General features: G+C 43.2%; 1 protein-coding gene across 1 annotated transcript; it reads right to left on the bottom strand.

Annotated features, from left to right (window-relative positions):
• Positions 1–21,128: 21,128 nt before the first annotated feature.
• RAMP3 (receptor activity modifying protein 3) lies at positions 21,129–62,247 on the bottom strand (the record flags this gene model as incomplete). The annotated part of the gene is made up of 4 exons (XM_079533603.1): positions 21,129–21,384; positions 40,488–40,620; positions 42,741–42,770; positions 62,196–62,247. The coding sequence occupies 4 exons, from the start codon at positions 62,245–62,247 to the stop codon at positions 21,129–21,131; spliced, it is 471 nt and encodes a 156-aa protein (XP_079389729.1).
• Positions 62,248–72,089: the final 9,842 nt, after the last annotated feature.

Below are 72,089 nucleotides of genomic sequence, written 5' to 3'. Positions count from 1 at the left end.
GGAACCCCTGGGGATCCCCTGGAGACCCCAGGACACCTCTGGGACATCTCCAGACCCTTCTGTATGAATCCAAGGACACCTGTGACCCACCTGGGGACCAACTGGATGCCCCAAGCCCCTCTGGGACATTTCCAGATTCTTCTGCACAACTCCAGGGGTGGACAGGGGGCTCGTGGGGAATCTATGGGGGGAAAGGTGTGAGTGGGGTTTCTGTGAGGTGGAAAGAGGGTCTGGAGGTGGAGCAAGGTTGGAAGGGGAAAACTGAGGGAGTGTGAGGGGCTTCTATGGAGTGGGAAGGGGGTCTGAGGATGGAGATAGGGGGTTGTGAGGGGGGAAAAGAGCAGAACGAGGCTTCTGTGAGTGAAAAGGGGGCCTGGGGAGGGAAGGGTACGTTGTGGAGGGGAACTGGAGGGGTTGAAAGGGGGAAAGGGGCTTTTGCAGGGCGAAAAGGGGGGTCTGGGAGTGGACAGGGGGGTTGTGAGGGGGGAAAAGAGCAGAACGAGGCTTCTGTGAGTGAAAAGGGGGCCTGGGGATAGAGGGGTATGTTGTGGAGGGGAACTGGAGGGGTTGAAAGGGGGAAAGGGGCTTTTGCAGGGCGAAAAGGGGGGTCTGGGAGTGGACAGGGGGGTTGTGAGGGGGGAAAAGAGCAGAACGAGGCTTCTGCGAGTGAAAAGGGGGCCTGGGGATAGAGGGGTATGTTGTGGAGGGGAACTGGAGGGGTTGAAAGGGGGAAAGGGGCTTTTGCAGGGCGAAAAGGGGGGTCTGGGAGTGGACAGGGGGGTTGTGCGGGGGAAAAATGGGGCGAGTTGGGTCTCTATTGGGAGGAAAGGGGAGCTAGGAGTGGAGGGGGGTGGCAGGGAGAATCTGGAGGGTTGTGGGGGGCTTCTATGGGGTGGAAGGGGAGTCTGGGGGAGACCTAAAGGAAGTACTGTGGGGGAGGAGAGTGCGATGTCTATGGGGTCAAAAAAGAGGCTGGGGGGAAACTTAGTGGGTTGTGGAGGGGAAAGAGGTGAACAGAGTCTCTACAAGGCAGGAAGAGCATCTGGGGGTGGAGGGAGGGGTGGGAGGGAAGAGCCAGGAGTCGTGGGAGGCTTCTATTGGGCAGAAAAGGAGTCTGGCTGGGGGGGTTTGGAGGTCAAAATGAGGGAACTGACTCCAGGGGTCAGTGAGCAGCACACAGGGGGTACAGGGGACTGTAGGGGTCAGAAAAAGGGGCAGGAGGTGGGAAGAGAAGGGAGGACGTGGGACCCTGGGAGTCAAACAGAGGGGAATGGGGGGTGGGAGGAGACTCTAGGGATCAGAATGGGGGAATTGGAGTGGGGGCACTCGGGGGGAGCAGAGGGGATTCTGGGGGTCAGGTAGAGGGGACTGGGAATGGGGGGGGACTGTAGGGGACAGAATAGAGAGACTGGTGTGGGGGGTGGGGGACACGAGGGATCAGAATGGGGGATTGGGGAGGGATGAGGGAGCGTTGTGGGGGGACTGGGGATCAGAATGGGGGAGGCACAGAGATGAGGGGTGGAAGACGACTGCAGTGATCAGAACGGGGGAACTGGACGGGAGGGGAACAGGGGGAGGGCGTAACCCCGGGGTCACACAGAGGGACCGGGGGGTGCGGGCGATCGTCAGCAGGTGGTAAGGGGGGGAGGGCAGCGAAACACATGGGGTGGGGGAGGCGGGGAGACGCGGGGCAGCCGCCCCCGCCGAGCGGAAGCCGCGAGCACCACAGAGACCCCGCAGGGCCGACGCTGAGCGGCAGCGGCCCCCCGGCACCCGAACCCCGGCGCCCCCCCGTAGAAGCCGTGGCGGCGCTCGGAGCCCCGGGCTGCCCCACGCCGCTCCTGCCCGGCCGCCTCCCGGGGTCGCAGGGCGATGACGTCACTCGGCGGGGACGGCGCGTCGCTGTAGCGCTGAGGCGCTGTCGCCATGGAGACGCCGCCACGCATGCGCTGTCTCCGCGGGGACGGCTGCACGCCTGCAAGGATGGAGAGGCGTGGGGTGCGGGACACGGAGCTGGGGACCCTCCCAGCCTTAGCGGTGGCCTCTGCCAGGCAGGGACAGACATGAGCGGTCCCTGCTGAGCGTGGGGACGAGGACGCGGACACAGAGCGTGGCTTTGCTGAGGGCTTTATTGATCTCTGGAGGATATCGGAGACCATCAGGGTCTTCGCTTCCTTCAAGGGACTCCACGGGTCAGCAGAGGATGTCAAAAGCTGTCACTGACCGAGGAGAAGCCTCGTCCCAGCAGGCTTTGTGCCCCAGGATTTTGGGCAGAAGAAGGGCTGGCAGCAGCTCAGGGCAGGGCGTTGTCCCTTGGGGACAGTAGCCACTGCCCCTGTCCCATCTGCACAGTGACCCTGGGCAATCCCTAGGGCATCTCGAGACCATCCTCCTCGGCACAGCCCCACAAAGCGTGAGGGAAGGTCTGAGGTGGCAATAAAAACTCCCAGGTAAATTTCGTGGCCACACGACTGCAGCAGAGACCGCGGAATAAACTTCGTTGCAGTTCCGCATATTGGCCACACGAGGGGGCAGCAGAGACCTGGGAATAAATTTCGTTGCAGTTCCGCATATTGGCCATGAGACGGCAGCAGAGACCGCGGAATAAATTCGCTTCCCTCAGAGAACAATTGAGAGGCATCACAAGGAGAGGCATAGCAGACACAGCTACTCTAAACCAGCTTAAGATCCCCTCAGAAAGGCAGAGATCAAAGCCCTGCAATAAAGAAAGAATCACTTACCTCTTTCTAAGAGCCAGGACTCACCCAACAATCCACAAGAGGCAATCTCCAGGAAGAAACAGTCCTTTGGGCTGCCAGCCCTTAAACGGAGCCAGGCTCAGCCCCATGTGGTCCCACAGGTGCATTGCTTCCACCTGTGCTCGCAGGGCTACACCCCTCACCAGGTGCTCCATCACAGGCTGTGCACAAATTTCAATACACAGCAAGATGCTGAGAAGCTGCATGTGCAGCAAAAGAGCTAAGATTACGGTGTGAATGGAGGGAGTGCTGTCTGCCAAACTGCCAGGGTCAGCTTACGGCTCCCCAGGGAGAAATGTGCATCATCTCCTCGCACAGCAATTAAAGACCACTGTGAAATTATTTGAAGGTTTGGTGTCCTCAGTGGGTGAACCCGGCACCTGCCTGTACAGCAGCGTGTGGCCTTTTGGCTCAAACACCAATCCCAAACACCAAAGAAACAGGGAGGCTGAAGTGCATCCTTTGTGCAACCCCTGCGCTCTTCGAGTCAGAGATCGCTGATGTACTGCAGTGCCCCAATTCTGCTGCAGTACGACACGGGATTGCAGATTTGGAGAAAAGACAGATCATCTCCAGAAAGCACTCCCTGTACAACTTGCCCACGTGTGTGGGGCATGAGCCCCATTCTGGGAACAAAGAACCGAAGACCTCAATTTGTGGGGCACTAGCCCCACCCCACTGTCACAGCCGTGCGCCGAGGACACCATCACCCCACTGTGCACGGCCATCAACTTGTCCCAGGACTCCACACATCCCACAGGCATCCCTGTCCCTGTCCTCAACCCCATGGTGACATCGGCAAGGAGCAAAGTGGGGCAGCGGACATGGGGCGACTTGAGGGGACATGAGATGGCATATGGGGACACAGGGATATGTGAGGACATGGGGGGACATGGGTTTGATGTGTGGAGTCAGAACTACAGAGGTTTGAGGAGGTGACACGTAGAGGTGACACAGGGAGGTGGCAGGCCGTGCCAGGAGGTGCCGGTGCCATTCGAGCAGCACTGCGGGGCAGATGAGCAGCACCAGCCCAACCTGGGGGTGATGGTGATGCTCCTGGATGAGGAGCTAATATTGGTCTTCCAGCAGGTAGGAGTTTGTTATCCATTCGTAATACTGTACTTCTTTGTTGTTGTTTTTTTTAAATCAGTGATAGTATGCGGTCTGATCCAATGTCTTTGAAAAGTGTGGTTTGAGGATTGTCAGCTGAGAAGAGCAGCAGAACATGGGGCCGTTGCAGGGAGAAGGCATGGGGAGGGAAGTGAGGAAAGAAAGGAGAAAGCGTGAAAAAGGAATGGGCGAAGAAAGGAGGCAATACATAGGGGAATGAAGGGGAAAGGACAGAATAGCTGTAGAGCAGCCTAAAAAGCAGCAACAAGCTCTGGGAGGACTGTAGAACGCCAGATTCTGTATTGGGTGTATTTGTGTGCATATGTTGTCATTACCTGCTTGGGTCAGGGTTGTTGTTGCTTCTGAGCTCCTGCAGTGGGAAGAGCTCAAGCAACTGGTGCAGTCCATGCAGACCTGTAGGACAGGGCTTGGTAAGGACAGCCCCGTGCAACCCTCAGCTGGACAAACTTGCTCTGTGTGCCCAGACTGGGAGCTGCACAGTGCCCGGCCGCACTGCTCCAGCTCAGAGCCCGCTGCCTGCAGCTGCATCTTTGCTTCCTTCCCTCATGCCCAGAGCATTGAGGGTGCTCCCACAGTCCCCTGCCCACCCCCAAAATGTCAGAGAAGACAGCTGGCAGCGAGCTGGAGGAATCCCAGCACCGTTTTCCTTCTGCCTGCAGCTCTCCCCTCCTTTGCCACACAGGGCTCTAGCCTGCAAAATGGGAATGGTCTGGGGGAAAGGGAGTGATGGCAGGAGCAACTGCTGCAGCTGGCTGTGGAGGGTCTGCGTACCCCGTGCTCTTGAGGGCAATCTGTCCAGCTGCAGGAGGACCAGAGAAGGGCAGATGAGAAGCTGCAGCTGAGCCTGATGGACCTGTACAACTCTCGGGCCATCTCGCCAATGGCAGCTGTGACACATCACTTCTTTCTCTGCAGGTGAATTAATTTTCTCCATCTGTAAACTTAGGTGGAGAACTGCAGAAACTTAGGTTTCATCAATCTTTGTGGAAAGGATGTAAAGGTCCCCATGAATCTCAAAACTGCAACTTTGTCTCTGCCTGCATAGACCTGCTAGGGCCTAAAACTACTCATTTTATGGTGTTGAAAAGAATAAAAAGCCAAAAATGAAATCTGGAGTTGAAGAAAGGCCCTTGGAAGCAAATACATTAAAATATGAACAAGACAAGACAGTGGCTGAGCAAACATTCATATGACCTTGTGTTTTCTGCCAAAGTGCTTTATTTCGTTATCATTAAATTTGCTGGGCAGTTACATTTTGGCATGTGAATATTTAAAAACAATGCAACGGATACTGGCAAAAACAAGTTCTGTTGTTTTTTTTTTTTAAAACAGATATTCCTAAGCACTTAGCGTGGCTTTCCAGGGTCTGGAGTAGTTTCCCTCTGTTTTCTTTGTCTTTTCCCCCGGCTTCTAACTTCGTGTTCTTCCCCCGGGGACTGCGCCGCGGGACCCGTCAATGCCGTCCGGGAAGTTCTTTCCGCGGTCTCTGCTGCCACTCGTGGCCCATGCGCGGAACTGCCGCTGCCTGCCGCCGAGTCCCGCCAACAGCATAACGCATGCACCTAGAAATGCGGAAGTGCCGTTCTAACCGCTCTGCGCAGCTAATCCGCCGCTCTCTATGGTGATCAGTCCTCCAGGTAATAGCGAACATGAGCCCGACAACTTAAAAATAGCAATTGTTTGGAACAACCACTACGGGTACGGGCAAGCAGCCGATTCTTGGACTGCCGGCTCAGCGATCTTCTCCCCCTTCTCATCCAGGATGCCCCTCACCTATTTCCGCTGTTTTATGCCCGAGCCCACCCGGAAACGGACCGGTTCGGCTCACAGCTGCTCCACAGCGCCTCGTGCCATCCAATATGCTCGCCGCCCCGATGAACCAGTAAACGTTCCCTCCTACCCTCAGCCCAGCACCGTCCCTCAGCTGTGTAAAAGCCCTCTCAGCGGCAGTGGAACGCGAGCAGCTCCGACATTCGCTGTCGCGGTACCGGAGTGCAGCAGCACCGACACGGCAGCAACCCGGAACCGGAAGTCTCGGGAAATGCGTGCCTGCGCGCATGCGCCCTGGTGCCTGTAGCGCCAAAACACTGCCGCAGTTCCACCGATTGGCCACGAGGGGGCACCGGAGACCGCGGAAACAACGAGGACTGGCTCGACGCGGAGCTGCGCCGCGGCTTCTCACGCTTCCTTCTCTCTTTGTCGTGAGGGCAAAGGAAAAACGCAGTTAGATGGGGGTTGAGGGAGGAGAAAATTGCGTCAATTGGAAAAAGACGACGAAAACCAAGGAAAACTTCCCTACACCCAGTAAACCTCTGCTAAGCGCGTAAGAATATCTCTAAATCAATACATAAATAATCATCAAGTTGATTTCGTCATGCTTTTTTTTTTTTTCCAAGCCTCGAGGTGATGAAAAAGCTGGTATCAATTGGACAGGTGTGCACAGTGAAGCCAAGAATGGCTAGGAATGATTAACAATCATTAACGTTGTAAAACAATTGCAGTGCAAAACAGGCATCCCACTTCAAGAATAAAAACATAGCAGTAACAACTTCCGTACCTGGCCTCGCCACTCTGAGATCCCATCCAGGTCTCCCAAGGCTTGTAAATATCCACTGCAATATCAATTTTGATATCGAGCGATCTGCCGTCCGTTCTTCCATTCACAACCGAGGCCAGGGTCTGCTGCAGGGCATTCTGACCATGGGCACCACAGCTGAACTGCTTTAATAACAGCTAGTATTCGATATTGAAAATCAACGACAGAAGCCATTCCCAGAACACCACTGTGGGAAACGCAGTGGCAGAGAAGAAAGAATCCATATTTCCCCGAACCACTGCTCCAGGTAACAAAGGAAAAAAAAAAAAAAAGAGAGAGAAATATAAATGTATTTTATATGCTACCTGTTTGAAGGCATGTACTACTCTTGCATTAAAAGCATTAAAGAAAAAAAAATGCACAGAGTAATCTCCTCCAAAAGTATTTGCATTTGGTCTGGGCAGCAAATGGCGCAGCTCTGCATCACAAAGAACTGAAGTCATGAACACTAAGCTCCTAAGCTTCAGCCAAACCAACCAAACGCGCCTATGAACAGGCAGCATCCTTAAGAAGAACAGCCAGTAAAAATGTCAAACAAAGCACCCGATTCTCAGCCTTCTTGTTCCTTTCTGAAAATACAGAGGTGTCTGTGTAAGCTCCACCTCTAGCCTGTAAAGCCCAAGCTCGCAGTCTGATGGAAGCCCAAGAAAAGGTTGGGTTAATACAGTGAGTTCCCAAAAGGACTGACTTTTCCTCGCCCCAAGTCTCAGTTCTTTTACACATGCATGGTATCTCTTACAGGTCACCTGGTGGTCTTCTGATGAAGGCCAGATGCCTTTCTCGCTGTGCACTCTTTGACCGGGATCAAGCTGAAGGATGCTTGACTCACTCCAGCCAGTCATCTTATCAGCTACAACTCCAGAATTCCATCCACCAATCTGCTGCTGCTTTGTTAATTTGTGGCTTTATTGTCCAGCATGCTACCCTGCATTCCAGAGACAGGATAGTAACAACGTTGTTTGGAGAAACAGCAGACCTTCTTCCATTGCCACCTGTTAAACACAACAAAATAATGAAGGCGCTGCCCCACATGTGCGGGGGCTGCACCCTGTGCACATTGCTCTCACGAGTGGCTCTGTAGCGAGACACCAGGGGCTGTGAGACACAGTGACACAAAGGCGCTTGGTGATCGGGGCACAGTCGGTACAGCTGGGGAAGTCTGCCTGCTCAGCAGCTCTGGGGAAACTCAGCAAGTGCATGATGCTGCTTACCAGCAGCACTGTAGCTGGTAACAGACAAGGAGAAGGCTGGGGTACTCGACATGTTGCCTCCATCTTCTCTAACTGCTCAGCACATGCCCCTCAAATATTAGATTTGGTAGGTGGGAATTGAGGAAGCAAGGCCAGCCCGGACACCGCCCTCACCATCCCACACTGTGAGCAAAGGCCAGGTTCCAGCCCACCTGCAGAACCGGAAATGCAGGAGTCCGTTGGACCCGATGAGACGCATCGCAGAGTCGTAAGGGAGTTTGGTGATGTAGTTGCCGAGCCACTCTCAGTGACATTTGAAAAGTCACGGCACTCAGGTGAAGCCCCTGATGAATGGAAAAAAGGCAGCATCACACCCATTGTTAAGAAGGGAAGAAAGAATGATCCTGGGAACTACCAACATAGCAGTCTCACCTCTGTGCTGGGAAAGAGCACCGAGCAGATCCTCGTGGAAGTCGCGCTAAAGGCACACCAATGACAGGGAGGTGATACAGGAGAGCAGCATGGCTTCACCAAGGGCAAATCCTGCTTGACCAACCTAGCGGCTGCCTACAATGGTGTCACAGCATCAGCAGACAAGCGAAGAGCCACTGATGTCATCTACCAGGACTTCAGTAAGGCCTTTGACACAACATCCAGCAACATCCTTCTCTCCAAATTGGAAAGATACGGATCCAATGGGTGGGCTGTTCTGTGGACAGAGAACCAGATGCAGGATCGAGTCCAGAGAGCGGCGGTCAGTGGCTCCATGTCCAAATGGCGATGGGTGACGAGCGGTGTCCCAAAGGGGTCCGTGCTGGGGCTGGGACTCTTCCATATCTTCATCAGTGACATCAGCGGCGGGGTCGAGCCACCCTCAGAAAATTTGCTGACGACACCAAGCTGTGGGGAGCAGCGACACTGCAGAGGGACGGGCCGCCAGCCAGAGGGACCCACATGGGTGCGAGCAGCGGGCACAGACAAACCTCACCAGGCTCAACAAATCCAGGTGCAGCGTCTTGCACCTGGGCAAGAGAACCCCTGCTACCAATACGTGCTGGGGGATGAAAGGACTGAGCATAGGCCTGTCCCAAAACACCTGGGAGGGCAAGCTGGACGTGAGCAGCAAAGCACCCTCCCAGCCCAGAAAACCAGCCGCATCCTGGGCTGCATCAAAAGATGCGTGGTCAGCAGGTGAAGAGAGGTGATCCTGCCCCTCTGCTCTACCCTGGTGAGACCTCACCTGCAGTGCTGTGTCTGGATGTGGATGTCCACAGTGCAGGACAGACATGGGTCCAGATGGGGCCTGTCAATGGAATCCTGTAAATTATAAAGTTTTGTTGCAGTTGAGATCAGCCATTCAGTCAGAAGGGATATCGGGATCAGGGGTGCAGCTGCTGTTAGATACCATCGTGACGTCAGGACTGCTAATGTTTGACTGGCAGCAGACGGCCAGGATAGTCTTAACGCTGGCACAATGTACAGTGTGGGAGCAACAGGTGAGGACTCAGGCGAATGATTATTATACAAGCACAGATGGCTATTGCTAAAGACAGAATGGCTGCTAAGCCTTTGCCTGTATGGCACCAAATAATGGAGGGACTTAAATTCGACAAAGAAGAATTTCTTCAGACTATTCCCCTTCGCCCTCCCCCCCACCCCCGCCGCTGCCCCCCGCTGCAGAAAGCAGCCCTGGTCCGGATTCAATCCGCAGCTCTGACCCCACCCCTGACCGCAAAGAGGAGAAATTGCAACCTTCACCATCGCTGCTGCCCTCGGCCCTGCCCTGACGCTCATCCTGCTCCTGCCTTCAGCTCCGTCCGCGTTGCCCGCCGTTCTCTCTCCCTCCACTCCATCCCCAATGCTCGCTGTGCCGTCCCCGCCCTCCGCCCTGTCCATGTCTCCTGCTGTTGCATCTCAGCAGCCCGCATATCACTTGGTTGAAAACAATAACGGACCTGCAGGTACTTCTAAGGCTACATTAACTTTCCTCCAAGAATGGGGGGTTAGACATCTTACAGGCATTCCTCATTCTCCCACTGGACAAGCTATCATTGAGCATACTCATCTAACATTGAAATCTATTCTTAATAAACAAAAAGGGGAATACGGGAGACACCCCACGAGAAAGATTATGGACTGGCCCTACGTGGATTCCAGCACGATACGTTCGGCCTCATCTCAAGACAGAAAATAGCATCCAGCCTTTATAATGACTGGGATTGTGTGCTTCTTATTTATTGGTATTGCTTTGTAACTTGTTATATTGCAAATAAGTAGCAGTAGTAGTGGTATGATATAGTGGGTGATTTTCCTGTGTTATCAATATAGTCTCAAGAATTAGAGTTATTAGGCGTTATCTAGTTTGTTGTGTTCTTCTTTTATTTTAGTAATAGATAGAATGTGAATTAAACAGGATTTAATGTTACCAGTGCTGTATTGTACAGGAATAGTTCTTTTGATGTATTAGTAACGCTCCAGTTATGATGCTGTCAACCTATCAATTAGTTTTTCTAGATTTGCAAAGACAAAACTGGAAAGAAGTCCTAGGCAAAGGCGCATGCTAAGAGAGCTAACCTTGATAGTTCATTATGTTTTGCAAGCAGGTGTTCCGCTTGGGCTCTGTATCACGCACTGGCCATGCAGATGCAGCGTACAAATGGAAAATACCTTTTGGACCCTGAGAAGAATAAAGCGGGAGAGAATCTGTGATGGGTGAGAGAGGAAAGTGCACCTTGAAGCAGGGGACGCCCTGCTGGCACTGCCTATCACATTCACCACCACCATGTGTTTGTTCTTTTTATTAGTTTAACAGTACTTCTTGTCATTATGCTATGTTTGTCTTTCTAACATTTCGAGTATTGTCAACCGAGGCCTTGATTGAGCTATAATGGTTATGTTATTAATATAATTAGTGTTACGATTCTGCACGACGACAGCCGTAGACAAGGACTAACCTTTTTCAATGGATCCAGCATATCTGCACTCAACGCACTATTCTTGTACTAATGACTACGAGAAATAACAGTAGAAAGTAGGGGACACGATAGCTTGGCATAGAGAGGGGGGAGATGTGGGCGGTACTCAGTGTGGGTGGTATGTGGGCTAAGGTAGGTGGCAGTTGCAGGGGGGGTTCTGGGTGGTGCTTAACGGGTCACGGGCTCACGGGGTGGTAGCGTGTCACAGTATACAGGCAGTTGTCGCACAGCACTAAATTCAGCACTTGAGCCACATCCTATGGCATGCGTCTCTCATGTCCCTGTGCTGGGTGGGGGTGCAGACAGACGGGCGCTGATAAGGTGTTGTGGACTGGGCTGTAATTGCATGGGGGTCTGCAACAACAGGGCAAGATTTCTCACCTGCTTGTCAAGCAACAACAAAGCACACAATCTCCTTTTGTGTCCCACAGCTCATTATTCCTTTATTTAAACCTCCTGCGTTGTCAGTCCTGGTTATGTTTTTGCATACCTACAGGGATGCTGAGAGAGAAACGACTGAGGTGCCACCAGAGGGGGGAGAACGCTTCTTGGCAGCTTTTTGCCTTGTGTTTGACTACAGATACTTTAAAAAAAAAATGAAATGTTTAAAAACATAGTAAAAATTCTATCTGACTCTTAGCAAGTGGGTATAATGTTGGTGCTCGTGCTTTTCTGCATAGTAGGAGGTGTAATCCACTTAATGTCACACAGCAGACAACCTTTATGTTCACATCTGTTTTACACACAGCAGCAGCAGAGGTTCTCAGAGATGTTTGAGCCTCGTGTTTCATTTCTGAAGGAAGTTTTTTAATAATGAAGGGGAGAAATTGATCGGTGGATCCACAGAAGGGGGAAAACTAGCAGGTACATTGCAGGAATTCAGACAGGCAGACAGATGTCTGCAGCTCATGCAGGTAAAGCCTGCGTGTGGTAGACTCAAGTGGTGTTGAGGCTCCCATCAGTTCAGTTGTATTTCTCCAAACCACATAAATCTTTCTGTCTGTTGGAAAAGAAGGAAACTTCATTGTTAATAGAAGCTCTACAAAGGTACTATTAAGAAAAAAAACAGAGGGAAAAGTTATATTGGTAATTCAAAGTCATTGCAGCCACAGTCGCTCTCGATAATCCAGAGACTACATCTGAACAGCCTCTCGTTTCTCCCTGTGGTTCAGACTAAACTGTTCATTACAATTTTTTGTGCATTACTAAAAAAAAAAAAAAAAAAAAAAAGAGAGAGAGAGAAATGGTAGCTCTTCACATTCTGTAGCAAAAGACCTGAGTGGGGGGTAAACACAGGTTAAAATGAGTTCTTTAAATTGAAGGGCAGCTGCCCAAAAGCACACTGGAGCTCTGCATGGGTTCGTTTGGCCATATTCCCCATCATGTAAAGACAATTTGAGCCTTGTTTTTTTTCAACTCAGAGGTTTGCCAGGCAAATTGAACCTTAAAAACATAATTAGCCAGGGGCTGAACATTTAATCTTAAATTCTGAGTCTTGATTTAAACCTTAGGAGGGAAGTGTGCTGCAACTCCTTGCTCACAGAGATGGATGTGCTTTGTGGCTTTCGCCACCAGGGAGGAAAACAGCTCAAAGCCTCAAACACACACTGATTTTTGCCAAATTGGAGCCGTCAAGAACAAAGTGCCTGGGTGGGTGCTGGGGATAAATGAGGAAACCTTAAAAAAAGGTGGCTCCTGCCACTCCTCTGTGCATGTGCTGAAGTTTCCGCATCCCGTGCTTTGCCTCCCACCCTGCTGCTCCTCTGGGGAATAGGGGCCATTCTGAAGTCTAAGCTTACAGTAGATGTGAAGTAGAATGTCATGCTTTGCTTTGAGATTTGCTAGGCTTGAAGTCTTTCAGCTTTCATTACAATGTTCTATGAATTACTGAAAACCACTCTAGTGTGGTTGCATGTGTTTCAAATTATGTAAAATTGTAAATGTAATTACAGAATTCCAATATACCCTGAAGATGATCTCCAGTTTGGTCCATCTCTCGTTAGGTCTGTAATTTCTTACACCTCCTCTTGATAAAAATATTCTTCTAAGTATTTTTCAGTTTCCCATACCAGCAAGGTAAATAAATTTAAGACAGACTGTTATCACTAATAGAGAAAGCCATTAGTTCTAATGCCTATTCCAGACAGCTGAGCACACTGAGACAGAGCATTGGTCAAAAAGAGGTGCTTAAGGCTCTGCATAAGCCAGGCTCCACCCCTTCTGGTCACAGCTGAAATGCCTTCATCTGTGCTTCCTCACCTTACTCAGCACTTGCCTCAGGTGATCAGTCAGAGGTTCGGGCGTATTCAATAGTTCCCATACATCTGGTTAAGTTACGGTTCTGGGAGAAGAACAAAATTAATAACATACCAATGTTATAGCAGTCCACTGCTATAAAATGTAACAAAGCAGGATCCACTCAAACCTGACAGCAGAAGGTGTAGAAATAAGGGAAAGAATCTTCTTTTCCCATTTTCTCCACAATAATCTTTCCAGCTGTAACACCAACTGTAACATATGGGTACTGGGTTCTAGGTTTTCAGGGGCAGGGAGCAGAAGATTATTTCATTGCCAAGTTGGGGTCCTACCCAATTATCAGTGTCCATAATTTGGATCCTAATCAAGGAGGGCCATGTCAGTAGCATCTTCAGGGTACTGGGTCTGCTGTCTCTGAGCTTTCATTCAGGTTTCACAGGGTTTCACAGTCTCTTTCTCCACCCCTGCATGGTCTGAGAGTCTGCCTTCAGAGCAGCCTTAGGACTATTATTAGAGCATTCACTAAGGCCTGCTCCTGTTGGACTATCTAGCAGGCGGAATCACCGCTCAAACTGTTTTCTTCTGCCCGGTGTTGTGTCATTGTACCAGTGAAATGAGACCATTGATCACTCTCGATGACTTGAGGTGCTCCATAGGTGGCCATCAACTTGGTGAGTCCCTTGTCAGTATTTGCCTGGTTTGCTCTTGGCACTAGATAGGTCTGCATTAGCCCAATTGGTGTGTCAACACAGGTACGGATATATCTCTCCTTCTAGACTAAGGGAAGGGCCCAATGTAATCAACCTGCCATCGCTGGAGAGGATTGTGTCCTCTAGCAAGACGGGCTGCTGTTTCAGACCGCAGTCTTGGTCTCATCCTGAAGCAAGCACTGCAGTCTTGTCATGCCTGGACGGTATCAGGCAGTTGTATGGGCAGCTCCCACGCTTTAGCAGCTGTCCATATTGTCTTTTGTCCTGCACACTACAGCTTCTGATGTAACCAGCGGGTGATGTTCTCAGTCCTGCTGCATAAACTGACAATATTGTGTGCTATATAACTGTATTGTTTAGTCTTATCATCTACTGAATACACCGTGTATATCCAGAGACATTTTCCTTCCTCGTGTAATTAAATAAAAATTATTCGTTATTTCAGGTCCTACACTCCATGCAGATGGAGAAGATACACTAATTAATCACCATAACAGAAGCATGAAAAATTACGCTAATAATTTTGACATTCTTATGTTCAGTTAGTGAAAATAAATATTTATAAAATAGATTTATGAGCATTTTGCTCAGAGTATTATAGTTTAGTTATTTCAATGTATTTTCAAAATTTTACTTCCAGTACTTCTACTCTGCTGAAGAAGAGTAATTATTCCTAAAGTAATCTATTTTTGCTAGCAATAAATAAATAAATGAATGAATTGTTTAAAGATAGAAAAAAAATGAGAAGAAACTCAGCAAATACACTGCCAACATGACTGTAAAGTTCTGGTATTTAGCCAAAGGCTTTATAAAGTAGCTTTAGTGCTCAGATCAGTTCCTAAAAATAATAAAAATTGCTGGCAAAGTTTTTCACTTTAAAATAATTTGGGAAACAGAGAGTCCAGAAAAGCTGAGATTCACTCACTGCTGACAGGAAAATTAATTGCAATCACCTCATAAATACTGTACTCAAGACAAATCTCTCTTCTTAAGCGGAAATTAATGGAAAGCCATTACTCTCAGTCCTGACAAAGTAACACAGGTTCTGTTTGATGCAGATTCTGTAAGATCTCAGTAAACTGTGACTCTTATTATTAATTGTTATCTTTAGAAATGACTGTCAAAATCAAACTGAAGTCTTCCCAAGTGAGTCCTTAAAATCTGCAGGCTGACTCCAGGTAGCCCTGAGCTACACTCCCATTTCAGAGCCCCATTAGGAATGATAACTCCCTTTGAAATCTGTCCCAGCAGTTTCTTCAGTTCTGCTGGCTCAGAGGCTGTGACCCCATCACACTCATCTCCAACATTTTGCTCTAGATATGTCCTAAACAACTAATAATCAACAGACAGTGATATCTCTGTTTAAGTAAAGAGAAAGCAGGGCATCTACATACATGTAAAGTTGGCTGGGTTAACAGCTTCATGCCCTACAGAAAGAACACGTGCTTGGTACTGCAGAAAGTGGTGTAGTTTCATTTCATACTAAGTCTACATTATGGAGCTAGCCAAAGCCTGCATAAACAAATACATAAATAGTTTTATTTTTCTCATTCTTCTTTTCTCTCTTTATTGAGGTTAAAATTTGCTCAGATAGTGAATGACTCATTTTAAAATTATTGTGTAACATGTATCATTTCATTCAAAAGTGGATATTTACTTGAACTAAATGGCTACAGCTGACCCAAATCTAAGCCAGTTTCTATTCATTTGGAATAAGAATAATTTCATCTGTCATTGTCATTGTCTGTCATTGTCATTGTCAAAACTAGTTAACATACAAATTCCCATGCAAAAAAAACCAAACAAGCAAACAGACAAACAAATAAAAAGACCTGGTTTGTTCAATTCTGATGTAGTGTGTATATTTGTTCTCACAGCAGTTAACCAAATATAAAATACCCCTGTGAAAGCCCTCTTCACCTCTCTCTGACTAGATCTGTATGCAGTGTTGTTACAGAAGCATGACCAGACAGACATGCTTAGTCACTTTCATTAGTTCATCTCCCAACAGTGTTTTGGTTCAGATGCTGTGTTCTTGAAGATAGCTGAAACATGCTGAAGATATGAGCCTCCAATGCATTTACAGTCTGTATAAACAGGTGTGTTTGTGCATCAAATATTGAGTAGATGTACCGTTCACACACAATCGTATACAAATGATTGCACAGTTGAGTCTTCATAGAATAAGCATCAACTGTTGGCCCAGCTGGGAAATATTAATATGCAGCTCTGTTATAGTCTTGTTAAATGGAAGGAAGAAACAAGAGTCTCTTAAGCTCATGATGGAGACTGTTAGCCTTTCTTTGCTTGTTTTTGAATGATTAAGCCAACTCATTTGTATGAGGTGAGCAATTAATGTACTGCAACTTCACAACATTTAGAAATTGTGACAGTGGATCTGTGTAATCCTACTCGCTACCTGTATTTACATGCAGTATTCAGTCTCTTTGGTGAGCTTTCCAATAAACAGTTCAGTTCACTTGTGAGCATTAATTTCCTCTACTTTGTATCTGAGGCTACAGTGTGACTACTACTAAGATCCAATTGAAGGAGTCTAGAGAGAATGTCTAACTATTAATTTAATCTAATGAGGTATCTCCTATTCTCATTAGAGAAAATGGCAATCCCAGGTATTCACACAGATTGAGGGAAGATGTCCTTGAGAGAAGCCCTGAGGAAAAAGACTTGGTGGATGAGAGCAGTGCCAGCAGTGTGCATTTGCAGCCTGGAAGCCAACTATGTTCTGGGCTGCATTAAAAGAGGAGTGGCCTGCAATAAGAGGGAGGTGATCGTCCCCCTCTGCTCGGCTCTCGTGAGGCCCCATCTGCAGTGCTGCATCCAGACCTGGGGCTCCAGTACAGGAAGGACGCGGAGCTCTTGGAGCCGGTCCAGAGGAGGCACTGAGATGAGCAGAGGGCTGGAGCAGCTCTCCTGTGAGGAGAGGTTAAGGGAACTGGGCTTGTTTAGCCTGGAGAACAGAAGGCTGCGGGGAGACCTCAAGTACTGGTCCCCAGTACTTGAAGGGAGAGTATAAACAGGAGGGGGAATGGCTGTTTGTGAGGGTAGATGGTGACAGGACAAGGGGAATGGTTTTAAACTGAGACAGGGGAGGTTTAGGTTGGATATTAGGAGGAAGTTTTCACCCCAAGGGTGGTGAGGCACTGGAATAGGTTGCCCAAGGAGGCTGTGGATGCCCCATCCCTGCAGGCATTCAAGGCCAGGCTGGATGTGGCTCTGGGCAGCCTGGGCTGTGGTGGCCCCTGCACATAGCAGAGGGTTGGAACTACATGAGCATTGTGCTCCTTTTCAACCCAGGCCGATCTGTGAAAATCATGTAAGAGAACCTGTTGTTGTGTAGATACCTACAATTCAGATATCTAAATTTAGAAAGAAAATAATATTCCACTCAGAAGGATTTGTTAAGAATTCAGATATCTCTGAATGGCAGATCTCATGGAATAATTCCAGTCATAACCCTGCCAGACTTGGAGCTTCCCAAACAAACTAGTCATGTGCCCAATAGTCTTGCCTGTATATTTATATTCTTGGGAAATCCTACAAAGACACATCTTCAGCCTCACGTGTCAGTCACCAGCTCAGCATGAGTTATTGCATTAGGAAGACTTTGCAAAAGGTACTAAGTCCAACCTCTCAAAGCCAAGTGGAGCACAGTATCACACTAATGTGACTCCCAACAATTTTGAGCAGAGTTAGCTCTTACCTAGCTAGCTCTAAGAGGTTTGTGCCTATGCTATGACTACCTAGGATCTGGAAAAAGGGTCTTTTCCCATCTCTATTTCCCAAGTGTATTTGGCACAGTTGGTGTTGACCAACATGCTCATCATGCATCATTACTATCTGTGCTCTTTCCAAATTCTCTGCTGAGATTTTACCTAAAGTAGTAGCTACCATGCTCCAGAGCCTCTGATACACTTAGTACACCATTCCTCCTGTACAGAAAATTTGCTTTTTTTATCATATCAGAGAGCTGTTTTGGGATCTCAACTCATTCTTGCAAAATTCTGTCAGATAACTGGAAATGCAGATTCTTTAATTCACATTAAATAGCTTATGCCATATCCTACAGTGCATCTCAGAATTAAACATCACACACTCTTACATATTTCAGTCAGAACACCTAAAGAGCTTAGTTCTTCTTGAATTCAGAAGTAATGGAAGGCTATAATGTCCCTCATCCTCTCAACTCATCTGAGAAGCAAAGAAGAGTTTTTGCTTTCCCATTGGAACTAAGACACTGCAAACTCAGATCAGGATCTCTCAGTCTCTGAATGAGGAACCCTCATATCTTAAGTGATGACAGCTTACAAAAAATAATGTCCATCATTTACTGCATCATTGAGTCCTGCTGCTTAGCAAAATTTGTACTTCACGTCAGCTTCAAAATCCAAGCAATTTATTAGACTGGGTACATATCTGCCACCAGGATCCACAGGTGACATTTAGATGTGCAGAGACACTATCACCTACACCAGAGAAAGAGAGGGATTATTCTAAGTTTCATTTCCTGAGGCAGAAGATTTCTGTGATCAACATATTGAAATTCCAGGCCAGCCTGAAACATGGAGAGTCTTCTCAATTCAAATGGGAATGCTACATAAAGGTTAAGTAAAGCTTATTTTCAAATCTCCCTTTAGTCTTAGAAGATCACAGATTCAAACCCCAGTCTTTTGTCTCCAAGAATGGGGCTGTCTGATACAGTCTGGTGAAACTCCTTGCTCAGACTCTGGTGTCCCATGGAACTACACGTTTTTGCATATCTTTGTGAATGCAAAAAAATCCCACATGCTACTGAAGTAAAGCTGGCTGACTTTGCTGGCTGCTTGGAAGGTTATCAATTCTCTTCCAACCTAAGCATCACTTGGTTTCAACCAGTATACTAATTCTAGGAAGGAAATGCACCAGTTATTTTCTTTCTAGCTTAATCTCTGCTTATTTTCCTCTGAGACTAAATCGTAACAGAAAATTAAATTCCAACTACAAAATGAGCCGGATTCTTAGTCCTAGGTATGATTTTCTTGGAAAAGCAGACTATTGGGAAAAGGTAGATTCACACAGTATTAAAAAACTACTAAATCCCACTAACATAAAGTATAGATGATGTCAAGGATCCAACAGTTACCATTCTGGCTCCCTATTAATGCACAGAGCAGTTAAAAACTGGGCACTGTGGCTGCTTTTTCCATTACAAACACTAGAATTGTTTCTGAAGACTTAGAGATAAATGCACCAAATTAGTGAAATCTTTTTGCGCATGCAGTTTCAAACTATCTGCCCTCCTATCAACTATATAAAAAAGCAGTGCAATATCCTACTTCAGAGAAGACACACAAACACACAAAAAGATTAAACAACTACCCTACCCCCCAGTTCATGCAAGAAAATCCCCTAATCTTTGAATCTTACATTTCTTACGCTCTTTGAAAAGTACACACTAGATTTTATTTTAAATGTGAACAGAATCCAGGTAAGTATGATCTTTTTTTAAAGAACTCAAAATGCACACCTACTAGCATGATGTATCAGCTTGAAAGTTTCTTCTCCATCTATTTCCTAGGCCAATCTTTGGAGGGCTCATGCCTTTAAGATGACTAGTTGATCAGTTGAACTTAGTTTGAAACAGACGTCAAGAACTCATAGAAACACAGCAATAGCTGTTAAAGGAATAGGTTTGCAAAAAAAGCATGAATTTATTTTAATGCAGTTTCCAAATAAATATTTTGCTATTACATTTAAAGTAAAATGAGAAGAAAACTTTATGCAAAATATCAGTAATTGGAAAATTACTTGATTTTAGCCACACAAAATGAGTCGATGAATCTGATGAATCTTTTGGTTCAAATGAATGATCATTTTTGTTTATTACAGGTTTTTGTGGACCAAAACATTTTAATACAGAAATCCTTAGAACACATTTCACACTTCTTTTACAAAGAGTGATTTCTCATTAGCATCCAGAGATTGAACGAATATATTTGGAAAAATACATATGAACTTACGACATTAATCGTAATTATACCATATAAGGTAATTTTTTTAAAAGCCAGAGTTTTTACCCATTGTGAAAGGGTGTGAACACAAAACAGTGTATCTACACTTGTAATTTATGTATTTACATACAAACATTTCTAATATAGGGAGAGCTTTGATTCAGACCTGGTCATTAAACAGCAGACCAGAATCTTAAAAGAGAGAATCTAACTAGGATATGGAATATCATTCCTTTGACATTCCAGCTATTTGCCTGCATACTGCATAATAAAATGAGCAATTACTTGTAACAGACTTTATTTGCTTATAATGGAAGGGCTTTTGACTGGAAGGTATTTTGTGAAATGAAAAAGAAATTATAATACAAACAAGAAATTTGTTTTATTTTGGGCATATGACATTTATTCAAATTGTTAATTGGGATAGCTTTATAGAATAAGACTTCTGAGTAGATTTTTCTTCTCTTTCCTCCTATGTCTGTTCCAACTTATGTTCAGACCTCTTTGATATCCATACTTCAATTCCCACACTCTTCACAGGACAAAAAACGAATCACGTACAAAATTACCCTCTAAAAGGCACCTCAATCAACATCACACCTTAATGTTTATTTGAAGGATGTCACTTGCACAGATTAAAGTGAGAGCAGGGAGTATATAGTGAATTCAAGTCATCAGCTATAATAATAATAAAAGAGAAAAATAAATAGTTTGGTATATGAAACTTTCTTCCCTTATAATCAATCATTTTCCTCTCACAGACTTTCTGTAAAGTAAGATCTGTATTCCTTCCAGAGTTTGTTTGTAAGCCATACAATCTCAGCTATGCTCAAATACATTTCCTAAGCTATTTTATAACGCAGCATTACTTTTTCCCATGTTGCACTGGACACATTAATTGTTCTTTGCCGAGACAGTATTTCCAGTTCTTGATAATGTTGTTTTGCACTGACTTCCAGAAGAGCTTGTCGCTTGGTTACACATCCACGTTCCGTTTCTTTGCCAATGGACTTACATCTGCGTTACAAGGTTCACAGATGAAAACCACAAGAGTTCTGCCCAGAAACTCAAGAGATAACACCTTATTCACGGATAATGCTACACTGTGTATATATACATTTACATACAGTTTTGCAAAACTTGGTTTACCAACTAGCTTTACCTATAGGAAAGTAACTTTACCTCTCTTGCAGCCAAGGGGCCCACTTACCTGTGGACTACCTTAATCCTGAGAAATGCCTGTGAATTCTATGGTTATGATACCCGACAACAGTGAAGTCTTTGCACCAGGAACACCGATGACCAACCTCAGAAGCACTGACTTTTGACAGAAGAAAGCAGTTGTTTGTTCACAGAAACATAATCTCTGTCCCGGCATCTCACAGGTTCCATTTATGCAGATCTGAAATTTTTACGTAGTTTCTTTTTTCATCCTTCTTTCTTAGTTTGTTGGTTTTTTTCCTTGAAGAAGGAAATGCTAAAAATAAAGCCACTGGGAACAACTTACACTAGAATATCACTTCTCTTACTGCACCATACTACCAGCATTATCATGGCACATGTCAATATGACTGGAATCAAGATCAGAGTTACGAGAATTTCATCTGGCGGATCTTCCCAGTGAATGTTGTCCAAAGTACAGTTTGAAAAGTACTGTTTATGAATTCCAGTGATAAAGCTCTCTGCAAGGGGGTTTGGCCAGAAGCAACTTGCATTGTTGGCTTCACGTTCTGTGCACTGGGTAAAGTTATTATAATACCTAGGAAAAGAAGAAAATGAAGTTTCATTTGAACATGTACGTATGTTACGCACACAGAAACAAAAAATGAGTGCTGTGTAGTCAGTGGTTTACAGGCTGGTTCAGCCTGCTTCTGTGACTAATGGGGCAGGGGGACCCATGAACCCATGCCCTGGGAAAGGGAAAAAGGGGAAAGGGTAGGGAGATGAGCATAAAAACAAAACAGTGTCAGTGATCTGAGGAGGATAGCTAATTTACTAGAAAATATATCCACATGAAAGATAGCACAATATGGTACAATATAATGCAATTCAATTGGAATTGAAGCTAAAAAATCAAATAAAATGAGAGAAAGTGTCCAAAAACCAAAGATCTTACTCTACTGCCGAAAGTGAGATGAGCACATGCACTGCTGGAATGAACAGAAAGGGAAAAAGAGACATCTCATGAGCTGCAAAGTTTTTATCTTTCCCTCTGAATGGGAAACAGAATTGCAAAGTCCCCTGGGGCATGTGGTTCTTCTCTCCTTAGAAGCAGGTAGTCGGAAATACCGACAGAACTGGAGCACTGACTCTTTAACTCCCAGTACACTACAGGGTGTTATGATGTGGAGTACTGATAACAAAAATCATAAAACCGTGATGTATGGGAACTGCTGAATCAGAGCCTGAACCACTGATCGATCACCTGGGGAAAAGAACAGGGTCAGCCCTGCGAGCACAGGTGAAGGCAATTTGGCTGTGTGACTGGAAGGGAGGTTGAGCCTGGGCGCACCTCTCAGACCCCATTTAAGGGCTGATTACAACTGAGTATCATATAAAGATGTGAACACAAATGAACCAAATATTTTGAGCAAAATATGGATAATCAACACCTCATCCACCACTGGGCATGAGGCTTTGGCAACAGTGATGATGCATTACTGTGTAAAAACTTCAGTTCTGTTGCACTCCTAGGCAGCAAGAAGATTATGGGAGAATAAACACAAGGAAGTCCACTTTTAACAACCTTAGTCTTCGACAACCTTCTCAATTCCAGTAAATGCAGAAGTCTTCCCTATTTATGAATGTTCTCAATAGTCACTGAAGACTGGGAGTCCCTCATAATGATGAAAACCTTATTTCAACACAGCCAGTGCTGAAATTCATTTGGCTGTGGATCAGAAAAGTCAAACTCTCTGAAAAAAATGAGAGAAAAATAATAATTATAAGGAACAATAAGCCTAAATGAGTAATCAGATGGGTTTTGTGGTGTTATCACAAGCCAAAGAAAGTCAGGAAGTGAATGAATTACCGGGGAGGAGATTGGAAATTTAGACGGCAAAATTTCTGGTCAGTTCACGAATGGGGGAAGATATAGGAAGATGAATTATTCTCTTGTATTTTTATGTATATCTTTCAGTTCTATGTGATTGAAACTCACTTCCAATTTAAATAAATCTCTGATTAGTGACTCTTTCTTTCACTATATACCGCAGAGGACAAATGCAGATTCAATTCTTTCCTGTGAAGTAGTAGAGAGAGATTCAGTGTCTGGGTCAAGTCTGAAGACTGTCTCAAGCCTGTCTATCAGGAGAAATATCTGCTTGCCCGTGCTACAAGAGAATGGGTTGGGAATACAGGCTGCAGTGTAATATTCTTAGAGCTGTGTTCCCAGGTTAAAAGGCTTTGCAGGAAGCTCCTTCTGCGACATTATTGCAGTTCTCATTCTTGGTGAGCTCGAGTTGATACCAGAATGATCTCACAAGTCCAATCTTTGATGCTCTGTCACACAGATGCATACATAAACAATGTATGTATATTTTAAGCAAAGCAATGAGGAAGGAAGTTTTTGTGACAAGGTCAGCGGCCACAGTCAAAAACAGGAAATAAGCTTAAAATAAAACATGAATACTAGCTGTTTGCTGTTGTCACAGTGCCGTTCTTCTCTGCAACCCCACTACATTCATTCTCTTTGTCCTTGGACTAAATTAGAATCTAAAGCTGTCTAGTGAGTGTGGAAGAGACAGCCCCAGGGGACCTGAAGAAAAATGCATCTGAGGGCACGTCTACCAGATCAACAGACTGCAGAGCTGAGGTGCCAGAGGTAGCACTGAACTGCCCAGAGGTCAGTGTTCTGTCTAGAACGGACACCAGACCGGGCTCCTGAGTGAGTCAGGCTCTGCTCCAGCCCTGCTCTGTGCCATACTCTGGTGAGCAAGCTGTCCCACTAATGTTACTTCAGCTCTTTGCTGCCACTTCAGTATACCTATCTGCTTGTGTGGAGTACAAATTATAAGGTCCTACAGAAAGCTCACTACGCCTTCAAGAGATGTTAGCTTTTTATGTAATGTTGGAAGGTATAACCAAAATATTTCCTGCCAATTTTGCATTTCAAGTCCAAACACAGCCAGAAAAGTCTGGTTAAACTGTACTTGAAGGTCATATAAAAAATTATAGGGAGTTATATTGTATTGAAAGGCTGGATCAAAATACAATATAAATGTTATACTAAGTTTGAATTCCTCATAACTTTCCCTTTATCCCTTCAATCAAAACAAAGAAATTAGCTACTTTTCCTATGGAATTGTAATAACATAAGAAAAAACTCACCTGAGAACTATGTGTCTGGCAGGAAAGTTCAATTCACTCAAATACTGAGTCAGTTTAATATCTCAGAGCCTATGCACTTCAGCAAGTATCTTGTATTTTAACAAAAAAAATCCTCCATGTGGTACTGCGTAGCAACTGCTTTAGAAGGGAACAACTAAGTTCTAATTACAATGGCATGTGTCTTCTGGATTTGATCGTTCTGCAAAAGTTTTTTTTAGTTATTGTTTTTTAAAGGGAGGCGGAGGTTAATAAGCACTTAATGCAAAATCAACTTACCTGTGCTTAATTCCCTTATGTTTTAAGCAACTCCCTTAATTCAAATTGAAAAGGCTAGCTAGAACGACTAGTTTTTATTTTTTAAACTAAAAAATCCTATGACAAAGAAGTCCTGGCCTCTGCCTGTAAGTAATTCAACATAAATGCTTACAAATTACAGACTTTGTGATAAGAAAATACATATGTCATTTTCTATTTATTTCCAAAACAAGTAATTGGAGAGCAGTACAGTAATGTAAGTTCCAATACTTCTCAGACTATAAAGGAGTAATGGAAGGTTATTATTCTCTGTGCTGAACCACAGACTCTTTATCCGGGTCTGTGGTGACAGGACAAGGTGAAATGGTTTCACACTTAAAGAGTGGCAATTTAGGTTGGATGTAAGGAAAAAGCCTTTTACAGTGTGGGTGGTGAGGCACAGGAACAGGTCGTGCTAAGATGTGATGGGTACCCTATCCCTCGAGACATTCAGGGCCTGTCTGGAGGGGGCTCTGAGCACCTGCTCAGCAATGGATGTCCCTGCTCACTGCAGGGGAGTTGGACTAGGTGACTGTTACAGGTCTCTTCCAACTCTAAGGACTCTATGATTCTTTGATTCCATTTTCAAATTCCTTCATCAAAACGGAAAGCACTGCTGCGCATTCTTTGCTGTTCAGAGCCCTGTGTTTAGTGAATGTATCAAAACACATACAATTATTTGCCACGACTGCCTTTGCCATGCCCTGGTTTCAGCTGACACTGTTAACAGTATACTGACAATTTGGTTCTTGCTGAGTAATGAGCACGTGCCCAGGGCCAATCCACAGGAAGAGCTGCCATCTTCAAGTCACAGGGATGGGCTGTATTGCAAGTTGCTCTGGGTTGCATGCAGCCTGCGGGCAGCAGGTTGTACATGCCTGAACTAGAGTCTCAATATAATCTGTCTAAACCTTTATTTCCTGTGCTGTTACGTGAACAAGTTATGGCAGGGCACGTTAGTTCTTCAAGGATGAGACCCAAAATGAAGAAGGCTGAACTGCTATCTAGCTTTTGGAGGAAAAATACATGTTTAGAAGGAACAAAAAGTCTATTATTTTGACGTCCATCACAATAAAATACTGCTGGCAATGAGTTTTTCTGTATGAATGCATTCATGTATATATAGTTGACCTTCAGGGATCATAGAAAACTAAACAATATTCCACCACATCTTCTAGGAAAAGTACTTCTTGACTTCTGTAAATATTAATGGCAGTGATCACTGTAGTGAACATGGACTGAATTAGAATTTGCCAAGTTGAGGCAAATCTTTTTGCAAGTTCGACACAACATATTATACTACTCTGCTGAATTAATTAACATGCACATTGGACACTGCACTTCAGTCTTATGATTGGACATTTCTTCACTGTAAAGATAAGGACATTTGTGGCTCACTGCTTTTAAACCACTACTTGATTTTAAAAATAGAATTAAAACTTCAGTGCTAGAGCAGCTGATAGAGACCACACTTACAACCACAGCTCATTTCTGCCTAGGATCCTGAGACATAGCAAAGTTGCTTAACAAGTTCCTCAGTAAAAAACTTCCTCAAATTTGCAGTAACAACCTTGTTATCTCAGTTCAGAATGAGCTTAACATGCAATACTGCAAATAGGACTAAGGACTTGGTACATCACTACTGAATGAAGTCTAATGCCTGCTCTCTGCTCTGGTCCAACACTAGCAGATACTGCAGTAACACTGACATTTGACAGAAAACGGATAACAGCCAGGGAGATAAGAAGGTCCATTTGTTATTCACTGAAATTTGAAAGAAAGAAGAATAATTTTTAAAACAGATTTTAATGTGACAGACCTTGTGGCCACTCCGACCCTTACGACAAGGCCTTGCAGTTCAGCCAGAGAACAAACCAGCCAGTGTCATTCACCCCTAGACACAACAGGGAAAAATGGTTGCAAAAGTCAGATTGTTGAGTAAGGGAAGAAACTACTCCTGCTAAGATATAAGAAGGAAATGAAGATGAAGCAGATGAAAGAGGGCCTTAACAAGAACGTGAGGAGGAAAAGGAAGAACTCACAGAGGCAACAGCTGTCTGACCCCTAACCATGGGTGACCTGTGAGATATGTGCAAAGACTTGAGTCATCATCCAGGTCAACACATTGTTACCTCGATGCTGGGATAGTGGGGCTAATAACCTGAACTCAGTGGGTGCAGATGAGAGGGTCACTGCCTCCAGCCACATGGAGGACAAGGATAACAAAGTTTATTGAACTGTGTGGATTTAATAGCCTGGCACATCAGAACCACAGAAGTATACAGCTCTAGTGGACACTGGTGCACAGCATGCTTTAAATCCATCAGTCTATGAAGTGGAAAATCCATCTGTCGTGAGTGTCAGTGGGATCCCAAGAACTAAAGGTATTGGGAGCTGAAGTGAGTTTAACTGGGAATGAAGGGCAAAATCATTGTGACTGGCACAGAGGTTCCCTGCATCCTTGGCATAGACTACTTCAGCAGAGAGTATTTCAGGGACCCAAAATGAAACTGGAGGGCTTTTGGTAACATTGCCTTGGAGACATAAGACACGAAGCAGCTGACTGCTTTGCTCGGTCTCTCAGAGGACAGCTCCTGTTGGAGAGTTGCTGCAGAAGAACTGCAGGTGCTGATCACTACCAGAACAATGCACACCAGTGGCAATATCTCACAAACTGAGACTCCTTGATTCCCATCCATAAACTTATTATGCAAATGGAGAACCAAGAAATAATCTGCAGGACTCTTTCATCCTTTAGTAGTCCCATATGGCCAGTGTGAAAGATATTATCTGAGAGTGGAGGCTAACAATGGGCCACCATGGCCTGAATGAAGTCACATCACTGAATTGTGCCACTGAGTGCCAGTCACACTCATCTTTCCATCTGAACTGGAATCAAAGGCAGCTAAATGGTACGCTACACTGATGCCTTTTTTTTTCTTCCCATCCCTTTGTTATCTGAGTGCAGACCACGGCTGGCTTTCATTTGGAGGAGCATCCAGTACACCTGGAATCATCTGCTTCCCAGGGTTGAAACCCAGGCCTACAATTTGCCATGGGCTGATCCAGACTGTACCAGAATAGAGAACTGCAGGAACACCTGGAATTCCCTGATGATATCATCCTGTGAGGCAACACAGCAGAGGAAGTTTTTGAGAAAGGGAAGAAAATAATCAAAATCCTTCTGAAGACCAGCTTAGCCATAAAACAAGTAAGGTCAAGGGACCTGCACAGGAAATACAGTTCTTAGGAATAAAATAGCAAGATGGACATCATCAGATCCCTATGGATGTGATCAACAAAATATAATCTCTCCACCAACCACATCATAGCTGTTAATCATTAATGACTACAGATAAATATGCTTCTAGCAAGAGGAGGTGAAAAGCTTGCTTTTTTCTGCCTAAATATCTACTCTTCTTCAAGTTACTATAGCCTTGTAAAGTACTGCCACTGCAGTCTCCACTTCACATAAATTATGGAAAATAATTACACAACTAGAAAGTTGTCCAAAGCCAGAAAGGGAAATCAGCATTACACTGAATGCAGTGTGAGCCCAACAGCTGTCTTGTATGAGGATCTCTAACACACAACCTTGTCCCTTTCTCTCAGATAATTTGCCAGAGGAAGTACATGATTACCCCTCTGTGCCTAAAACACAGCTGTGAAATGTGTCACCTGCGTAATTAATTGCAAAAGATACACCAATCAGTGAGGCAATGTAGTTCAGATCTACTCCCCCAAAAAAAGCCTTTCATCTTGAAATCAGACGAGGAGAGAATTCTCACAGTTTACATGAGAACAGTGATATCTACCAAAGGTAGAAAACAGAACTAATGGGATGCTTTACCTTGGTTTTGTGAAATTAATACGTGAGGATGGTTTGATGGCAGTGGTTGCACTTCTTAAATTCTCAAGGTGTCCATTAGAGATTTTTGATGAAATGTTGTTCTTCCTGTGTTTCATCCTTAACAACAGTTGTTCCTACATGGACATACTGCCAAATCGCAGTGAAGCAAGGGATATCTTCCTCTGGTAAGACTGGTCTTACAGAAGTCTAGTAAAGAGATAAGATCAATCTTCTTTTTTCAGAGGAATCCGATTGCAACTCTGCAAATTTCACAGGTAGTTTATTTGTACCAACTGAAAATGGAGTCTCAAACACACTAAAAAAATGATTTTTTTAGAAATCTTAAGGCTTGTTTTTTGCTGTTCACAGGTCTGTGTTTAGCCAACACATCAAAATGCACAAAATTATTCACCATAACTTGAACTTGCCATAATTTAAGTTTCATTTTGAATGCTGTTATTATTTGAAACATTGTACAGATAAGTTGATTTTCACTCTGAAGATGGTGGTTTAACTCGTTTAAATAAGTGGCCAAATCCAGAAGAAAAAAAATGCTAAACGTGTGAGCCAATTTTTATCCTCAAGTTCTGGTCAATTTTTTTTTTTATTCCATAAACAACTTGACTTCATTTCATACATTATAAAATCTTTTTACCATTTTACCCAACTTAACCACCTTACTTCAGAAATGTAAATGATGTCTGTAAGGATTAGCCTCGAGTGACTGCAAATGTGGAAGAGGGAGGTGGTCGTCCCCCTCTGCTCGGCTCTTGTGAGGCCCCATCTGCAGTACTGCGTCCAGGTCTGGAGACCCCAGAACAAGACAGACACAGAGCTCTTGGAACGAGCCCAGTGGAGGGCACTAAGATGCTCAGAGGGCTGGAGCACCTCTCCTATGAGGAAAGGTTGAGGGAACTGGGCTTGTTTAGCGTGGAGAAGAGGAGGCTCCGGGGAGACCTCATGGTGGCCTTCCAGTACTGCCAACCAAGAGAACAGGCTGCCCAGAGTCACATCCACCCTGGCCTTGAATGCCTCAAGGAGAGTTCAAATGGAACTCTGGCTCTGCTACCACCCCCAGCCAAACCCTTCTTGAGTCACATGCACATCTAATTCAGCTGAAGGCTTGGATCAAATACACCCAGTGCTTGCGACTGTTTAACAACTATTTTCGCCTGTTGGAAGGCTTCTTGTTCTGTTCTACCCCAATCCCATACTTGGCCTTCTTTTTATTAGTCAATATAGAGGTTTCAGCAGTTGCGCTGAGGAAAAAAGGATTACCAGTATCCTAATATACTCAAAAGCTTCAACTGCTTCAGTATTGTGAGAACCAGGAATGCCTGGACCTTATCTATGATCACGCAGGGTAAGACCTTGGTCTTACTCAAACAGACAACACCTCAGAATTTAACCCGTAGCCCCAGTCCTAGTGCTTTCTGTGGGCTTATAGCCCACCCCTTCTCCTGTAAGTAGGCAGTTAGTGAAGTTACTGCCTTCTCCAATGACCCCGTTAAGTCGAATAGTTAATATAGTGGTACATTTGGCAGTAGACAGTTTGTTCCAATTTTCCAAGTCACATGCCACCAGATTATGGAAAAAGGATGCATGTACCCTGATGCTGACTTGAGAAGTCCACTGCCTGCCCTCCCGTGGAAATGCAAGCTTGTCTTGGGATTCATAAGCAATTGGAATGCTGAAAAATGCATTTGCTAGGTACAGAATGCAGTGATAAGTTTCTTTTTCTCTACTTAACGTATCCATGAGCGAGGCGACATTGGGTATGTCTGCATGGATTGGTGGTGTGACTTTATGCAGTTCTCTGTAGCCCACCACCATTTGCCACATACCATCCAACTTCCTGACTGGCCATATGGGGGAGTTTTATGGGCTGTGATCCTGTAATCCTTGCTCTCTCCAGCTCCTGCACAGTCTTGGTGGTTTCTTTTTGCCCACCCAGGTGTCAATACTGTTTTGTATTTGTGATCTGGTGTGGTCGCAGCAAACGAATGAGGTCAGGTTTTGTGTGGCCTCTTAAAATTGCCTGCACCACCTGGATGCTAATCCATCTTTCACTTAGTCTGAACTCTTCCACACTGGTGTGGAGTCATACCCCACAGAATGTCTATTCCCAATGTATACTCTGGAATTGGGATGATAGACACCCTGTACTGCCAGGGTGGGAGACGCCCAACCCCAGCTTCAACCATGTTTGGGTTACATGTCCCCTGAATCCACCTATCATTTTCTTCGTGCCTGAAAATTGATTTGGGTTGCCATATGCAATCAGTATTTTTGCTCTGGTATCCACTAGTGTCATAACCCGCTGAATATTATTTTGGTACCAATGAATCATTAATTTAACATAGGCCCTCTGGTCCCCTCTGCAGGTCGTAGTCCAAAGGCATTTCTTTTCCCATCACATCATTAGCTCTGCAATACCCAAATCCTTTTCCACTGCTGGCTCGGCCACGCCTACCCAGGCTGCCTGTGGAGGTTTAAGCTTTTTTGATGGGACTATGAAATCCTCTAGATTCTGTATTTCTCATGGAATCCGGCCTATGATTCTAACTGCTTTCCCTTTAGGGGAGGATTGAAATCTTTATTTGTCAGGTAATAGCCTCCATATTATAGACGGACCTGATTAGGCAATCTGTCAATCTTTTTAAATTGAACTCTTGCTCTACTCAGGTCATTAAACATTTGCTTTCTTGAGAACCTAATGGGTCCAGATTGGAATCTTTCAGGGGCCAGTCTCCAAAGTTATGGTTGCAGACAGACCTCCAACCTCTCCACCGCAATTCGGACCCTGTAGGCGCCCTGTCTCCCACAGATCCCCAGTTAATTGGGCAGCCTGTTGTATTACAGCCTCCAAGGCCACCAGGGGGTTTACTATGGGTACCAAAGTACCATACTGAGATATGGGCTTTGTTGCAGGATGAGATCTCTCATTCCTGATGAAAATGTCATCAGATCCAGACTTTCAAAGGCATCCTCATAGACTGCCTCTTTCAAACCTAATTCTGTAATATAGTTTTGTAAGTCTTCCATAGATAAACCTGTGCTTAAAGATACATCATTTTTATTTGGGCACTTTACTCAGCATGCAGTCAATTAGCCATTGAATTAATGAACGATTTTCTTCATTATGTGGGACTGTTGCATATAGACTTTTCCTGAGGGCAGGGTGAGCAATGGATGCCAGTTTTGAAATTTCTGGTCCATTTACTGCCATGCACTCGGCCCCCATGTCCCTCGACCGGAGCAGCCATGCTGCTATGCCTTCTCTCAGCTTTTGTCTAAACCTCTGCACCAGGTCCGCTAGTTCGGCTGCTGTGTGTGGGTGTGCCACTGCATGCAGTGCAATCCGGGTGGGGGGACACTGGTCAAGGGACACTTCTACTGATCCATCTTGCATCTTTTTTGGTTGGTTTTGCGGGTTTTTTGGTTTTTTTTGCATCATGACAGGATGAATCTCAAAGGGATCCAGCTCACAGAGAGTCTCAAGATCCAACTTTTTAGTTCCCTCATTTATAGAGCCTATTTTATGTGCATTTCCTTGCTCAGGGTCCTTGGTACATTCTGAAAAGATATTTTAGACCTTTTGTAGGGGAATAACATGATTCAGTTTGTTTCCCATCAATACTGTGACCCGTCTTTCAAATTTTTCAACTCAGTCATGTAGAAGTTGATTTTCATCAGGCAGAGCCTCTTCAGACACGTTCAATTGATTTAAAGCCATCAACAGTGGCCGTGACATGATGGATACGGACAACTGTGATTCTCTAGTAATCAGTGTATCTTTGCTAAGGCCATGAAAATATTCATCCAAAAGTCTCTGGCCCACACGGCTATTTCCTCCGTCCTACAAGGGGCCCTATTTTTCAATTATGGAAGCAATCCTGTGATATAGTGATCCTAAGAATCCCAGAATGTGTCCTGGCAAGACCTCATACAAAGTACTGCACAGGATAACGCAAGGTGAGGCAAGTTAGAGCTTAACCAACCTTTTGACCAAAATGATTTCCTGGTTTCTGGGTTGGATAAGTTAAATAAGGTATTCATAAGGACAGCATATGTAGTAACTATATGCATTCTTGCTTGTTGTATGATTCAGTGTTGGGATGTATCCCTAAACGTGAAGAGCCAAAGCTGGTGAGGATTAAGATATAAACATCATAATCCTCAAAAGAAAAGGAGGGATTGATATAAGCTGGTTTAGCAATGGGGATCAATACATACTAGCTTAAGGACCAAGACATTAGTTTAGCAAAAGGAATTGATGTGTGCTATTTCAACAAGATTTTCCAGTTTAGCTTTGCTTGGTATGTGAAGGCCTAAGAGACTTATTTGTATGAACAAGTCCTTGCTTCACTGAAGCCACAATATCAAGTTCTTATCTATGTGTTATGTACTGGGATCTTTGTATCCACCAGGTTCAAGGATACTTCTTGGTTTTCATATAGATTGTTTTGAGTTATAACGTACCAAGATAAGAACTCACTCATTATGGCATAACAATCAATGAAAATTCGCCAAATTAGGGAAAAAACACTGAAAATCAGCCAAAGGTCATAGTGAAGAAGCTCAAGATGGAATAAAGGGGATGAAGTACTGGGTCTTAAGACCACCAAAGAACTGTACAGCGCATGCTCAGAGGACATTAGCATATATTAATTAGTCCTTGGAAAAAGAATGAATATATATGTTATTTCCAGGAAATATATTGCATATGTGTGTTTTAACTGAATAAATGTAGCATCCGAACTCCAAGAAAACGCACTTGATTTGCCAAGTCACCCAGTACAAATCGTGCATTAAAAACAATGCCTGCTCTCTAACACAATACTGGAGTTTAAGAGTTTTGTTCCCAGATTTTCCAATGACAGTACGATGCAGTGGCATTTCATATAACATGAGCTGCAGGTGCCTATTGCATAATCTTCTATTAATTTTCTAAGTCCCATTTGGGTATGCTTTTTTTACCAACCATAGCTGGGTGCCACAGGCATGCACACATATAGGTAGGTTGAAATGTTACATTAATCACTGTGTTTTACTTGCCAAGTGGCGCAAGTACATGTGAAATGTAACACACATGGGTTTGATTTGACTGTATGTGGCAGTTACAGAAGGTGGAGTTAGCAATGCCCTTCCCTCCACAGCGTTCCATTGCCACTTACACAGTCCGTGCTTGTGCCATGCACAATCAGTTAATGAAAAATATCACTGAAAAATCACTTAATAGCGTTAAACATTCTACAACATCTTGGGGACACATTACTAGTTATTTAGGGCTTTGTGCAGCCTGCAGGCCGCAGATTGGACATGTCTTGTCTAGATACAACCCATGAAACTTACTAGGACTCTAAAAATCTGAAAAGTGCACAAACACAAGTCAGGAACCGTGTAATTAACAGAGGCCATATCTCTACTGAGGCTGCTCCTGTCACTGGTTAACTCTTCACAGGGAATCTCAGTCTGAGACAGACAAGGATGAAGCAAGGTCTTCCCACATGGTATGTGGGGTAAGAAATGTTTTTACACAGCAGTAGTGTGTTGTGAAACCAAAGGGATACAAGATAAGTTTCTGCTTGTGGTTAGGTCCAAAGATTATGTGTGCTAACAGTTAGATGACAAAAAGAAAAATGGGAAATTGAGATCGAAGAAGAAAGGATAAGATGTTCTTGCAAAATAAAACCTGAGAATTGGTTAAACGAACTTAATGTGTGGATATATGGCAGGAGATGCTAGCTTGGCAACTGTTTTTAAATCTTCCTTCCTTGGCAAGACAGACATTGACAGGCTTTATCAACTACTTGTACATATTGCATATTTGACAGGACAGAGGGGGATGGACTTTGTCAAACATGACACAAAGATAACTCCAGTTGGTCAAAGCAACAAAAGCTGAATCCAGATTACAAAGTATGTAATGAACAAAGGAAACCAAGGGGGAAGCTCCTAGGGGGGGATGAGCACATGATAGATGTACCAACAAGAATGTGAACCCCAAATACCATAGCCAATGGGGAAAGGGCTCACTGGCAGTCAGGCCGTAGGGAATACAAACTGCTGTATCTTTCCAGCGTGCTGGTGCCTACAACCAGGACATCCACTTTTACAGAAGTGTAAAATAAATTGTGATTCATCACAAATTCTGCCTGAGCCTGGATTATTGAACACAAGCATTTCTTCCAGATGCAAGAACACAAACCATGCAGAATGCATGTTTGAGAGACTAAGGACTCTATTCTCTCAGACAAATCCATGTCTACTTCCATAAGGAGGAAGAAAATGAGGAATATAGAATCTTCATCTTTCACTCAATTTTGAAGCCCATTCTAAGATTTCAACATCAGGATAGGTTTTCTACATGCACAAAATATATGGAAGTAGTTAAGACTGCAAAAGAGCAAGCATTAAAGACTTCAGAGCTACAGCAAAGCACAGACAATAATTGCAGAGCATTCTCAGAAGTAACCCCAGATAGCATGACATTCAGCCTACCTCAAGCTGTTTGATGATACTGATACAAGAGACAACACTCATGAGGACACTGTTATTTACTATTACTTATTTACTAACACTTTTAAAAGGTGTACAAGGAGAACGTGAAGCCTCAAAGGATCAAGGTTTCTGGAGTCTGCTTAATGAAAACTGAACTTGTTACTCTCTGGTAACAGTAACTGCAGTACTGAAAATAACTCTTTCTTTGTGAAATCCCCATTAAGCTTCTCTCACAACCTTTCCCTCAGTAAAAACAGTATATTTTACATGTTTTTTGTGAAAACTGTATGAACCTTATGTCTTAAGCTTATCACTTTTCTCTTCCAAATGTTGTTTAAGTCAGCTAAGGGGTTCAACTGCTAGTAAGAGGTACTGGCACACTGACACTCACGTGCACACACTGACTATGCTTATGTATGACTGACTTAGTTAGGAAAGCAGGCAGTTGCCATAAACTGGCATGTTTTTCAGAGAAAACAGAGCTCTAGAAAAGCTCAGCCTTCAGGGATTACTCAGACTACAGAACACGAAGTCCACTAGGATCGGTAAGAAAGTAAGTATACGCTGAACTTCTTTCTACTTCTTCCTCTCTGCCCGACTGATGGACCCAGGAAGGGAAAATGTTGTCCATGGCAAACTCATGGACAGAATGCAAAGTATGAAGTTACACCTGGTCAGTTATCTCAGGACATACACAAAAGTGTAGTGGCCTGAAGGAGATTTGTCAGTTACTGAGACCTGAAGCTGCTCATTTGCAAATGAGTGATATATTAACTGCTGTCATTAACTCAAAATATTTAGCCGGTATACAAGATAACCCGTACCCCAACTCTGAGTACATGCAACAGGCTTTGTTCCTAGACAGCTCTTGGATGTAAATTCCAATTGCAATTATTTTGCTGAAGACTGCACAACAGTTCCCAGGTTAAAGGGAACTTAATTACAGGCTAATGCTGCATAGACGCGCACCTCCTCTCTCACTCTGTTTCCACGAATGCAGATCTCAGAACACAGGCCTTATGAACCCTCCCTGAAAAGCTTCAGCAGAGCCCTCATCACGGGTTATCAACACAGGAAGCTTCAGGAACACTTCATAGCAAGTACCACAGTGCCAGAAATCAGACAAAAGACAGATGTGAGACTCTATCTTGCTTTGATCTTCATTTCCTTGAAAACGTATCAAGCTTGTAATTTTTATCCAGAGATCAAAACCCTGCTTAGATTCTACAGGTGATTCTGCCAATTTTAATTTTTACACAGTTCCAGCAGAGCTCATTATATGAAATTTATGTCACATGAACTTGCTTATCCTGTCAACTTGAAATCATACTTTTTGAGATATGCTTAAATAAGTCATAAAGGTGAGGAGTTAAGACAGATTTGAGGATTCATAATGCTTTTGCAACTACTTTAAACTTGATTTTCATGCTTACTGTTTCTCCCTTCTGTTATTTCTCATTAAAATGATGATCAAATAAAAGATCTTTGATAGCAGGTAAGAATGAGTCAGAAAATAAATAATTCCATTTATCTACAGGCCAGATATTTAAGTCCATCTCAGTCACAAAAAACAAAAAAGAAGAAATCTCAAGTGTTTGTTAAATGGAATTGGGAATGTTCTTAAGAGGCCAATAGTATTTTCGTGTCCTAAGGAAGCTCATCTTTCGGAGTAAACTCAGGACACAAATTTCAGATTTAAATACAACTTTTTTGGCAACAGGCTTGCAGTCACCTGTAGAGTCTTGTCTCCACCAATCCATCTGTGACCACTGGCCACCTCTCCATGTACTGAAAAAACTGAACATGGTTCTTGACAAACAAAAAGCAGGTTTTGTACATCAAAGCACATCTTGCTCATGGATAGGAGGGTTTATCTGTATTTTCAAAACATGTCAGACTTCTTACAAGGTCTGTCTCACAAGCCTGTCTGTCCTAATTTTATACAAAGTACTGTTGAGGTGGGCGTTACTAATTGGTACTGTTTTCTACTCTCAAGTGCTATTGGGTGTTTTCTTTTTTTTCTGCTTGTCTGTTTGTTTATTTATTTTTTTTATTTTTATCCCCACAATGCAGAAGAAGTTTTGCTTTTAGAAAAACATACCATGCTGTCAGTTTTAAGTTATAGAATGATGCATGGTTGCAGCTCGGAAGACAGAAACCTGTATGAGCAGCAGCATTTTACAGCTTGCCAGGAGCCCTGAATATAGTCATCTTCTTCATATCTGGATAAGTGTGGCCATTAGCTGCTTTACTAGTAATGTGAGAGTGGTCACTATTAAGCCACAGTAATGTTCTGCTAAACTCTGGTCTAATTAAATGTTGTGTTCCGTAGGAACAGAGTTCTTCTTCTAGCCAAAACACTAAACACACTGAAAAATCCTAACCCTCCAATTCAAAAGCAGGAAAAACCACATGATATCTAAGCCACAGACCTAGAACAGGATTCCTCATTGCTAACTAAACAGTTAACTCCAAAAACAAATAAAGGAGATGGTATTGTAGTGGGAATGCAAATAAAAAAGCCTTCATGGAAAATGGCCTACGTCAGGCGTGTCCAACCCATGGCCCTCAGGCCACAATCAGTCCAGCACGACTTGCAATGTGGCCGACCTCCTTCCCTGGATTTAAAGGTGGCAGTTCTTCTCCACGGAGCAGCCCAGGGCACAAATCCATCTCTCAGCAACAGCCACATCATTGGTGCATTATTAACACTGTGTCAATAGAAACCCGAGCATGAGGGCAGTACTGTGCAGTGCTGACTCAAGTGGTGGCAAATAATCGTGTACATTTTGATATATTGGCTGAAGACAAGGCGCTGAACAGCGAAGAATATGCAGCCGTGATTTCTGATTTCATGGAAGAATTTGAAAATAGAATCATAGAATTCTTAGAGTTGGAAGGGACTTTTGACAGTCTATCTGGTCCAACTCCCCGGCAAAGAACAGGGACATCCACTGCTGGAGCAGGATGCTCGGAGCCTGGCCCAACTGACCTTGAATGTCTCCAGGGACAGGACTTCCACCACATGTCTGGGCAACCTGTTCCTGCACCTCACCACCCTCACTGTAAAATAATTCCTTACACCCAAACTAAATCTCTGCTAAGTTTGAAACCATTTCCCGCTGTCCTATCACCAAGACCTTGATAAAGAGTCTGTCCCCTTCTTTCTTACAGCTCCTCTTTAGATACTGGAAGGCTGCTATTAGATCTCCCCAGAGCCTTTTCTTCTTCAGGCTGAACAGCCCCAGCTTTCTCAGCCTGTCCTCAAAGGGGAGGTGTTCCATCCCTGGGATCATTTTTGTGCACATCCCTCATCTGGATGTGCTCCAAAAGATCCATGTTTCTCCTATTCTAAGGACTCCACATCTGTATGCAGAACTTCAGGTGAGGTCTCAGCAGTGCAGAATAGAGGGGCAGGATCACCTCCCTTGACCTGCTGGCCATGCTTTTTATGATGAAGCTCAGGGTGCGGTTGGCTTTCTGGGCTGCAAGGTCACCTTACTGGCTCATGTCCAGTTTGCAATCCACCAGTACTCCCAAGTCCTTTTCGGCAGGGCTGTGCTCAATCATTTCATCCTCCAGCTTGCGTCGGTTGTGGAGGTTGCCTCAACCCAGGTGCAAGACCTTGCACTCAGGTCTGTTGAATCTCAGGTTCTCTTGGGCTCACTGCTCAAGCCTGTCTAGGTCTCTCTGGATGACATCCTGTCCATTGGGCATATAAAGTGCACCCCACAACTTGGAGTTTCAAGACTGCCTTAAAAAAATTATCAATTTACATTTTCAAGACCATTTTCACCTGATATAAATACATGACCTGCAAATTTGCAAATGGAATATATAGAGTTGCAATTCAAATCAAAAATCTGGACTTCCATAATCCCTGTCTTTACAGAGAAAAATATCCTCTCTTCACAGTCACACCTTACTCATGTCATCATTTTTTGGCAGTATGTATATTTTATACCATTATTGTCAAGGATAAAGTATAAGAAGAGTAAAATGTCATCAAAATTCTCTAATGAACGCCTAGAGAGCTCACTAAGAATTGCAGCTATTGCTGTCAAACCAGTCTGATGTGTTAGTTTCACAAAAACAAGATGAAATTTCCCACTAGATTTATGTTTTTTGTTCCTCTCTCTTTTTTCTAAAAAAACATTTTAAGAAAAATATTTTAAATTAAAATGTTTTTATATTAACATATTAATGATACTGTATATTTTAGGAGGGTTTCTCCTAAGGGCTCCTGAGGGCTTGAGCACCTCATCTACAGGGACAGAATGAGAGATTTGGGCCTCTTCAGCCTGGGGAACAGAAGGCTCCGGTGGAACCTCATAGCAGCCTTCCAGTACCAGAAAATGGCCTGCGGGAAAGCTGGGGACAGACTTTTGATAGGGACATGTAGTGACAGGACAATGGGAAATGGCTATAAACTATAAGAGAGTAGATTTTGACTAGATATCAGGAAGAAATTCTTACCGTCAGGGTGGTGAGACACTGGAACATGTTGCCCAGTGTGGCTGTGGATGCCCTGAAAGCATTCAAGGCCAAGTTTGATGCGGCTGTTAGTGATCTGGTCCAGTGAGATATCCCCGCCTGTAGCGGAGGGCTGGAACTAGATGACCTTAAAGATGCCTTCCAACCCTGACCATCCCATGATTCTATGAACACCACATTTCTTGTACAAGTACTACTTTCCAACAAGGGTAAACAGAAATGCCAGAGCCTCATCAATTAACTGTGCTTAGTCCTTTTTTTAAAGTATCATTATATAATAAAGTTCTGTTGCTGAACAAAGATCCTAAATACAGAACAAAAAACAGGTACTAATAATTCATATTTCTCATGCCATCAGCAGATTACCACATAACTAATACTACATGTAGCTTAAAGCAAGAAAATCCATTTTTTTTCCTTCTGAGTTAATCTTATTATTACTTATTATTATTATGTTCTATTATATATATTTTTTACAGATTATAATATAAAAAACAGTCTGAGGTAAAAGCAATACCATTGTTGATTAATACTTGTTAATGCTCTGGTTAGTATTCATTAGTGTGCTCTATTATGCACGTTTATAAAATTGCTTGGTCTGTGTGCACGTGACCATACTGAGGAGACTTAAGAGCCACAGCTTTGCACTTTGCAACTTCAAAACAAATACAGAAAGATTGCAATTTATCTGGAACACAAATGCTTTATATTCATTAGGCACAATAGTAAATCCTTCCATATGGTGAAAAAGACATCTAGCACTAAAAAAAAGTGTTGTGAAATGGGAAAAAAAAAAAAAAAAAAGTTTTATTGGAATTATTCTTTCATGAAGTACTATCATGAATTTTCACTGGTGTCATAATTAAATGATAATACAAAGGCAGGTGAAAGGCTAAAGCAAAATCTTCTTTCACTGATTTTAAGATATTTTAAGTAAAATAAATAGAACTTTTTCCTCAAGATTGCCAAAATGTCACCATATCACAGACTCATAGAGGTTGGAAAGGACCTTTGGAGATCATCCAGTCCCACCCCCCCGCTGAAGAATTTTTCTAGAGTAAGTTACACAGGAAGGTGTCCAGGTGGGTTTTGAATATCTCTAGAGGAGGAGACTCTACAGACTCTCTGAGCAGTCTGTTTCAGCATTCTGTCACCCTCAAAGTAAATAAGTATTTCCTCGTGATCATAAGGAAATTCCTATGTTCCTATGTTAGCAAACCTAGCCAGTGATATTTGAGACATAAAATAGAGATGTCCAACCTATTCTGTTCTAAAGAACACACGCATTTTTAGTCAGTGTTTTCAAGATATTTGAAGTTGTCAGGTGGTTTTTTTTTCAGAACAAACACCATTTTACAGTGACAGGTATCAAAACCAAAACTAACACTTACATGATAAATTCTGTCAGGTTGCACCATTTTTTGGAGTCCACTTTCTTCATCATCCCTTCAAAGAACTTTCCACAGACAGGCAACTTTTCTAACATGAGAGACTCATTGCAGAGATTAATCTGTTGATGCACACCTAGATAAAATCAAGTATTGAAATAGAAGATCCATGAATGCATGATTTGCAAACTCCTCCTGCTTGACAATTAATGTTGTAGACATAGCATTCAAATTTCTAAACAATTTTAGATAAAATATGCATTTACATAAATTTATATAAAATGTCACTCAGCACGTGACTACCTAACGTGTTAGCCACTAGATCTAATACAGAGAAATCTGCCTAGATACTTTTGAAATCTTAACTTCTCCTTTTACTAACTTACTGCAACCCGTCCGCACTTATAATTTAAAGCTAACCGGAGTTTATTCATAGTGTAGAAAGTACTTTCTAAGCTTATACAGATGTGTCCCACTGAGGTAGAAACATTTGCAAGAAGCATCTGATTAGCTCTGATTGGAATCTCATAGTCACTAATAAGATTTTTCCTTAGTATAGCCATCAAATGAAACACAAGGGCTATGCTGAAAGTTTCCTGTTTTATTCTGTTGGCCTATAACATCAGAGGCAGATATTGGTGTTACGGAAGCAGAGGTTGAGCTTCTGGCCAATATTCCATTACATTTTGTTGCCACGTAACAGACAGAAGCAGAGCAGCAGTCTGACAAGCTGATGTCTGAAGCAAAGGAGTGGAATAGAATTCCTCCATGCAGAAAAAATTGCACCCACTGACATTCTTTGACACTTGCTGAGCATTTATGCTGACCAAACAGTAATACCAGCACAGTGAGGTGGTGAGTGCTACGCTTCCACAGTGACGACAGCACAGTGAAAGATAAGCCACTACAAGCCAGAGTCAAAACAGCAGTACATGGAGTGACAATGTGAACTCCCCATCGAACAAAAAGTTCAAGACACGGCTCCCAGGTGGTAAAATGATGTGTGCTGTCACGTGGCATAGGAAGGGGATGATCCTTCTGCATATCCTGGAACCCGGACAAACTAGGTGAGCTCTGGCTGCTGCATCACAATGCTGACTAAGCTAGAGATTTGCAGTACCAGCATCAGGCCAGTGAAGAAGATAACCTTTCTACAGTTTGAAGACTGTGGAGCACATTGTCAGTCTTGGCTGGTTTGTCCCACCACACTCTTTGTATATTCTGGATTTGTCACCTTCTGACTTTCATCTGTTCAGGCTAATGACTTCAGCTAGGGCCGTCACCAACTCACTAATACCATATATCAAGTGAGACAGCTATCGCATCTATTGGAAGCATGAAAATATGCTTTCAAACAGCAGCAGGCCCATAACTGTATAGTCCATGCTACATCTAGCCCCATTATCTCATACTGGCCACAAACTTCTCCGTGTGTGCAACTAATTGAGACCAACCGAATAAACCCCTTACCCCCTGACCATTATACTCAAAGGCAGTGCTCTGATGGGTGACACTAAACCCTTGCCAAGGTCAGGGGAAAAAATGAAAATAAATCAGAACTAATCACCATTGACAAAAATGGTGAAAATTATTAAATAAGGGCAGTGTAATTCTGCAGCAGTTACAAGTTATACTTTCCGAAACTAGATGTGTAGATGAATATTAAAGCTGGGCAGAATCCAAAACCAGATATACAAGTTGTAGATCTGTCAATTTAAATTTCACACTGATGTTTAGACAAAAGTTAGGCAAATTGGACTTCTCAGGCAGGGTAATCTAAACTGCCAACTATCACTTGATTTATAGTCCAACAGAATACGAATTTCTTCCCCGTTATGTAATTTGCACTGAAAATTCGTTCCAGCTGTTTCCCAGTGAGGTGCTTAATATGGATTTTCTGTGGCCTTGGTTTATTTTGTTGTTTCTTTTTAGAACTTCAGTATTTTACAGTGTTGTAAAAGAAACTCCAATAGAGACATCTGATAGAAACTAGTGTGTCATCATGTTACTAACTAAATCTAAATTAAGGGAGTTCAAAATTACGCACAGCTCTACAATTTTACCATTCCTATTGCAATTGACATTTACAAAATACTAAAACACTCTATGTTCACACAGTGGAAAAAATCAATTCTAAAAAAAAAACAGCAGGAAAGTTGGATAGTTTTTAAATGAGACAGACTGAAAGCGCTTCTCAAATGGCTGGCATTAACAAAACAGAGATTTGTAAGTCTGGATTTTAGAAGTAAAGCTCACCTGCTAATCCAAGCATCATTAGACCGTTAACTAGTGGGACGAAAAAAGAGAAAGATGAGTTAGGTATCTTCATTCTATCATATAAGAGATATAATGCAGATACAAGCAGACTTAAACCTAATTTTTGACTCCACAAACAGAGTATCCAAAATGTTCATCTGAACACAAGTTTCAGTTTTATTAAAGAATACATCTGAAATGAAAACTTTGGAAAGGAAAATCTGGAGAATGTTATGTTTTAAATTGCTTCTTATCTATCCTTTAAATGGGTGAGCCATAGAGATTTATCACAGGTCTGCCTATGCCCCTCCTTAAAGCTGGAAACTACAGGAAGGAGGGAGGGTAGCAACTTTTTTCCCCATAGCTTCTTTAATGTGGATGTAAAGTGCTGACATGAAAGAAGTTAACACATCCACTTGAAATGTAGGTCAACTACACATTCTGAAGTGTAAAACAAAAAAAAAAACCAAACCTTTTTGCAAGTAAAATTAAGCAAGCACAGAATCATAAATAACAAACTCTCTATTCATTTGGAAATGCAATCCTGTGTTTCAGTTTCCACTGTTTGCCATACATTTTTAAAAACACAAGTTGAAAATCCATAATTGTCTTATACAGATGTGCATTCAAATAGAAATACGCCCACAGGAGGGTGTTCTAATCAGCAATTTGCAGTACAAGCAGGTTGATGAAATAAACCAGAACCCAGTGTATCCAATGTATTAGCACAACTCCAGTCACATTTTGGATTTTACTAAGAGGGATGTGACATTGATAATTTTTGCTCTCCTGGAAAAAAAAATGTTGGCAAATCTTTATAGCGTTAACTTTGCATCAGAAATGAAGTGAGCAATTTCACTTCATGTGAAAATGAAAATGAACTTCAAAATGAAGTTCAGCAATTTCAGAGGTGGTTCTCATACCCTCACTGTGGCCACCTCCTGCTCCACACCATTTACAGGGGCGGCTTTTCCCCACTGAGTGGACCAGCCAGGACCTGGGTGCAGATTAATGACTCAGTCACAACCAAACATCAGGGTGAGACTGGCACTGCCTTGGGCTGAAACCAGGACGTGGGGAGAGTGCGGTGCAGCGTTAAGTTATGGCAAATAACTTTATGCATTTTGATACGCTGACTAAACACAGACCAGTGAACAAAGAAAAATATGCAGCCTTGTGCATTTTGATACGGGAATCTGAGAATAGCTTTCAGGATTGATGAAAACATCTTGGCTTTTTGTGTATTTGCAACTCCTTTTCAGTTAATATAAATACATTTTGTGCAAATTCTGAAATGAAACGTATAGTTACAATTGGATATTCAACCAAAAAATTGGATCGTGTCTCTTTACCAGATTTTCATAAAACCTATCTTACCAGAGAAAAACATCCCTTAATTCAGAGTCGCATCTTATTAATGTCATTGCTTTTGGCACTACCTACATTTATGAACAACCGTTTTCAAGGGTGAAGTACAGGAAGAGGAAAATTTCATCAAAATTCTTTGAGGAGCACCTTGAGAACTCACTCAGAATTGCATCCACTTCCACTGAACCAGACATTGACACGTTAGGTTGACAAAAACAAGATCAAGTAGCCCACTAGTTTCATGTCTTTGTTGCTCTCTTTTTATGTTTTAATAAAAATAAAAAGTAAGTTTTGTTGCTTATCTACATTAACTATATTATATACAAGGGCTGCTCTGAAAGTAATGCCTCCCATTGTAATATGTTGGCCCACTAAGTCAGAGGCAGATATTGGTGGAATGAAAGTAGAGACTGACCATTTTCACCAGTATTCTGTTAAGCTTTATTGCCATGTGACAGATAGCAACAAAGAGACAGTCTGACAGAATGGAGTCCGACATGGAAGTGCATATAAAGCAACGATGTGTAATTAAATTACTCCATGCAGAAAAAATGTGACCAGTGACATTTGTTGACACTTGCTGAACATTTCTGGAGACCAAACAGTGGATGCAAACGCAGTGAGTCAGTGGGTGATGTGTTTCAGTAGTAGCAACAGCAGGTCACCTCCACTAGTGCAGATTTTTGTGAGTGAGGCACGCGGGCTCTTGTTCACTGCTGCAAAAATGCATAGGTAATAGCGGTGACTGCCTTGACAAGTAGCTGATAATGTGCCCTAACAGGGTAATTGTGCTCTCTGTAGCTGTTGTCATTTCCATGGATGTAAAAGGAGGCGCTAGTTTTGGTGTAACCTATGTATTTTAAATGCGGCCCAAGACAATTCTTCACCCAGCGCAGACCAGAGAAGCCAAAAGGCTGGACACCGCTGTTCTAAGGAATATATTTATCTTCTAGACAAGAAATAACATTTATGCTAGTTACTAACGAACCAGTACATGCTGAAACGGGAGAGCGGGAATCAAAGCACTAGAAATTTTTTTGCATCTGAACACACAGAACAGAAATATCATTATACACTCTGATGACTGTGTCTCTTTCATAAAGCCCCTTTTTTTCCAAAGCTATAAGTTTTTGTACTAGTAAATATACTTGAGTCCCTGAACAGGTTTTTCTTTAATCTGTCCTTGAAAATGTACTTTTATCAACTGCAGAAAACTGAAGATCAAACTGAAAACTCTCACTTTATAAGGAAGCCAAGCTCTCCGATTTTGAGGAAACAACCCAGAAGCACAGACATAACTAGTCCCCTTGAAGACCACAGACTGTTCCTACAATTTTTCCTCCATCATTTCCTATCACTGATTTCTAAATCCTCCATAGTTACTGCTGCAGTGAGCCTCAAAAGATCATGGTGCAGATTAAAGCCATCGTTTCTCATCCTGCCACTAGTTTCCTCACCTGGGAAAATAGGCAGACCCCACACATCACTACAACCTCCCTTCAGGTAGTTATAGACAGCAATGACGTCTCTCCTGAGCCTCCTCTTCTCCAGACTGAACAATCCCAATTCCCTCAGTTGCTTCTCATAAAACTTGTGCTCCAGACAATCTTAGTTTCAACTGGGACAAAATTGTTTTCTTCAGAATGTCTGATATGCTGCTATGTTTTGGTTCGAGAAAACAATGCTGATAACACACTGATGTTGCCTTAGTTGTCTCCTAAGCAGTACTGTGTAAAGCCAAGGCCACTCACAGCAAAGGGCCCAAGGAGCTGGGAGGGAACAAGATTAGGACAGCTTACTTAAACTGAACAAAGGACTGTTCCATATCATATGACATCATGCAGAAGGAGTGAGAGTTCATCTTGCCCTCTTCAGTTTCTCTAGAGGCACAGGCCGGGAGGTAATGAGCAATTGCTTGTACATTACTTGTTACACACATTTATGTGTATGTGTATATATATATATATATAGTCAACTATTTTCCTTTTCTCTATCTTAGTAAATGATTTTATCTCAACATACAAGTTTCATTTTGTTTTTTTTTTTTCTGTTAAATTATTTTCTCTCCCATCCCTCTGGAAATGGGGAGTGAAAAAATGACCGCATGGAGCTGAGCCATCTGCCAGATTAAACCACAACCATCAATTTGGCACTCAGTCTGGGACTTGTCAGAGAGATTGGAGTGACCACAGGAGTGGTTGTGAGGGTCGTGGCACCTCCCAGGCACATGAGAAGTGTTAAAGCAGCCATGGGGCCCATCGTGGGAATTGGAGCATCCGTACAGCCTGACATATTGTCATTAGGTCCTGAAATATTCTCTTCCCCTTGAGGATGCTAAATAGTGTTATCAGAGCTTGATAGGCATAGGCCAGACCCCAGCACTGTGCAATGATCTGTGCCTCTTTAGGATTGCCAGGGTGACAGCAGACCTTTCCAAATATCCTATTAGTTTTTCAGGATTCTGCAGTTGTTCAGAGGTGAAGTTCCAAACACTGGGGGTGCTCACGGCCCTGCACACCTGCCCATAGCTTCCCACACTCCCTGCCACTCTATTCCTGCCTCAGGGCAGATCACTGGATGCTACTCTTAGATAATTGTTTAATCTTAAACATAACCTGAAATACATTATTGACACACAGCTGTAGGAGCATGCTGGTTTGAACATCCCAAAGATATTCAAAATTCTCAGGAGTGTTGTAACTAACACTCAAGCTCTAGGGAATAAAAAAGAAAAGTGAAAGAGAGGATGAAGAACAGCTGGAAACTGTTCTCCCCTATCTCCTCCATAGTCAGGCTCCCCAAGGACATGAAGCAGAGTATAATTACTAATATCATCAACAATATAGCTTCCAAAACTCAAAGATGACTGCAATGTCAGATTACGCACAAAACGTGTATTTCTTGGCTGCCAATTTTGTCATAAAGTAAGTCAATGTCACAGAGCACAGCAATATAAAAGCTTTAATCCAACTCCCAGAGATGACAAACAACGCAGGAGGAAAAACAAACAGCAAGCAAGGTGCTATACAGTATAGTTCGATGCGAAAACTCTCAAAGAACTCCATAAAGAGGGGGAAGGCGGAGAAAAATCAACCTCAATATCATAACCAACAATTATCAAACTACCGCAACACCCTGTGTTAACAGAATCTGCTGTTATCTCAACCCTTCAAGCCCCAAGCTGGGTGCCAAATTGACTGTTGTGGTTTAACTTGGCAGGTGGCTTAACACTACATAGACATTTGCTCGTTCCCACTCTTGCCAGTCGGATGGAGGAGAGAAGAAGAATAATAAAAATAGCAAACTAGAACTTATGGGTTTACCTAAAACTATTTACTAAGATAAGAGAGAAGGAAAATAGATATGATTATATGCAGACAACAAGTGATGCACAAGCAATTGTTTACCACCCCCCAGCAGATGCTCAGCTAGCCCCAGCCTGCAGAAGAAAATGAGATGACCTCCCACTCCCTTAAAAAATCCTTCCAGTTGATGTCATATGAAACTAAGAAGATGTTACATAAAATTACCTGTTGCTTAGTCAGGAAATTAATCGATCTTTTATTTAAGCCCAAAGTCATACCATTACAAGTTTTCTGGCAGAAATATGTGCTGTGAGTATCTAATCTACTAAGAAATCTCCATGGAAAGATCTTTGCCTATGTTCTGACAAGTGAACAGACACCCTAGTGCACTTGGTTACAGCTGAGGTAGGATTTCTTTATTATCCTTTGCCCTGGGCTTTTATAAGCTCAAGAACCCACTGCAGTAGAGTCTGTATAAATATAGAAGAAAAAATGAGTGAACATCAGTGTCATGTGCCTGCCTCTTTCAAAGACTTCTCTAAAAGCCCCACATGGGAGATTTCAAATCTATGTGGCCAAGAACCCCTCAGAATTGTAGTGGTTGGAAGGGACCTCCAGAGATCATCGAGTCCAACCCCCTGCCAAAGCAGGATCCCTACACCAGGTGACACAAGTAGGCATCCAGGCAGGTCTTGAACATCTCCAGAGAAGGAGACTCCACCACCTCCCTGGGCAGCCTGTTCCAGTGCTCCGTCACCTCACCTAAAGAAGTTCTTGTGCACATTTGTGCGGAACTTCCTCTGCTGCAGTTTCTGGCTGTCTCCCCTCGTCCTGTCTCCACGCACTGCTGAAAACAGTCTGGCCTCGCAACTCTGCCCCCCACACCTTAAATATTTGTAGACCTGGATCAGGTCCTCTCTCAGTCTTCTTTTCTCAAGGCTGAACAGACCCAGTTCATTCAGCCTTTCCTCATAGCAGAGATGCTCCAGGCCCCTCACCATCTTTGTGGCCCTCCGCTGGACTCTTTCCAAGAGATCCCTGTCTGTTTTGTACTGGGGAGCCCAGAACTGGACGCAGTGCTCCAGATGAGGCCTCACCAGGGCAGAGCAGAGGGGGAGGATCACCTCCCTCGACCTGCTGGCCACGCTCTTTATAATGCACCCCAGGATGCCATTGGCCCTCTTGGCCACAAGGGCACACTGCTGGCTCATGGCCAACCTGTCGTCCACCAGGACACCCAGGTCCCTCTCTGCAGAGCTCCCCTCCAGCAGCTCATCCCCCAACCTGTACCGGTGCATGCAATTATTCCTCCCCAGATGCAAGACTCTACACTTGCTTTTGTTAAACCTCATCCAGTTTTTTACTGCCCAGCTCTCCAGCCTGTTCAGGTCTCACTGCATGGCAGCACAGCCTTCAGGAGTGTCAGCCAATCCTCCTAACTTTGTATCATCAGCAAACTTGCTGAGGGTGGCCACCATCCCCTCATCAAGGTCACTGATGAAGATGTTGAACAAGACCGGACCCAGCACAGACCCCTGAGGAACACCACTGGTTACAGGTCTCCAGCCAGACTCTGCACCACCAACGACGACCCTCTGCGCTCTGCCAGTCAGCCAGTTCTCAACCCACCTCACTGTCCACTCATCTATCCCACACTTCCTCAGCTTTGTTATAAGGATGTCTTGGGAGACAGTATCAAATGCCTTGCTGAAATCAGGGTAGACTACATCCACTGCTCTCCCCCCATCCACCCAGCCAGTGACAACATCATAGAAGGCTAACAGGTTGTCAAGAACAACCTCCCCCTGGTGAACCCATGCTGACTAGTCCTGATAACCTCTTTTTCTTCCAGTTGTCTAGAGATGGCATCCAGCACAAGCTGTTCCATCACCTTTCCAGGGACAGAGGTGAGGCTGACTGGCCTGTAATCACCTGGATCTTCCTTCTTGCCCTTTTTGAAGACCAGAGTGACATTGGCTATCCTCCAGTCTTCAGGCACCACTCCCATTCTCCAAGACCTCTCAAAGATGACAGAAGCGGTTCAGTAATCTCCTCAGCACCCGTGGATGCATCCCATCGGGTCCCATGGATTTATGAACATTGGTGTTGCCCAGGCGTTCTCGGACTGCCTCTTACCTGGCTAAAGGGAGGTCTTCCATTCCCCAGGCCCTCTCACTAACCTCCAGAGTCCAGGATTCTCAAGGGAGAGCTTTTTCACTGAAGAATGATGACAAAGCTGAGCAATCCTGAAACTTGATGCGAAAGCCCAAGATGATCCTGAGCCTCACCTGAGCCCTCTTGGCACTCTCTGGCTGACAGAGAATCAATTCACATCTGGGATAACCTCAGATCCACTTGGAATTTCTCTCATCCTTCACCCCACCACAACTTTTTGCTATGTCTAGTCTGCCCATACAAAGCACTGCAAGCAAACCTGCTCACTTGTTTTTCTACCACCATCAAAAACTGGTCCAGCTGCATGCTCTCTACCTGCTATGCAATGAAATATTAGCATATACTCATGGCATAAATGCACCATATCTTCTCAGGCAGCCTACGCTCAAAGAGAAAGCTAACATCAATACTTGCATTGTTTCAAGTCTAGAAACTGTTGTAAACTGCAAAAAATAAAAATAACACTCTTGATACAGAAAGTAAAGTCTGACCTGCCAATTTTTAAATAATATTCACTACAGTACATATGGCTCAAAAGATCACCTTTTGTTCTCAGTTACTAACTGTCCCTTTGACACTTCTGTTTATAAGAAGAGTAGAACAAGGGGGGTAGATGGATATATATATATAGATGGGTGGGTATTTATATAGAAGGGGGGTAGATGGATATATATATATATTTTGCACCATATAGTGAGAAAGCAGCAGAGGAAATGAAGTTCATAGGGCCAAGCAACGACAAGAATCTAACACAGAAAGGATGCTAGGAACAAACAGAATCTTGCATAAATTTAGTACTTGAAGAAAACACACTAAACTTGCATTAAAAATTGCCCCAAAAGGAATCATGCCTGTGTCACACAGCAAGGTGAACAACAGGATGGATTTATATATTGGTGCATCAGTAAAGTATAGTATCAGCCCAGTTCTCCACAACTCCTGTTGAATATCAGCAATATACTAAAAAGCAGTCTGGATTTGGAAAGGAGCACTGGTCTACCCAGGAGATGTGAGCATACAATGTGGCACTTGTAAAATGATTTTTCCTGGACTGACCTCAAAGGGAAGGCTCAGGGATTTTCTCACTGCTGACAGCAGGTGGGAGATCTCATGTAGGAAAAATAGTTCTTGTTAGTGGCCGTTTATTTGTTGTTGTTGCTAGTTTTCTTAATCAAGACTAGCAGTTCATGGGTTCCATTAAAGGAACGTAGGCAGAATACATGCAGGTAACTGATACATCTGATTTTGGCAAGAGTATAACTTGGAAATTTAAAGTGGCTTCTTTATGACCAAGAGATTATCTGAAGACGAAGCCTAATACAGAAGTCATCTTTGCGTTATTTCTTGTTCTGATGCTGAAACCTTTTTAACACCTCACATTTATTTTCCTGTGTCAACTATGTGGAAGATGTATTAGTCAAGGAAAGGTAAAATTTAAAAGTAGAAGTACAGCACTGAACTGTGTGTCATCACAGTAGGAAATATAATGTTACTGCTTTTGAACTGGTAAGATAATTCCAGACAATTAAAAATTTGGACATGAAAGTCTTCACTCTTCAGAGCAAGAAAAGCTTGAAAGGAAGCAATTTAAGCTTTTTCATTCCATCAGTGCAAATCAAGGGAAGCATTAGTGAGGGCATCAACTGTTCAGACTCATGTTGATGAAGAGTTCTCCACTGACTAGAAAGAAATATGCCAATCATTGTGAATTCATACTTCAATAGTGACTTTTTCGGTGCAAGAATACAAGTAATTTTCTTTTATGTGTTCCTTTATAAAGTGCTTACAGCAGTGCTGCCAGCATAATACTTGACATTGCCTGAACAGCCTCTGCATACTTCCAGAATTACTGGATGGGTTTTGTACTACTTTGCTTGAAACCAGAATGCTTTATTTAAAGAAGTATCTAATCAACAAGTTGTATTTAAATGTAAAGCATACTAGTTCAACAACAGACTTAGGAAGGTAACTACTTAGCAATCAAATATTTAGACCTGTATTACATGGAAGTCATGTGGCTCAATCTGAAATATCAAATAATACCTTCTTCAACTCTCTTCTGTTCTACCATGTTTTTGTTGAAGCACACCGTAACTGAAATATAAAACAGTATTTTTACAACCGCTTATTTTCAGTCAGTGGATGAAATAAATATTCCAGGAGCAGAACCATTTGCTTGAAGTAAACTCTTCACACTATTTTAGAAAGTGTGGTATAGATGAATATGTTCCTTAATGAAAATCCCAACTCAAGACCTTTCCATAGAAGAAAACTGAAAAAGAATAATTAACTCATGGTACTAGAAGCTGTTTAGAGATTACACTCAGCGAAATATAGGGGCCAGAACCTAATTTAAGGTGGCTTCTGAAAGAGAATTGAATTCCAGAGCACAATGCTCCTCAGGAAGTGCTGTAGCCCATAGCCAGGCAGAAATGTAAGAACAGCTTCCCAAACAAATCCAAGCTGTCACTGGTTGAAATTATTTCTGTCCCTGTTCCCAGGGAATTAAGGAAGGGTTGTTATTTAGGATGTATCTACAGGTCTTGCAAAGTTGTGCTCATTTTCATCTAAAATTCCACCCTGAGACCTTGTCTTTGAGCTCTCAGGAGTTACACGGATTTGTAATCTCTACACCAACCAGATCATAGCTCTTAATCATTAATGACTACAGATAAATATGCTTCTAGCAAGAGGAGGTGAAAAGCTTCTTTTTTCTTTCTCCTAAACATCTGCTCTATTTCAGGTTCATTGCAGCCTTGCGAAGTACTGCTACTGCAGTCTTCATTTCACATCAACTTTGGAAATAATGATGCAGCTAGAAAGAAATTTGTCCAAAGCCACTAATGGAAATCAACCTCACAGGGAATACAGTAGTCCTGTACAAGGACTTCTGACACACACCTTCTCCCTCTCCTCAAACAAAGTTGCCAGAGGAAATGTATCACACGACAACCTCTCTCTGCCTAAACACTGATGTGGAATGTGTCTCCTAATTGCAGAGGAGACATCAATAAATGAGGCAACACAGTTCAAATCTATTCAAAAGAGCCTTACGGCTTGCAATAGTAGTGGAGAGATTCTCCCAGTCTACTTGAGAACACAGTTATCTACCAAATGCAGTGTTCGTACCCAGGACCTGTCTGGCACTCTAGTGTGGGAATCAAGTGTTGTTTCTGCATTAGAATTGTATAATATTATTTTTATTTTTATTTTATGATCTCCGCTATCATAGTTCTTTTTGGGGAAGATCTCTGATAAGTTTACATCACTTATCGTATAGACGAACCTTCCCAGGAACGCACACTCTGTATATATGTATATATGTATATTTTGTCATTAAACACGGCAAGAATATCCTGCAGGAGAGCAAACCAGAGAACAAGCCATGGCATGCCCGAGGAAGCGCCTGAAGAGACATTGGGAAGGCCTGACATCATCCCCCAGTGCTCTTTGTTTAACGATAAGAACTTTAAAGAAAATCACCATATCAATAGGACAAGGAGAGCACCGAGACATCTTGGAAACAACAGGATGACTACTGACTGGCACCAGATAACAAATAAATGAACAAGTAAATAGTAAATGTAAACCTTCTGATAAGATTGTGAACCTGGAGTACCCAGCCAGTGGGGAAACAGGGGAGGGGGGAGGCAAGGGGGAGAAAACAGGGTATAAAGTCTGTCATGTTGTGTCCACAGGCGCGCTCCTGCTTGCGGGATGCCCGCCATTGCAATCGCGAATAAATTCTGCTTTTATCAGAGATACCGTCCTGACAAAATTACTTGGATATTTCCAACACTAGCATCTGCTCACTTGGAAGCATTTATATGATGTAATGGGTGCTTATTATTGTAACTTCAGCCACCAGACATTAGTTGAAGAGGCAGGAAAAGACAAAAGAAAACGCGATGGGACAAGAGGATTCCCTGCAATAAGGAAACATAAGGTCAGCACAATACTGACTTTATGCCTATCCACCTGTGAAAGACCATTCCTTCAAGGCAAATAACACCTCTGATCAACTTCTGAAGAGTAGCCTGAGTTTAAGTGATGCTTTATTTCCCTTCTAATAACTGTGAGAAAGAGAAATGACCCACGAAAGTTTCACAATCAAGGGTCGCACACTCCCTCCTGAGGAAGTCTTTAAAACCATGGAACACTTGAAGACATCCCTTCCCAGTATATCCACTTCTTTGATGCTACATGTAGTACCCCCCTTCTAATGTTGTTACTTACCACGTTGCATCATTTTATCAATGTAATTTCAATTGAGTTGTTTTTCTTTCAGTGATCTCTATGCTTATCATGGAAGAGTAAGTTGGGTTGACTATTCAAGCATAAGGTTGCTTTTCTTAAGTAGCCAAAGTCGTCTGTGAGCGCTCCAGAGTTATTAGAATCCTAGAATCATAGAATATCCTGAGCTCGAAAGGACCCACGGGGATCATTGATTCCAACTCCTGACTCCACACAGGACCACCCTAATTCAAACCCTACGTCTGAGAGCACTGTCCAAAAGCTCCTTGAGCTCCAGCAGCTTGGTGCTGTGACTGACCTGTTTCAATACTGACAACCCTCCTGGATACACCCTCCTACTACCCAAACTGACCCTCCCCTGACACGGCTCATCCATGCCCTAGGGTGCTATCTCTAGGAAACAACAAAATGGAAAGTAAACACTGCATGGAAAAATGCTACAGTGCATCCCCTGGATCCCCTGAAGCAAAAGAATGGTGAGGGAGTACAGATTCCTTGCCATCTGTGAAGTCAGGTTGAAGCACTCAACAAAACTGACCCCAGCAGCAAGCTCCTGAGAAGACTGTCAGATCCATACATTTTTTGAGCTCTGTGATGACTGATTCATCATCACAGTTTCCTACTGCACAGCATTCCCATTGTTACACTATCCAAACCTTCTTCACACATATATATATATTTTTCTCAAACTTACACACTATAAATACTATAAACTTCTTCAGTAACTTAAGAATAAAATAAAAGCTCCTCTTGGGAGGTCACACACAAAAAAATTGTGTCTTGCTATTCAAAAAAAGCATGAGAGATTGTGTGACTGCCTTCTCAATTCAGACTTCAGTTTCATAATTTGGACTTTATAAGTGACACTGGAGCTGACTTCTTAGTTTTGCATAAAACAAGACTCCCTGCATTGCTATAGAAGCTTCTGTACAGCTCTCTGTTTATGCGTAGGGGAGTAAGTGAAGTGCTTTAATTCTCCCTAGCTTAGAGAAGAGTGCTTCACACACATCCAGTCATTTTGCTTCATACTCAGACCTTTCTTACAAGAAAAAAAAAAAAGGATTATCCTGAACAATCTTTGTTATTCCTCGTTATTCCCTATTGTTTAGCACAAACACCATCAGTGAAGCTGCAAAACAGCTTGTCTAAATCTGTCTGCTCTCAGCTCCTCTCAGGCTGAAATTTTCCATAGCTTTGACATCATTTGGGGGTGAACCATTGTTTGTTTTGCTTTTTCACCCAAGCCTGAGGAAAATTCTCCTCAAGATTTTTGGGGCATGTAAGAGAGCAGTAGAAAATGTAGTAGGAAAGAAATAGTTTCAATAATTTCTGCACCACGCCATTAACTTCTACTCAAATGACAGTATATTATTTACAAATATTCCCAGCATAGATTTCAAGGTTGCAACTGGTAGAGAATCTCATACTTCCTTCAAAAGGTAATTTTTGTTTTTTTACTGTTTCTGCCAAAACAGTATTTCAGTAGGAAGGTATTTTGTAATTCATTACATGACAAATTATGAAGCAGCTGGAAGAAAAAGAAAACCAAAGTGTGTCTAAGCATACAATGCTAAAATCTTCAGCAGATCAGTGTACCAAAAATATACAGTCTTCCTGGCCTGTACTGTCCTGACAGAAAAGGAAGAAAAAGGCAGAGCTGGAACCTATTTTAATTAAAACTCGCTGAATGATCCCAGACTCAAAACATGACATCAACGCGTACAGGTATTTTCCCATTATTAAAAATATAATTTATTTCTAGGAGAGCATTAGTATTTCTTTCCAAAATCTTAAAATATGAAGAAAACACAAACACTGTCAGCTGCATTTTTTTCTGGTTTATGAGAGAGCTAGTTAGAAAGAAACTGGACCCACAGTTACTCCAGCAACACCAGCCCTATTTCATTGTTCATTACTAAGTATTTTACTGTATAATGCTTCCCACCCCAAACGTATTCCTGGAAATACATTCAGCAGCAACATTAACATTAACCCAATCGCAAAGTCCGTCTTGCCTGAATGCAAATCCAGTCAAGGTCCACTGATCAAAAACAAGAAAGGAGATTTCAATGACTTCTTAAATATGATACAGTAAGTGCTAAGTTTGCGTTACTTTATGGTAAGAACTTAGCTTATTAAAAAAACTATATATTGATGTGTTTTTACAAAAATGAAACAGGAATACAGGAGATTTCATACATGCTGCATTAAAATCAATGATTCCATGGAAATACCCAGAGCTGACAGCAATTCAAAAGTCTTTTTTCATATTTCACTTGAAGATACAAACTTAATGATGTGCACAGTAAACACGGATGACACACTGCTAAACAATTAAAGAAACCTCTGAATATTAAATCGGACCAGTTATGCTCCTGATATGTGGTTCTCCATTGGAGTAGCTCACAAACTCATGAGATCTAAAAGGTCTGTTCAACATCTGCAGCGACTCCCCAGAAGCAAACACGAAGAAGAAATTTGTACCACAGCCCTGTGCGGCTGCCAGGTGGAAAAGCCCATATTGAGACACTGAGATGCTGAGATACCCTCCAAAAAAAGATCCCTTTCACTTCTAAACTGTAGAGTGCCTGACAGCTGAGCATTTTCAATTGCCTGTGAGCACCCACGTGGCCTTCGTGAGCATCCACATCTATGAGGACATCTTCACGCAGGTTTGATAACATTCTTCAGTGCACGAAGTGGCAGAAACAGGGATAGAACAGAACAGAGGACTGTGAATCAAATCCAACAGTTTCTAAGCCTCTTCAGTCTCAGTATTCTCTGAGCTAAAGTCTTGGAAGAAACCTGGATTTTATGCTCTGTTGAGGACTGAATGACTTCACAAAGTGTTATTTTTATCGTAGTACCTCCCTACCTGTTCACAACAACTGATGGCTGTGAGCTCTTCTTTAAATGAGGCAGTAGAACAGCATATCCTGTTGCATCTAGAACTCTGAATTTTTGAGACATTGAAGCACAAGAGTATTTTAAACATTGATGCTAGAGACTATAATCTCTCTGCAAGCCAAGGGATGAAAACAAATTGATGACTTAAAACGTCTAGAAACACAACTTTAGCCAGTGTGAATTACAGTATTTCCTCTCACATTGCCTGCAGAATTTTTTCCGCAAATCATGCTCTCCAAAATAAAGGCAAATTAGTTGCATTTATTAGATTGTGAAAGAAACAAAACAGATGCTTTATGGTAGGGTGTGGTGCTTCTGCAGAGTCTTTTGCTTACTCAGCCTAATCTTGCTAGATGCAAACAAGATGTGCCTTTGTCAGTTCAGCGTTGTGTTACAGCCACAGCAGAGCCCACCACATTATCATCTGCAGATCAAAGTCCCACTTGGAGCATAGGTTGAACCAAGCAGAATCTTTTCTGCAAAAGGCCATGAATCTGGCTGTGTGTTTCACACAACGAAATTTCCTATTCCAGGGCTAAACAGAGGCCTGTAGCTCCTACGCAGACAGACTCCTTGCTCAAGCCAGTACAGCAGTTCATGTCAAGATGCTCTAATGATGAAGTCAGGTATCCTCTCTAACTTTCACATCATTTTTAACAGCACTATCCCACTGCCTTTTAAAGTCCTTAGAGAGAATCAAAACTGTCTCCTCTCTTCGGTGTGGTTCCAGGGAAGCTTAAATATGAACAGAGATCAAGCCTGAAAATTTCTAGAAATGAAGGTTTAATACCATTCTGCTTTCTGCTCCTTTCCTCATACCCACACATCTTCCTCCCAAATGACCCAAAAGTTCTTCAAGCAGCTTTTTACGTTGCTCTACATATACAGTCACAGTAAAAACTTTCTTTTTTTCTGTCAGGCCTGTCTTGAGATAATATGGAAAATGTAAACGGCTGTGAAGGGACTCTTATTTTAAGGGAAAAAGCAGAGGATGTTTTCACAAAGCACAAAATAGTGCACCTCTATTCTGAAATAAGGTGGCCCATGATACAACTTTTGCTAAAATAAAAAGGTGTGAATTAAAATAGGCTTTGTCACAAATTCTTACTGAGGCTTAAAAGTTTGCTTTCTTCCCATCTCTCTCTCAAGCGTTAAGCTCAACAGCAAGGCACGGATGGTAGTAAATATTTTATAAACAATCTCCTCACTACATTTTCTTCTTGAAGTAGAAAATCTGAGATTTGATTCATTTGCCTCTAACCTAATCCACAAATAATCTCTGTTACCAGTAGAGGTAGGAGAAACAGAAAAAAACTTAAGCTATACGAAACAGCAGGCATTGCTGCAATGGTTAAATGAAAAAATCTCCTGAGGCAAAACCTCCCACAGTTTCTCTTGATACAGTCTTGCTTGAGAGCCTTCTGTTAAAAATCTCACTGCTTGTGAATGTGCATATCTACAGCACTACCTGGCTACCTCAGCAAAGACTTCTAACAGACATCCACAGGCTCCCATATTTTGCCTTGCAGATATGGCTAAGCGAAACCCAAAAGCCAGGACCCCAGACCTCGGGGACATTTAGAAAACCAGCTACTGTTCAGCTAATGGAATCTTAGTAATTCAAGAGGAAGAGTCCTCTGCCCAGATAGCTTTCAGGATTGGATCTCATCTACATTAGCATAAATCAGGTGCAGGAAGCCCACCTTGCTTTCCACCTTCAGTCTGGAGTGACCTTCAAGCCCAGATGATGTCATCCCTGCCAGCTTCTGGGGCCTAGACAAGCTGGAGATGGCATTTGATGCTCTGTGCTATGGACCTACAGAGCACCTGTAGCCATTTCAGATTAACTGAGCCCCCACAGTAAAATACTGCTGCTCACCTTGTCCTCTGCACATAGCATGAACTCATTTCCCATGGCCTCTGCAGACCTCGGTGAGAGAGAAACACCTTCCTCCAAAAAAGGAATCAGGAGATATAGAGAGGGCAAAGGAGAGTGGGAAGCACGTTTGGATATTGCATCAAGTTGGAATACAGGTTGCATTTACACTCAATGCTTTGATTTCAGAATCTGTGTTTATGAGGTCTGCTATTTTCCCATTCATTTGGTGTTGAAAATCATACACTTAGAATGTGAAACATTCATTCTGGTAGAGAAGCATCTTTGCTATCGCTTTCCATTCTGTTTCAAAATCAAGGTGCTCTGACTTGCAAAGGTTCATTTGTTTTATTCACAGACCCACCTGGATTTCTTAAATTCAGCACTCTCGTTTTTCTCTTTTTCCGTTGTACCCCTTGCAGCTGCAGGACAGCCTAATAGATATACAGGGACATAACACACACAAAATATTGATTTGGTTAACAATCTCGTTTCCCATTTGCTGTTTTTTTTTCCCCCTCAGTTGAGTCCAAATTTCTGAGGAGATACAGACCCTGTATTCAATGCTAGGGGAACTCAGGACCTTACAGAATTCAGATTTCAGTACACATTTTTTCTTGATGTGACATGGTTTCTTGTAGGAATGGGAGCCTGGAGCCAGGCTTTGTTCCTAGTTTTCCAACTGACTGGCTTTTCACCTCCAGCCATAAAGTGAAGATTCTTCTGTGAAATGGAATTACAAAACACGAACAACTATATCCAACCCTTGAAGCCTTCAGAGTAACTATTCCAGATAACATCACGTAATCCCTCTCAGTATGGGTATTCATACATATACTGCCAAAGACTTCTCTAGAATCCAGCTTTACTGAGTCACTCAGCTGATATACAAGTAATATCACTGAAACGCAGACATCTTGCAAACAATGAAGGAGCAAAAGTTAGACAACAAGTACTTGTTTAAAAAGCCTGGTTAGTCTGTAAAATATCTTGGTCAAGCCCTTGTATGAGTTTCCATACCAGAAGTGGAACAAAAGAACCCAGTAGAATGTTACAGTAAATGCACCATTACTTCTGAGTTGCTTAGATCCTACCCTATAGCTAGTAGATAACTTCCAAGCACCCACACTTCATGTAGGAACAGCGCCAGTTACGTGCCTACGCGACAGCTACCTCAGCTCACAGACTCCTTCATCCCAGCAGACATGAATATACGTCACAGCAAATCCAACTTCTGCAATTTCTGGGCTTCTAGGAAACAAATGCTGCCTTTTTACCATCTTTGCAAAGAAGGACAATACAACAGTGGTTGTACGTAACGATAGCATTTTAAAAGCCATAAACAGAAAGACAGGCAGAAAGCAGTGGTGTGAGTATGGAGAAGCGAGGTCCCAGTCTCTACCAAGACAAGCTTCTTACAGCATCCAGTGAGCGCAGACACCGAGCACTTCTGTCCCACGCTGTCGGTTTCGAGAGATAAATCCATTCCACGCATCGAGCCTCCCCTGTCAGCAGGGGTCGCTGCCGGGATGGAGTCACCCGAGACTCAGAGGAATCGTACGCACCGATTTACTGAGAGCTTTCTTGACAACGACTAATACTCAGAGGGAAAAAAAAAGAAGAAAACAAAAAGAAAAGAAAAAGAAAAAAAGGCTAATCCTCTAATTACAATTACAGTTAAGGAGCATTACAGATAAGAAAACATTAGGCAACAGCTACTACAAAAAGAATAAATGAAGGTCAAGAGAAAAGATAGAAAATAGGGAAAGAGGCAGACAGGCAGAGGTATGAACTGCAAAGCAAAGAGGTTCACCACCTTCAAACCAGCAATGTCTTGGTGTCGGGTTCTGCGGAGGTTCGTTGGAGGTTGTGTTCAGCTGGTAAGTAGGACGACATACAGACTCTCATAGTCCAGCAGTGGTCAAGTCTGCTCGAGAGAGCGATAGCTTCTGTTTCAGGATCTCTGTAGGAAATCCTTTGCTCCTGTATCCTGTGCCTCACAAATTTAAATCAGGAGATAAGAGGAAGTAGGGAGAGGCCAGCTTGTATCATCTTCAAAGGATACAAGGGTATCATCTCCCAGTCTCCTGTACCAAGCTGGAACCCTTTGCTCCCAGGACAAGTCTTCAGCCAACAGACACTGCTGGGCCTCCACGTTCAAAGGAAAATGATTCCAATTTTCAATTGGAAATGCACACACAAGTAAAATTTCTCTGAAGTAATTGACAACATGTTTGCATTACTTGTAGAACCTTTTTTTTTTTCTACCTGTTAAGACTTTTTTTTTTTTTTTTAATCAAAAATCTCAATTTCATGTCATAAAATTTCCAGGGCTCCCAAATGGCTTTCCTACCAAGAAATTTGCATGATTTAGTTTAATTTTTGATTATATCTATCCTTTCTAACTTACAGCAAAAGTAACACGTTATCAGATATCCTTAAAACCATTTAGGTAGTGTTATTAAGAAAGCAACCAGCACAGTCAAAAACTGTCTGGCACAACTGATTTACCTGCTCCTTCCTGATGAAAAATAACTGCAAGTTTTCAGAACCACAGCAACATTGCCCTCATTACACATTCTCCAAAATCTTCAGTAAGTAATTTCACATTGCAAGAGTCACAGTAACATCAGGTCTTCCCACTCAGAAAAGTTACTGGTTAGTTCACTAAGCTCAAGGTTGCGCAAATTATCATGTGCCAAGGCAAGTATTAGCCTTTTGTTATTATTATTATTATTCCTTTACAGCTGGAAAACAAAAAAAATCTGAGTGATCAAGGTGAGGCTTTAGCAGCACTCAAAACATGGAGAATCACAAACTGCATTTATTTGACATTACATTCTCGAGACAGACAGATCAAGACAACGTTACTGAACGCTGTCAGTGTAACTACCAATATAGCTATTGGTATTTCCAGCGTTTACCAGCTTTGTATTTTGAAAAGAGTAAGAAGTTAGCAAACAAAGTTTATGAAGTACTCAGTGTAAATCTACAAGGCCGATTTTCTTTTCTCCTATCCACGACACATCAGCTGTATCTTGGGGGTTACCGTGGTGTGAAGTTGAGAGCTGACATGTGCCACAGGCTTCTGACCTGACCACAACATACTACATTCCCCAAGTACTACGACAACCTACCTGATGATGAATAAATAAATAAATGAGCCACACGAGTATTTCTGGCAATAGACTTGATCTCACCTTAAGGGGAAGGTCTGAAGGGTGTCTGCACCTCTACCACTGCCCGCGTGCAACCCAGCCTCTCTAACGCGAAACAGCCCTTCTTTTGCCACTGAAAACGTTCCCCGCTCCCGCGCTCGGAACTGCTTCAGCGGCACCGGACCGAGGCTCCCAGCTGCAGCGGCAAGCAGCGCCGCTCGGCTCGGGTTCGGGGGAACGCGCGCACCGCGCTGCAGCCGGCGGCTCTCCTTGCGAGGTGCCGCTCGGGGGGAGAAGCCGCGCCGCGCCCGCAGCTCAGCCGCTCAGCCCCGCGTCCGCGAGGGCAGGAAGCCTCGGGACGGCAAGCAGCCCCCCACCGCCACGCCTCTCCCCGGCCCGGCGCCCCGCTTACCCCACAGAAGCAGAACGGGAAGGCGCCGCCGGCAGCGCTCGGACGGCTCCATCCCCGAGCCCACATGGGGAGCCGCTCTGCAGCCGCGCCGCGGCCGTCTCACTCGCTTCCAGAGGGCGGGCTCCGCTTCTCGGCCCGGCGGGCGGTCCGGGAGACCGCAGCGTCTCCGCCCTCGGGCCGCTCCCGGGGCGGAGCAGGACGGGCGGCGAGGAGCCGCGCGGGGGATGCGGGGGAGCCGGGAGCGCGCACGGGTGTGCGGTTGTGTGCGGCGCAGCGCAGCCAGGTGCGCGGGACCGTTCCTGCGGCCGCGGGTCTGGGTGCGCGTGTGTGCGTGCACCCGGGTACACCCGTATGCGTGCATCCGTGTGTGCACGTGCCTGCACCCATCTGCACCCGCAGAACCGTAGGGGTTGGAAGGGGCCTCCAGAGATCACCGAGTCCAACCTCCTGCCACGGCAGGTTCCCTAATGACCGAGCGTGCACCCGTGTGTGTGCGCGCGTGCTCCCATTTGTACATCCATGCGTGCACGTGCACAGCTGTGTGATTCGTGCGTGCACCCATGCACGACATCAATATGCAGCATATGTGCGTGTGCAACCATGCCTCCAGCCCTTCCCCCCAGTCCCCAAAAGTCACTGCAAGCAAGCAGCAGGATACCACACCCAGCAAGCTGAACTAAAGGAGGGTTCCACTCTCTCACACCCGCAGGAAACGTATGTGCCACCAGCATCCAAGGCGGGGGGAGTATGGAACTCTCCACCTGCTCCAGGAGCTAAGCAGCCTCCACCTCCTGCCTCTGCAATCCAGCAGTAGGTTGAAGGCATGAGGGGCTGGAGAGCCACGTGTGTTAGCTCCTAAAGTTGAATGTGCAGAAAGCTAACTTCGTACTCAGAGTAGAGCAGCCACAATCCCTGCAAAGATGCTTGATTTATTTGCTTTCTTTCATCTCTGCCTGGCCCCCTCCATAGGGAGAAGGGTAAGGCCCTCATGTTTATAAATACTTAAAAGCTGTGAACTTAAGTTCTTTCTCTCTCCAGGATATAAGCATCTGCTAAAGAAAACAGCAGAGAAACTACTAAGGAAGCTTTTTCTAAGCTGAAAGTATCACTACTGCTCTAGAACAAAAAGCCACAATTCACCTCAGTAACTGCCTCTCAGTAAAACATATCACAGTCATCACTGTTAAAGGTCAAGTGTGCCATAAAACTCGCAGAAATATTTTCATACCATAAACAAGACTGCAGCTGCTTTTATTTCAGTTGTTTTGCTCCCATGGACTTCAAATGCCTAGAAAGGTGTTTTCAAACTCATTTGGATAGTGTGACCCTTGTGCAGCAAAACTACGCCTAATGCATGCATTCAAACACAAGTTACTCAGAACATCAAGAGCAACTCTCCAACATGCACTTCTCTGGGCCGACAGAACTTGGGAAGCCACTGAGAAGGCTGTGAATCCCAAGTGTCGAAGTAGTTCTGCAGATGGGTGAGTTATAATGAATTTTTTCTATTATTTGTCTACATTTCCTCTCAGCTGAGAGGAAATCTTGTACAATACTGTAAGCCATAAATAACCCATAGCTGAGGAAGGTCATCGTTCAGCACAGGGACTGCTGCTTCTGCTTTTCCAAGAGCATTTGCAAGCCACTTCTGCCAGAGGGATCTGCAGAACACAGAACAGTGACATGCAGGAAGCTCTGTATGCTGCATACTTAACGTAGCATCCTTCCTATCAACGTCAGCTTGATCTCTCTCACAAAATCAGGCAATATCAAGGTTACCATTAGTTTTTTCAAGAATTTAAACTGATGTTCAGGAGCACTCGAACACATGCTTAACATGCACAGTAAGCAATGCATTTCACAACACACGGTTTACAATCAACATTTCTGTTACATAGAACACAGATAATGCCAGCAGTTCTCACCTAAATCATTACCCTCACCTGTTTTGGGTGAGAAAGTCACTGCTTTCAACTAGCAAGGTTCAATGTTTACAGTACCATTTCATGCTTGCAGCAAACAGTACCAAGGTGCAGTTATTATCTTCAAGGTAGAGGAATACCTAAAATACACAGGTAAGTTAACTAATTTAGAGACAGCCCTATTGTAGTAAACTACAGGCCAGTGCACTAGGTGATTTCTTCAGCAACATGAACTAAAATGAACCCACAAACAAAGCTATCATAGGGCTAGAACAATCAGAGCAACTTCTGGTGTTTTAAGGTTTTCATTAAGACTTTTCCCTTCAGCTGCAGTAGCACCAACATCACCTTTCCTCGTAGCCTGCAGTCGTGGCCCAGATAGACTGCCTGCATGCTTATGTAGAAAGAGGCCTCATTGGATATGGGCTGGAAAGTTTTCTTCTCCTCTTCCTAACGCAACATTTTTGCATTAAGATTTTAAAACCATATTTGAAAAGAATTTCTCACTCCTGTGAAGCCTGAAGGAGTAGCTTCACTTCATCTGTTTTTCAACTAAAGTAGGTCACCATGCTCTCTCATTCAGCATTCCCTATTCCAGCAATTAAAAAGCAGAGATAAAAGGCACCAGATAATTAAAATCATTCCTTCTCGTATTTTGCTTCCATAATTCCATACCTATGTTTTCTTCTTTACCATCAGTATAGGAAATGTACAAACACATTAACAGACATAGTAAAAGAAGGCTTCTTCATATGAAATGAACACCACACTGCACAGAAAAACTAAACTGATTTTAGGTTAGTCACATTTGATGCTGAAAATCCTCATGTCTATATGATCTGAACTGAAGGGGGAAAAACGGCCATTTTCTGATGTAAGGAATTTTTATTTTATTTTATTTTTAACACATAAGGGCAGACACGGTTTAGGAAAATGCATATTTTGCCAGCATTCTAAAACTTCACAGTTTTTAAGATGCACGTGAATGCATTCTGTGACCCGAGCAGGGCTCCTGTGTTCACAGTTAAGTAATGAACCAGTCAGTACATATTCAATGGGCACTCAATTTCAGAGGTGCTGAGCTGTATTTAAGACCATTTTATATGCCCAGCTGCTACACGACAGCCTTCCCACTGGCACAAAACATGAGCCAGGTCTGAAGAAACCAGAACTAATCTATTATTTCTGAAACAATGGCCATCACGTTATTCTTTTATTAAGTTTCTAGTATGATAAACTGTCTTCTTGCAAAAAGTTTTCAAGATAATTGGTTACTAGCATCATTAACACCAATGCCTACAACTAATAACACTAATATTGCGATGAAGATGAGGGAAATCAAGTATTTCCAGGGAGAAAAAAATAACTGAAGTAGCTTTTACACGTTTTGTGCAATATTTACTGTGAAGGAAAGTGGCCTTTATTTCCCTGTCCTCTCACCTCCCCAGGTGCAAACAGCTCTCTTGGGAAACGAGAAAGACACCTTCAAAGTGCTTTATGTGAATACAATTACAGACGGTACCAGCTGGAGGTGACACCAGGACTCCAGGAGCAGCCCTTCCATAGAAGAGCAAGCACTTAGCATGCCAGACTGTAACACAGGCAGGCAGCATGCTTTTCTCGGGCAGCCAACATCACCTCTACTGCTGCTGGAGGGCAGAACACCCAAGCAAAAACCTCAGTCAACATGCCTGCCCTTTCCATAGTCCACACCGCGCCAAGGAGTTGCTGCACTGTCCCCAGCGCAGCAAATAGGATAAACAGCAGCTACAGCAGGCACAGATCACCAGGATGATATTCTCTGATATCCCAACTAAGCGTGCCTGTTCTGTCGGCAGTATAAAAAGATTTCTTCAAGGAGACCTGGTCTGCAAGAACTGAGATGTGGAACTGATTTCCAGTCACACTTACCCTATCCAAAGGACCATCAAGTCTGCTTTTAAGTTCATGCCTCGCACGTTGCGATCTTTCCTTCCTGTTGCGCACTACCATTCTTTCTTGCAGAGCAGGGAGGAGATTCAGCACAAGAGTCTTTGCAATTTGGCTCACGCACAGGAAAAAAAAATAATGCCTTCATTTTTAATGTAAACATTAATAAATACACGCAATGTTCTACTCCATACAAACTAAAAGCCAAAAAACAATCTGTGGTTTTTAAAACACTCCACCAAGTATGTTCTAGATGCCCTGAATTTTTACTCAGAAACGCATTTATTTTTCTTCCATATTGACAGAGCATCTTGGGAAATGCTAGTGAGGAACACTTCGATTGCAGCTTGGAAGATCAAAGAGAAAGGTATAAGAGAGATGGAAATCCCTTCACATTTGAACCCCCTACCCCCTTCTCTTGCTTTTTTTTTTTTTCTTTTTTTTTTTTTTTTTTTTTTTTTTTTAAGAGATAACAATATTGTTTCTCTTTACACAAAAGAGATTACAAGATTTAGATTATCAATAATTTTACAGTAATCTGAAGGAATATTCAAGAATCCTCTTGTAACTCTTGAAATTCAGAGACTGGTGAAACAGCAGATGGTGAGAACATAATGCAATGGAAAGCAATAAAACTTATTTTAGCTCAGGGAGAGCCCTGAGTTTGATTCCACACATGGACTCTAATCACTGCAATTACAAACTGGACAGCATCTCCTTAACATGAAAACAGCCCAATTATCTTTCTCAGACAAATGAAAGACTGGTTTCAGGGCTGAGCAAGATAAGATCCTACGGCACATCTTAGGTGGGTGAGTTCCATAAGTGAGTACAGAAAAAATGCAGTACTGTAAGAAGTGGAAAGTATTGCTATGGTGAATGAAAGATTATTTGGCAGCACAAATAGGTGCAAGACATAACTTTTTTTCCCCATTCCTAACGCTTAATAGGACTACATGCTGTTCTCCTCCTAAAGTAAGATTAAGAGAAGAAAAAGATTTTATTAAGGCAAACTTCACCCAGCTATTACATTCATACTTCTATTGCAAGAAATCATCCTATTTTAATCTCACAATCTTTACAGCCCCAGTTCAACCACAGATAACTTACACCTCTGTCTCACCACAGTTGCCACGCATAGCAGCAAAAGTGCCCAGACACAAAAATTGCCTTGTCACATTTCTCTTGATCTGTCTGCTTTGCAGTGGAAAGCATCAGGTCCAAGCACAGAAGGAAAAGATAAGCTCAGGAAAGTGACACCTCAGTGCCATGAGGTTGTTTCATATGTATCACATTCCCAGCTGAGAAGGGATGCACAATAGATGCTTTTGCTTTTTAACTGGAAATTTGGAGTAAGTTGGAACACTGTCAACTAAGTTTTTGTCATCACTTATAGTCACTGCCACTGAAAGGAGAGAAGGGAGAAAGTACAGGATCAGAGACACGTCACTGCTCCTGTTTTTTTTCCACCAATACCATGTTTTCCCAGTATTCACAAAGCATCCACAATGTGGTTATATATGACAGCTACTTTTCAGTTTATAAACAATGGAATTCCCTCTGATCAACTTTGATAATTGATTAAAAAAAAAAAAAAAAGGCTAATAATTATTTCCCCAAGGTAGCCATGAAACTACTGTTTGCATTTACCAGTGTGCCAGTTAAAGGTCTGAGTTTATTGCACTTACAGAAAACATGGCATCTGCTTGGGTACTTGGGTTGCTTGGGTTCTTCTGACCCCTCACAATAGACAGCTGCTAAGCATGCTGGTTCCTATACTATCCCGTATCTTTCCCGTATTTTCTCAGCTTCATTATGAAGATGTTGTGGGAGACAGTATCAAAAGCCTTCCTGAAGTCAAGGTAGATGACATCTATCCCACCAGAGATGCTGTCATAGAGAGTTATGAGGTTGGTCAAGCACGATTTCTCCTTGGTGAATCCATGCTGACTACTCCTGACAACCTTCTTCTTTTCCAATTGCTTGGAGATGGTATCCACAACAAGTTGTTCCATCACCTTTCCAGGGACATATGTGAGACTGACTGGCCTGTAGTTCCCCAGATACTCCTTCTTGCCCTTTTCGAAGACCACCAAGTGACACTGGTTATTTCTCAAATCTTCAGGCATCTCTCCTGTTCTCCCAGACCTGCCAAAGATAAGAGAACAGTTTAGGAGTCACCTCTGCCAGCTCCCTCAGCACATGCAGATGCATCCCATAAGGTCCTATGGATTTATGCACACTGATCCCACCCAGATGTTTTCAGACCAGCCCCTCCTCAACCTCTTGATTTCCCAGACTCACGCTTCTCCCTCCAGTGCCCTGGAGTCCCAAGGAGATTCTCTCAGCATCTCCACCTTCTCAGCATGCCACGTTACCAGGACACCTTCCTCCTTCAGCAGGGAACTCATACTGTTCCCTTCCTTTTATTGTCTGATAATCTTAAAGATCATCTAGTTTCAATCCTCTCCCAGGGGCAGGATTGCCACCCATTAAATCAGGTTGCCCAGGGCTCCATTCAACCTGGCTTTGAATGCCTCCAGGGGCATCCATATGGTCTTCGAGCAACCTATTCCAGCACCCCACCACCCTCGGAAAAAGAATTTTTTTCCTAACATATAAGTTGATTTCCCTCTTTCAGCTTATAACCAGTTACCTTTATCCTATCATCAGGCTGCATAAACACCTCAGTCTTCCTTGTTTTTGTAAGCTCCTCTCAAGTACTAGAAGGCCATAAGGAGACATCTCCCATGCCTTCTCTTCTTCAGGCTGAACTGACACAGCTGCCTTAGCCCTTTTTGCATAAGAGAGATACTTCAGCCCTCTGATCATCTTTGCAGCCTTCCTCTGGACCTGCTCCAACGGTAACGTGTCTTTATTTGTGTCACGGGCCCCAGATCTGAACTATACCCCATATCTAGGATTGCCCTGACCCAAATGCAACACCATGTACTTGGCCTTGTTGAACCTCATTAGGTCCACTCTGGCCTACTTCTCAAACTTGTCCAGGTTCCTTTGGATAGCATCCTATCTGTCATATCAACTGCACCACTCAGCTCAGTGTCACCTGCAAACTTGCTGAGGGTTCACTTAATCTCACCGATACACCATTGATGAAGATGACATACGCCAGTGCTCGCCATAAGTTAGCCAACACCTTTTTAAGGTAGCATTACTCTTAAATATTTTAAACTCACTCTGTCTTCTGCACACACTCTAAATTCTTCTCTATTGAGACCACCCCTCTTTATCATATACTCTTCATAACACTAGTAATCAAACTATGAATAAACATCTACAACTGACCTTATAAGTTGTTTTCACAGATTGCAAGAACCATTCCATCTCTTCAGGGATGGAACTTCATTTTACACTTTTTCCTTTCCTGGAAGAACTGATTAACATTCTCAAAACAAATAATTTTCAGGAAGTCTTAATTATCTCACATACTTCGTTAAGTACAAAATCAGCATTTTGGGTATAGATTGTGAGGCGGGTTAGAAAAGCCCAGAATTGAGATGTTCCTCAGGTGAGCAGTTCCTTGCATTGATATTAAGCCAGCCTGAGTAAGAGATGGGCACAGATGTTTCCAGCAGTAATACCACAGGTTTACTCCTTTTTTCTCAATTAATTTTTTCTTTCATCCATTAAATACTAACAGATAGAAAGGCCTCTCCTCAGTGCTCTAACGTTGCTTACCTTCCTTAGTAGGCTACAGAAAATTGTGCAGTCCAAACAGTAACTGAGAAGACTTATGCAAAGAAGCGCGTTCACTTCTATAGAGATAATATTAATGGATTTGCTTAACCAGAAAAATCCTTCAGAGGGAATTACCTTGACTAAATAAGAGAAAGTAATTATCAGACCAAAGATAATATGGATCATACGGGACAGGATATCAAAAACCATCCCTAAGAGACCTGTGCTATCAGTGCAAACTGTCACCACTTTACAGTTGCTTGCAAAGAAGCAGCAGGAGAATGACTTGTGATGATTATATAATAGATTGCTAACGCAACAGAAAGCACAAGGCAACAAGAGCCCAGGCTGCAGCAAACAAGAACTCATTCAGAACAGCAGTAAGCACAGAAATAAGGAAAAGAAGCTGCTTGCCTTTGGAAGGCCTGTAAGGCCCATACATAGGCAGGAATTTCCTGATAAGATGCTCTTGCTTCCACTGCAAACCCTTAAATCACATCTGGGAAGGTGTGGATCCTGGCTCCACCCCTCCCAGTCTCTCAGGTGCATTGCTTGCACCTGAGCTTCCCTGGGTGGGCCCTGCCTTTCCACCAGGTGCTCAGTCACTGCCACGACTTAGCATGTTCACTATAGATGATTCAGCAATCTGTTCTAACACTATGTGCAACAAAAAACAAGGATCTGATAGCAAGGCAAGCATTTACGTTTGCAAAATGTTGCTGCCACTATTTTGCCAGGGTTACTCCTCATTCTGTCACTGCTATCCCTGCCACACCTCACTGTCCAAACATCATGTCTCCCCCCACACAACTCTGCCAAAAGACCCAGGCCAGAGTATGGTTGAAGTCAAGCTGGCCTGCACCCACACCTGCAAGCACAGGGCAGGACAAGGCACCGAGTTGAGCCTGGGGTGCCCACAGTCCCAGAGGCACTGTTTGGGTAGGTTGCTCAGGGTCACTAAGGCCTGTTGGTGAGACTGGGATCCTGACAGCTCTGTGACTGTTGTCAGGTGTTTTTTCTTTTTCTCGGATGTCACTTTGTTATCTTCTAGGTGTCCTTTTCTCTGTCCTCATTTCTCACGGCTCCCTTTGTTTCCCGCGGTCTTAGGATAATTCCGTCTACAGTTTTCAGCTTCACTCTTAGCCTCCCCCTCTCTCCCTGTCCAGGGCTGTTCTTCCACTATCACCCTGAAGTCTCCTTTGAGACATTTCTCTGCCAGCTCCGAGCAGACTTCATCAGGAGGCTCATCTCCTCAGTGCCACTCCAGCATGGCATTTGTCCCCCAAGGCACGTGGGTGTGCGCTGTCATCCTTCCCATCTCTCATATACTCCAGCTATTGATACATTTGATTTCATGCTCTGATTTAAGTTTTTCCAATTTAAGAGATCAAAGTTTTGGTTCTTGTTCTATCACAACTCCTATTAGTTCAGTGTAAAATAACTTCAACCATGAGTTCAAACACTGTCACCAGCTCATCACATTAAGAAAATCCTGCTCCTTAAATTGATTTAACAAACTTGTTTTCATTTAAAAACTTCTTCAAAGTGCCCCCCCCATCTTTTGATAGCACTTTTATACACTTACAATTCCCATACACCTCTCCAGTCGACAAAGAGAAGACACAAAGGAAAGCAATATTCATCCAACTGAGAGTGTCACAAGCCCTCATAACTATGGAGGTCACTGTGGCTTTTGTCAGATGCAGTACAGTGTGCCTAAGCTATGTTGCAAAGACTCTGGCCTCTACTTGCTCTGCCACCCCATCCCACACCCCCAAGAAGCATCAGATTAAGCTGGCCTTTCACTGCAGTTAGGAAAAAAGCAGAAATCCAGCCAAGCTGACTGAAGGAAGTTCTGTCCTCAGCAGAGCAGGGGTGTCTCCTTGCACTCCTCTGCGTGTTTAGAGTCACCTCAGAAACAATGAAGAAAATTAGGTTTTCATTCTTTAGACAGCTTCCTGATCATTCCTGCACGTGCTGTAAATAAACATTGCTCAAAGAACTTTTTATTAGAACATACATGGTGTCTGTATCTCTGGGAAGATAAGAGATAAGGGTTGTTTATACTTTCTTTCAGATCTAGCAGTAGAGCTAAACATCAGCTTCTCTCCTGGCTGGTTTTATCAAAACAGGCTTAGAATAAATAGTTTAATCCTACAATTGCAGGAGAATGATGGGTTAGTCTTGAAGATTTTCACAGAAGCAGACTGAGGAGCAAGTACAAATCTTGAGTTGTACTGAAACCAGCCTAACAGCAATTAAAATACACAGATGAAGAACAATGTAAAGAAACTAAAAAGGTTATTTAATTTTCAAATCATAAGAAAGAAATTGAAAATCTTAC

The sequence above is a fragment of the Tetrao urogallus genome (genome assembly GCF_951394365.1).
Source record: "Tetrao urogallus genome assembly, chromosome: 3".
NCBI lineage: Eukaryota > Metazoa > Chordata > Aves > Galliformes > Phasianidae > Tetrao > Tetrao urogallus.
This window is presented reverse-complemented; position numbering and strand designations above follow the sequence as displayed.